Raw genomic sequence first — 71,093 nt, forward strand, 5'->3', positions numbered from 1 at the left:
TTACGTTTTTTTTTTCAATAGGGAGGACGCCCGATGGCACTACTTGTGGTCAAAGATCATATAATTCTAAAAAAAGGGCCAAAATATATTAAAAGTGGGATTTCGTGCTTTATGGACGGCCCCAAACAAAAAATGGATGCCAAATTCGTGTTCAGCGCCCCAAAATTATGTAAATACCAAGTTTTTGTCGCATTTATCGACACTTTTTTTGCTTGGCCAGCCTTTGTATGGAGTCGCCCCACTTTGCATCGCAACAAGTGACCCACAGTACAGGATCACGGAAGCTTTTACTTCATCCGTTAATGGAACGAACAGTCCGTCATGATGTCCTCTGGTGGAACGAAACTTTCAGCAACCTCCGTCGGGATGCTAGACGCTTGTTCAACGGAGCTAAAATCACGTAGAACTGGGAAGCCTCTAGAGCAGCGGTTCTCAACCTTTTTTGTCCGCGTACCCCTTGACGATGTTTTTCATATCGATTGTACCCCCTGGCTTGGAATGTTCTCGCAGAGTGAGAGAGAGTAGTGGTAGATCATGTTGTGGTAGTTTAGTTCAGGTTTAAAATTCAACTATCGTCGAATGTTTGATTGCTACAGTCAGGTTCTAAGAGTAAGATTGAACAACAAATGAAGTATCATAAAAAAATTGCTTTATCCACCATTATTGATTTTTCTTTCGCGTACCCCCTGAGGGCTTCGAGTACCCCCTGGGGTACGCGTATTCCAGGTTGAGAACCGCTGCTCTAGAGCATCCCTCACAGAGTATAACACAGCTATGCAAAGCCAAAAGGAGGTCCAGAGTTTGATTCTATAAAAACATTTAAACTTTAACTGAAGCAACGCGACTGCGAAAAGCGATGTCCAAAGATCATACGAATGGTCTTGAGCAATCGACGAAGGAAGATGGAAAGTGACTGTCACATGGTCTCCTGGATGTTCTTATTAACATTCACTTTCCTGGTTCGTTAGTGACCTCCGGGTTGAAGAGCTACAGACGTGATTCGCAGTGCTCGCTCGTCGACTTGCATCATGTCCGAACTTATCAGCCTTTTTCGAGTCAGCTTTACTCTGGGACATATCCCGGTCAGCTGGTGGAACGTTGAAGTGGTGTTTATACCAAGCCGGGCAAAAAAGACAAAATATTGCCCAAAACCTTCAGCCCTTTAAATCTGGTTTCAACTCTTCTCAAGTTGATGAAAAAAATGACGGATAACTATATCCGCAACGAGTTTCTGAAAAAGCACCCATGCATAATCACCAATATGCTTATCAAGAAGGTAAATCTACTGTAACCGCTTTGTATTGCCTATTGACGAAGATCAAGAAGTTACTGAAATATAAGGAGCAAGCGGTCTGCGCTTTTCTTGACATTGAGGAAGCTTTCGATAACAGGTCCTTGCATCTATTTACACAGCTCAACAAAAAAAGTAGTCGACAATACTATAATGAGTTGGATCCTAGTAATGCTTTCTAGCAGAAAGATCACAGCTGCGTTGGGAGATACGCCTGTCACAAGTGAGGCAGTGAAAGGGTGTCTTCAGGAAGGAGTTCTCACTCCACTGCACTGGTGGTAGACGTTCTCCTAAACAAGCTATCGCAGCTAGGCTACAAAATCATTGGTTATGCGGATGACATAGGTCTTATTGTTCGGAGAAAATGTTTTGCAACTCTATCTAGTCATATGTATGCTAACGGCTTTTAACACCGCCTCTCAGTAGTGCTTCTAAGGGCTGAACATTAACCCCGCTAAAACAGTCGGTATACCCTCTACCAACCGAAGGATGCATTCAATCACTCCTCCGCTATTGAATGGGGTAAGACTGAGCTTCAGCCACGAGACTTAATATCTTGGAATCATTCTAGATAAAAAACTGAACTGGACTGCCCAACTAGACTACGCTTTCAAAAAGGCAACTTTAGCTATCAGGCTTTCCGTACATTGTTCTGCGAGACCTGGGGACTAAAACCACAAGTAGCTCTCTGGTCTTACATCGCCATTGCTCGGCCTACGCAACCCTCGTATGGTGGCCTAAGGTAAATGAAACGACAGCCCGGGCGAAACTTACCAAAGTTCAACGGTTAACCTGCTATATGTAATTCCGATTTATACTCAGAATCACTGAACAATGATCCCAAATTAAGTCCTGAATCGGTGAAAAAAGATTCCAAATGCAAAAAATACGTAAAACAGAATCTAGAATTCAAATAAAAGCCGCCGAATAAAGAGCAAAAAAAATCCCAGCCTAATCAGAGTTGCTAAAAACGATTTTCAAGGTCAGGTAAGGAGTAAAAAAATAACGCTCAGTATAGCTGAAAATATTTCTGAATGCCAGAGAAGGGAAAAGAGCTTAGAATTGTTAAAAATAAACAATTTTGAAGACCAAAAAACAAAAAAAAAACTAACTTTATCCCCAATTTAGAATCACTGAAAAATGCTTCTGTAGATCAGATAGAACGAAAAAAAATTGGTTTCAACTAAGCCTCAGAATCGCTGCTGAAAGTGCACGTGTCAGTGTTGGCACGGTCGGCACCAGCCGAATTTGTTGACAAAAAGTTGACATAGCAACAGGTAAAAACCATGACAGCCAAGGATCATCTGCCGCGAAAAATAACTCTCCCTCTCTCTCTGCATAACTTGATTCTACCGGGCCATCGGACCCAAAGAAATCATTACGTAAGTAAGTGAAGCGAAATTTTAATGTTTACCTGTTGACAACTAATACACCTACATTTGTGTATCTAACCGTAAATTAAACACACAAGAATAGAAGAATATCCATTTCAAGATTTTTCATGTCCACTTTTAAATTGAAACAGTTTGAATCTTGGAATGATAGTCTGCTAAGAAAGTAAGTTTTAGATATACAACATTTATTTTCTTCATATAAATTACCTCATCGCAATACATCTTCTCTTAATAAATAACTAAAATGTCAACTGGTACTTTCGTATTTTTGTCAGAATATATCAGAAAACAATTTACTGATGGTTTCTGGTCTTACAGATAAATCAACAAAATAATCCTACGAATAATTATATGGTCTCTGCAAAGGTCGGATCACACATTTACAACACGACGGAAGCCGGAACGTGTCCTTATAAGGCTGCTTGGTTGTTGGATTGATGGCCAATAGCGTACGGTAAGAATAAAGTTGCTTACAATTCGTCTTGAATAGCGAAGTAAGATATTCTAGTTTACTACACGGCCGCTCCGGATGGCGACACACTTCTATGCGGACGCCTTGAGAATAGTTCGGTGTGTTGACAATCATCACCAGTTTTTCCTCCATGGTGTATCCACTTTGTGGGTGGACCAGCTTTTCCTCGCTAGTGCAAAGGAACTCATCGTCTGATGTATCGAACCGCTGGTGTAACACATCACCACTATCGATCACTACATCGTTCCCAAAAACCTCGGCAAAACGCTGCTCATAACGGGAAACTATTTCGTCCACCAGCTTCTGCGGATAGTCCGCTACATTTGTGCATATCGGAAACTCCGGTACACATTCCGTTTCGTCCAGTCTGGGCACGAGCTCATTGGGAAACACAAAATCCAACGGCTGCGTATCGCGCGATTTCACCAACGGTCGGAATTCGGGTGACGAATTTGCACAACCAGCCAATGCAAGGAACAATCCGTTCCACCAAAGTTGAATGTGAATCCATGGAATTTTCCAAATCATGTTTCGCACTTGACCACTCAAAATCACAGAACAGCAGTTATTACACGTCTTGATTTGCGGTACGAGATAAAAAGACACCTTCCTTCGTTCGCTATGTGACTTACACTACTTAGCCACACTCTACACATCGTCTATATACGAGCCACTTTTTGTTTTATGTCGCACCTGAGCACAGGTACCTATCATAGCTCTAAAGGCTACCCACGGAAACAGGTCCGAGCAAAACAATACTGCTACGCCTTTAAAGACCTTTAAGTGTTCAGAAGTTTAATACACCAATATAGCCACAGGCAGCCATATTCCGACATGATCCTGCGCAGCAGGTAGGCTTATCAAAACAAGCTTGCTGGAAGCGCTTTCAAAACAAACTAAGAATCACTGACGCACATTCTCAGTCTCAGAGATGCTATCAGCAGCGCTAGCGCACACAAAAAATAACAAGAATAGATCCACCGAGCGGTGTGGTCTGGGCATGTTTATATATATTGAATATTGGTGAAATGAGTTATTCAAGTATTAAAATATTTTTAACTCTTGTGGAAAGTAATCATCAGTTCACAGCCAAAAAACTAAACCAAATTTATCACCTTCGCAACCAAACTAAATGCCTAGAAAGCGTAAAAAAACACAATCGGCTACTAATTTGTCACACATTCGTCGAAAGTCATTGACATGCACATAATTTGTTTATACATTGTGTTAGTTGTGTATCGAAATGCTCTAACTGATGACAAATAAACTAATTTGTGTGAACCCTAAAGTATTCGAAGTAGCGAAAGTAAAGATGGTAGTAAACAAACTCCCTGACCTGCCAAAAAAAATGAGATCAGGTCGCTCCGTGCAATGATCTATTATCAATGCAGACGCTTTGGCGAGATTATAGGGATGCTGTGAGTCCAAAGCTTCTTGCAGGGCTGCCAAGTAGCCTCGTTTGTTTGCCACATTTGTTAAATCCACCTTGCTGTCGCGAATAGCCTGAATATTTTGAGTTTGGTACTTCAAATCTCATTCCGCTGTGCATCGTCGAATGATGCGGATAGAAAAGAAAGAGATCCAGCCTTTTTTCCGTTGCACGAATAGTTGTGTGTAAGTCTTCTCTGATATCTCGGATTCGGATGATCACGTTATCCGTTCGTGTATCACTTTTGCTTTTTTATTTGCTATGCTTTATTACGAAAGCAAATTAAAACAGTTGACTTTATATTTATTTTTTAAAACTAATTCGAAGTTATAACAAAACTTTTGGAAAAAAAACAGGATAATGAAATGCGAGATTGTTTATGATGGTCGAATTTCTGAGCTTTTTTTTCGAATGAAATTCAACACAGCTTGATAAGATAGGTGTACGTGTATAGACCAATTTAAACGAATCCAATAACGAATGAAAACTATTTTGGTCCTACTGAACAAAAGTCTTTTTTCTTTTTCTTTTTAATTATCGGGAATTATTCCGAATATCTCGAGTAATACAACCTGAACTAGAACCCATCAGGCGACTCCTCGAATTGCTCAGAACTTGTATTCAGGTGGCGAATCTCGATCTATCACTGGAATAAGTCGGTTGAACAGTTGAAGTACTCTATGGCATCATTCACAGTTGGAGAGGATTCCAAAAATTCCCAATTGATGTGAGAGAAGGCAACGCTTAAGGACTTGAGTCGCTCTGTCAGCTCTGCGAAAATCTAAACATGGAACGTCATCTATATTTTCGAATTGCGTGGGTGGAGTTTCAATCAAAGTTATGTCTAATGCTGGGTGTAGCGGGCGTAGCCAGAATTTTGAATAGGGAAGGGGGGGGGGGGTGAGAAGTTCTTCAAAATTTAAGAAGTAAAAACATGGTATTTTGAAAAATAGAAATCAATGCTAGTGTTTAGTGATTGTTACATCAAGGCAACAGGTGAAAAGTTGTCCTCAACATCAGAGTGAAAAATTTGATTATTCTTTGTCCAACCTCGAATATAAATAGATGTTCTTTAGTAAAAACTCTTTTCTTCATTTAAACCTTCGCAGACACAGTCAAGATTCTCAATAAAATCTTCGGGCATCAAACGTCAACGTTCCGGAAGCGGTTCATGTGTCTTTTCACGATTGATCTGCCGATGAACACTTAGCAAGCAGAAAACACTCAACCGCTGTTCAACCATTGTTGACCTCAGCCAGGTTCCTCCTTTCTCCAACTCGAACGCAGGGCCAGAACGACTCTGATAGCAGGAAACAGAATGATTACGTAATGACGATACGCATTCGCTACCCTGAGGTACATGAACCTGTAGGAACCTTCCAGCTTAACATTATAGCTGCTAGTAGCTAGCGCTTTAGACTACCCTGGCCCACAATACCCATTTTTTCCTGTATGGTCTTCCTCACTGCGACCAGAATCGTTGATCTATTGTGAGATATGCCCGTGTATCTGCGGAGAAGTGGCATGTCTATTATTGTGTGTAATGATTGTACCCTTCCATTAAAATGCTTACTTTGTTTGTTTTTAACCTAACATGCTTCCTTTTTTTCAATTATCATTACGATTGATCAACCTAGATAGAACGTCTGCGTGATCAAAGCTATCCGTAAAGATTTATCGGATTTCAAAATCCTGGAGCAGAAGAATCAGAGCCCACCGTTGAAGCTTGTTTGTAGGGTAGATGGGAATGACCTCTTTTTCTTGAACTCGTAGAAGAGGCTTGTAGTGTCGGTCTCCAAGACGAACTTTCGGCCGATCAGCATCCGGTGTAACCGAGTCACAGCGCACACCAATGCCAGGCCTTCTTTTTCCACCTGACTTCGATTGCTTTTGACTACTGTCAAGCTTTCAGGCTGTCAGGGAACCGAAGAGTAATGTGAGCGCCAACACAACGATTTCTGACGACTGGGTGAACTTTTGCGGTTCTTAGGCATCATCTCCTTCACATACCTTACTGCATCAAACTTCGAACACTTGAGCTATGATGTAACTTCTTGCACTAAAAAATCAACGAAAATTCAATTTTCTCATCGATCTTAAAGGTCAAGCATGTTGGTTATTTTATTGTTGTTGCAAATAAGTGCAATTTCTATAGATTTAGACATGTTTTGTACATGAAAACAAAAAAAACACTTCAACGTAATCGCTTAGAGATAGATAAGCAAACCGTCTGAATACTGACTGTCACTTTTTCCAACGCCTGCTGTTTACCTGGGAGTAGCCGTACTGTGAAGAGCTATACATCACAGAGTGTAGGACATTCCAAGAAACGAAATGATATATAATAATCATACCTTTTATTACACTAGCTATAATAATTCGATTTTCATTGTAAAGTGTTCTATGTTTGAGTCGAAACGGTACTTTTCATAATAATTTTTGGCTCCCAGATACGACCGCAGTGCAGGGTCGTCGTGCGGGAGTGACATGTTTTTCATGACTGACACCTTACCCGGGTCAGATCTGACCGCATCCAGTATTTGGTCATGATATTTCGTCTGGAGCATGCTGAAACAGCATTTTTCTATACGCATATCCAACCCAAAGTCTTGTAAGCGAAATAAGACTCGAAATTTCGCCGGTGTTTGGTCCGCCCACCTACCCAGATGGCGTCCAAATCATCCAAATACACTAAGGTCGCTTTTTACGCGGTTTTTTTACGCGGATTCCGGAATTTACGCGATTTTTTTACGCGGATTCCGGAATTTACGCGGTTTTTTTTTTTCACGGATTTCGGTTTCCCTCCACTCAGAATGCAAAATTGACGCTGTTTTTTTACGCGGATTTCGGAATTTACGCGGTTTTCGCAGATTCCGGAATTTACGCGTTTTTTTACGCGGCACGTATCCCCCGCGTAAAAAGCGACTTTAGTGTATTCAGTCGTACATCCCAGGCCAGCGAGTATAGCCTTTTCCTCTCTAGTGATGTGGAGGAGTTCTGACAGGAGTTATGACATTTATGTTCACGAAAACGACAGTGCATTTCAGCAAAGAATCTGGGCTGTTCACAGAAGGGACTTTCGCTACGTGGCCGATGATTGGGTTTCGAATGATTGTTGTGGGGCGGTATCCTGGTTGAGGTTTATGAGACTGTTACACTGCTCCACAACTTGCTAGAAGGTCAGGTTCTCGGTTTCATCCTATTTGTTAACTACCCGCCTCATTTGCTGGCTCCAGATTCTTCATAAGCACTCCATCACCATTACCCAGATTCGACTCCTTGGTTCCTTTCACTGCATCGTAACGGATTTTGGAATTGAATTTTTAGGTTTTGTCATTATCTCTCACTTCTGCATTCAATCCCTGCCTCGGCTGAAGTAGCTATGGGATCTAGTCGCTAAACTAAGGCTCAAACAAAATCTCGGTTAGCTCAAAATCTTTTCCTGATTACGCGTCAATGTTCACACATAGTTGTGTTTTTGCAGGTCTTTTCTCCAATTCGGCTCGTTGAGCTCTGCAATCCGCAGGACCTCGAGAGTACTTCGATTTGAGCCAGCGGCCAGTATGGCGTCGTATGACACAACTTTACTCCAAATTCTCCACAAAATTTCTCCATTTCTTTACTCAAGTAGTCTCTAGCGTTGTCTGTTATGAAGATGTTGTAGTTTACGTAATATTTCAATGACTCAATAACGGCTGTAGCGGTCGATGGACTGGCAATGATTCATCAAAAGGTAATGGTTTAAGTATATCGAGATGTAAAAGGCTTTTGAGGCAACTCCCTAATTGAGATTGGTTCTGGCGGAGCCGACTTCGTACTGCTTTTTCTACGGCTGTATCCATTAGTGACCACCAAACCTTTAATCCTAATCGTTGCTTTAACCACTCGATTCCTGAATGTCCGATTTAAGCTAAACGAAGCATTCTGAAGGTTCGAAGGCACAATCAAACACTCTCCTTGTAGTATCACACCCTAACAACAGTACAATTCATCTTTGAACGGGGGAATTTTCTAACTGCATCACTTAACGACCTGTGTTCATAGCTTCCTTTACTTCTACAAGTGTTGGGTCGTTCACTGTACACAAGGCTCCATTCCTCTAAAGTAAATCTGCAATCATTCTGTGGCCCTCTGTCAAAGCTTTCTTCTCGCTTTGCGCGTATGATTTTTCAGCATTCGAAAGTCCCTACTAATGTACCATATAACCCTTTACACACCTTTTTTCCTGCAGCTGCACAGCTCCCAAGCCTGTGGGAGTAGCGTTGTTAATCAATATTGTGTGATCATTTGGCGCATAATAGATCATTGTATACAAAGAATAACCTCACTTTTTGCCATTTCCTGCGGGTTTGTTTACAAGGTGAGAATTTTTTTTCCATAAGGCAATCTACGGATGACGTTTAACTGCTTGTATGTTTGTTTTCCTCCTGCCTCGAACTTTCATTCAAGTTGTAAGCCGGTTTTTAGTTTTATTTCATCTATTTTTCCACTAAAACAAAGTTTGTTAAAACAGGTAACACTAATGAACTAGGATTCATAAGTGAAATATTTTTCGAAATTAAATATCAGCTGATTTTTTGGTTGAAAACAAATCGATTTTATAAGGATACACGACTAAGTCTGTATTGGTGAGATCTGGAGTAGAAAGCTCTATATACTAGCACCCTCGGATTCACAAATACATTCTTGATCATTTTCAATGCTTCACTGTGTTCTGGAACTTAGAATTTTTACACAACAAATCACAAAAAGGAGTCGTGGTTGACAGGTCCGGTGTAAACCTCTCGAGATAGGTGGTAATCCCCAGGAAGTAGTTGTTAGTTCTCTGAGTCTTTTTATTGCATCCACTTTGTTCCAAACTGGCTTGATTCCACAGTCAGAAAGAATATGTCCCATAAAAACTATAGAATGAACACTGCCTCCGATTTTTGACGTAGAATTAAATATTACGGCAACATTCTGGATTCGAACTTCGAGAGCATCACGAAAAATGTCCAATTTCAAATGCCTATAATTCAGTCAGTCAGAAATTTCTTCATTCTTGCAACAATCGATTCGGAAATTGGTAACGCGTCCAGTAAAATGAGGGAAATCGTAATTTGGGGATGCTAACTATTGAACTATTGACAAATGTAGAGCCTTGTTTTGAATGCAAAATTTCAACCAATCTGGGCTGCAAACAGGGCCAAATACCAGCCAATATGGGTATATTGGAAACCAGGATGATATCCAGAGACTAGAACTCGATCCCAGACACTATTAAAACCCAAAATGATGCCCAGAAACCGCATATCAACTCAAGACGCCTTTTTGGATGGTGACTTCTGGTTTCCAGAAAACATTAAAAATGGCCGAATACCTAATATGGCTATTTTCGGAACCGAAATGATTCCCAGAGGTAGAAAACCAACTCCAAACGGCATTTTCAAATCTAAGATGGCGACTTTCAAGTTCCGGAAAAAAGTGAAAATTATCAAATAGCCCCAATATAATAACAAACAGAGGCCAAAAATAGACTTCATTACCATGTGTATATCTCATGTTGTGACTTGCGGTTTCTGGAAAACAGCGAGAGATTTATTATTGACATTTACCGCTTTCAGACCATCATTAACACTTGCGTACTTAACCCCTCCAGAGAAAAATTAAAATTCTTTCACCTGTCATTCCGCAAGATCTAAACCGAATTTGATCCAACCTTTTTCAAAAGATCAGAAATTTATCATAGTTTTAGGGACAGTAGGGGACATTTCAAAATTTCTCGTTGTTCCGGAATTATCGAGGGGAACCGTGAGGTTAGTTCCCTTCCAGAGACACAAGCTAAATTAAAGACGGTAGCGAAACCTTGCTTGCGACATATCAAAATTCAAGTTTTTACATAAGAACACTGTTGGCAATCTGGATTTGGCCACTTGGACCATTTATATTTGACATTAACTAAAAACACTGCTATTTATTACTTACAAAAATGGCTTTATCGTTATAGCATCATAAAAAGATAAGTATACAATTGAGCAAACAACTTTATAAAATGACCTCATGGTGTAGTTGCTGTTCCAACTGTCATCATCGCGAAAAAAATTCTCCTGCCGTCAGTTGCTTTACGTAGTATTAAAAGTACGCGACTAACAATTACAAATTACATAAAATTTTGTGAATAAGAACTTTAATAAAATATTTGCACATAAGATCATGATTACATGGACCGAATCCCACATTGACGTCTGTCATCCGCTGACGGTCTGTCAGCAGGTCCAGTACTGATGGTGATTCCAGTAACGTTTCCGGTTAGAAGGCTTGTCCTTCCAACAGAATGTAATATTGAATAATGTTGAAGTTTTGTAATTTTCGGCGATTCGAATGTAATTTTTTAAACCTATGTTTAAAATATTTTCAACAGGAATGTCCAATTCTGATCGATTTTGTTCCGTTTTAAAGGTAATTGTACCACTTAGCAAATGACCTTGAACAATCTATTGTTAGGTTCCTTAGAATTCACATTTTCAAAAAATATTATTCCTATTACCTTCTTTTTGCGTAACCTTTAAACCACATACTCAAATATCACCAATGATTTTCACAAGAAGAGCAAAAACAAATAAAGCGAATATGAAACACTGAGCGCGAGTAAAGGATTAAACTAATACCGAAGAGCACCTGTTGCAGAACGGCACACCGCCAGCGCTGTTAACACCTAGCACAATCGGTTTAAAATTGACACCGAATGTTTAAGCAAACAACTTGTCTTACTTACGCTGACTCAAACTACCGGCAAGAACAGGCACCAGGGAGGTAAGATCTCTTCTGAGACGTCCGGTCAAAAAGTGCATTCTACTCTCGAAACAACACAGACTAACAAGCAATAACAACAGTACGAACGCGTGCCGACCCCTCATTGTGACTGCTGCGAAGTGAGTGAGTAATAAAATGTTACCATTCAAATCACGTTTATTTTTTTACCGTTACGGTTTGCTTACTTATTAGGCTAGTCACAAGTCAATAAATTAATTAAATAAGTCAATTATTTACACGCACCACACGCATTGTTCGTTCTATCACGCTATGGGCTAATTTGCCCTCTCGGTTTGGCTCCAGGTACGCCGCAAGATTTGTTTCCCCAGTGGGCCGGAGGTAATGGGTTGCCACTCGTTCCGCTGACTTCTGTGAGCTTTTTCACCTGCCGCCGAAATTTCATTCACGGTTTCATCTTCCACCTCAACCGATGCGGACGATTCTTCTGTTACTGGTGCTTCCGTAGTCGTAGTCGTACGAGGAAACTGTCCCCTACGACGGGTGTAATGTTGTGGTTTTTTCTTCGGAACTGCACAATCGGCGTAGATTCGACCACAGTCCTTATAGTACCGGGCTCGTTCGTCACCCAGGTCTCGGTAATTATGGAAAATGTCGCGACTGGTAAGAAATTTGTCGAAATAAAATCGGGTTCGTTAGCAGCTAGCTCATTCAAGTTACTCACCCCATCGCTCTGGTAGCGAACAGCAGAATCGGATTGCCTCGCGCGTGGAAGTCAAATTCGCACACAAATCGCTTCCGGCAAACTCGCTCATTTACGCCAAGAAATCGGAATCCCATTTCCGTTAACTGGTCGGTCCAGTAAATTCTATAAAAAAATGTATTAGAAACTGTCGCATTTACATTACCGTAACATTACTCGTTATCCAGCAGCTCGTCATCCTCTCGATTGTTCAAATCACGTCTGCGCCGGGAACCGTTCTTCGTCGCTGGTGGTCCACCAGAGAAAGGCGATATGGCCGATACTATCCCGGATGAAGTAGGTGGAGATGATCCTCCCGCTGGGGAAAGGTATGAACCACTATAGCCAAACGGTTCCGGACCAGGATAGCTAGAAATTATATCCGGACCCGCCGAGTGATACCCCGTGATTCCGCCGTAATCACCCAAGTACGGTGGGGCCACATCAGAGACAGTTGAGTGCCCGCAAAAACCACCTGGAAATAGTTTGTGCCCAAAGAAGTAGAGTCCAACTAAAAAAAGACCGATCAAAATCACTTTGACCTTGATCAGCATGATCTGGGATACCGAGGAGATCATGGGAGTCACTAGAACAAAAATCAAAATATCATGTTTAATCTTGATGATTCAGCACTAACGCAGCGTTCTCTCACATGCATGCAGCAAAAACTTATAAAACTTTTTTCGGCGCGCTCGCCCCTCGTCAACATCTTTCGAGGCTTGTTCGGTTGACGATTCTTCACAAAGCACTGTGACCACACTGACACCCAGCACTAGCAACAATTTTATCCAACTTCGCATCCTTTACCGTTTGTTTCGTTCAGCACTTTCAATTTTAACGGTACTTGACACACTAAAGTGTTCGATTCGGCTGGGATATCTTTTTATACACCGTGCAGTGTTCCCCGGTATTGGCTAATCCTTTTCGAGAAGGTGTTAATTTGTTGGTGATAACAAGAAGCGTCTCGTGATGTGCCGGTATAGCACCGTGCCGCCGTTGTGGTTAGTGTGTCTGTGGATATAGAGTCATTTATATGGTTAAAAATCGCTACTATTTTCTTTTAGCTTTCTATTATTACATTAGTTTATTTTTGGTTGTTTTTTATTGTGCCGTGCGAAAAAATGGACATATAACACCGCATTTGATTTCGCAAGGTTTTCAGTTACAATTCTAACAATTGCAATTTTTCATGATTTCATGGTGCAAGAGTTGCGATATAATACGTAGAGAATTCTCAACTTTTTAGAAAAACTAACAAATAAGACCTTTTTATACTTTATCCTAAAAAAAATGTTTATAAGCTCCATATCTTTAAAAAATAATTCATCACTGAAATTTCTATAAATTGTGTTTTATACGCTCAGCTTTCCAGACAAATTATAAAACCTTGCAATCTTTTTTTTTTTTCTTTACATCATCGAAATTACATAAAAACATTTTTTTCAATATTCAATTTATTGAAAACCGGTCCAGCGGTCTATAGGTTTTTCTATGGAATTAGTGAAGAAAGAGTGTTGTCGTACATTCCGTAGTCAGCAAAACAAGTATGAAGATCACATAAAGTCAGTAACAAATCAGCTTTAAGTTAAAAAATAATAGATTGCTGTTTGTTTTCTACGAGGCCTTTCTAAGGAATTTTCTTTAAAGCCTGGTATAAAAGGAAGCGAGCAGAAATTTTAAGTTCATTTCTATTGCTAAGACAGTACCATACGAACGGTGAAGTCTGGTTGAGGCAAAAAGTGAAAGGTTCAATTCCATCCGGCTTTTGTCGGGTTCCAATTCGTGATAGACCAAAGTCATCGTCTGCATTGCGAAAAAAAGCGTACAAAATTGCTTTGATGCCTGAGTGCCCGTCTCTCGTGCTGTTTTGAAATGCTTAGTATTCTAATCTACATTCGATCAACAATGACAAGAAAATAAACTAAATTGTCGGGTGTTACTATTGCTACACACCAATGGCGCTTCTGAGCGCTCCGGAATCATTTGATTGTGAAGTAGTTAAAAATTAAATTCAACTACTCACCAAAATATTGCGAATAGTTGTAAAAGTCAATTGTATCCACAGCACTGCAAAAGAATATTATTTCTTCGCATGTATTAAAATTTTATTTGAATACTAAATAGACCCAAAAAAATTCAATGAGTCCGTTCTTCTCAAAAATCATTTTCGTGACAATGAGTTCGTTATTCGTTTCGTAAAGAAGCCGCGAACCAGTTACGAGTGCTGTATTTTTACAATATAATGGTAACAGTTCCTAGCGGGAGGGTCTGGCAGTCCGGTCTCGTCAGCACGTGTGAATTGTTTGTTTAGTAAAAATTAACATTTCAAGTGTTTTTCCATCAGTTTTTTTCTTCTGGAACTAGTGTATTTGGTGTGAGTGGTTGCTGCAGGTTAGCGCTCGAATATGCAACAATTTCAATGGATTCAGTGGGATAAGTACAAATTATTGTTTCTGATTTGTTGAGTTGATGTTCGAGCGCATGCCTAGCGAAAATATTCGACGCCCTATCTTACGCTGCATTGAAAGGGTAGAATGTCGTGGGTGTGGATTGCAATATCGGTTTTTTCTGCTGCTTTTTTTTCAATCTTCATCAAATTTTCCTCATGCGTTGGCTTATAAAGAAAAAAGACATTTCCCGTGCATACACTGGCAAACGTATAGACCATTTAACGAACTGGTATGATACACGGTATTTGCTAAAGTCGATGTTGCTTTTACGTGCGTGAGGCCCGCGGTTCCATGTTTTCTGTTAAAATTTTATTCATAAATTAGGTTTAGAAACGTCTCGTAAAATGGTGCATAATCGTGTAGGGTCGTTTCTGTTTCACTCGATCTGAGAGCTGAGAATCGTCGCATCTCGGTGCTCCGATTTTTCCACTTTTTGCCGATAACGTTCGTGGTTGTGGTAGATGCGTGAACGAGTGGATGAGCTGTTTTGACGACTTTATGCGATGAATGGTTGTGGAAAGAAGCGACACGTCTTTGCAAGGGCTGCAATGTTGTTAGAATAACTTATTTCAATTCATTTTTTCAGCCACAGAAAGGACCACAACAACAACTATTGATAAGTCATGAATTAGTCTCGTAATAGTTTATCTCTTATTTTTTGGTAACACAATATAACGGCCACTTTCCGTAAGTTTTTCGAATCTATTTTTAGTTTTTTTTTTTGCATTTTCTCATTAAAAATTTAAGAATTTCAGTTCGGCAAGGCAGTTAACTAAGATCTTCTTCACATGTCCTGAAACTTCTTATCTTATTTTATAATATATTTTTATTATTCGCACATTATATGTACACGGTCATACCTGTATTGTTACATTACTCCAATAATCATGGTCATATCACTTATCACTTATCACTAATCTCCTCTGTGGTCTTTGTAGGGGATGCAGAGGTATACTCGGTCTTCAACAAAGCAAAGACTGCATTCTAACATTCCTTCCTTATTTTAGGTTTCGTGCAGCACTGGCACAACTCCAAATTCATAGTTCCAACAGAAACGGAATAGAAAAATTAGCGTCTAAAATTACTGTTATCATATCCACGAGGAGGAACAAAAATTTGTATAGCAGAGATGCGCGATTTATAGGCCTGTTCAGAGATGCGTGGAGTTTGGTATGCCGATTCACCGAACAATAGGTTATGGGCCCAGGCTCATAGTTTTGATACTTTTTTGATGTATCAATGAGTGCAAGTCTAGATTTGTACTCGTGCCACATGAACTTGGTTTTGTTCTTGAAATGGTGTAGACCTAGAAAACAAGTCTCCACCGGAAGGCACCAGAAACCCACAGGGTTATCTGGCAATTGTTTGATCTATTTTCAGATACTGAAGGTTATGAAAATAGTCCAGTTCTCAGAAAAATAGATGGCAACTACTACGGCACAGTTAAGGACGACGGACGCATGGGGATGATACGGGGTCTGCTACACCGCCTGGAGAGGATCCCGCAAATGGGGGACTGCGGCAACATCCTTAGAGATGCTGCACCAGAAGAGGCTGCCCTCAATTCGACCAAGTATCAACGGCGGCTGAAAGAGGATGACGAGGTGGTCAACATCGTTTGGTTGACGTACTAGAATTCGTGTATGCTCATCTCGGTAAACAAGAAGTTGAATTCTCTGCTGGTCGCCATCCAGAACCTATTTTTAAATGCCGAGGAGAAGAGTGAGAAATATCACAAGTAGTCTGAAAATACGAGTCCAGTGAAGGGTATTATCCCAGCGGGATATCGACGCGAGAAGTTTACGACCGAGTATTACTTGGTCGTTGCACGCAGGCAGCTTGCGAAACCAGTGGCATCGGCCAACAAGGAGATCCCCCTGATCGTGGATTCAGGTGCAAGCGATCACATGCTTCAAAACGATGCGATACGATACGTATTGTTGTAAAACCGGAGAAAATATCCGAAAGATCTGAGGGTCATTGTTTCTGGGAAGTCGGTGGTATTTTCGTTCTCAATTTGATAGTCTATACGGACAATGATAATGTTACTTGTATTTGCATGGTCGATAGTCCGCTCCAACTTTGGCACAAGAGACTAGAACATTTGGGCGATGAGAATATGAAAAAAAGTTTCTCAGCGAATGGCACATTCAGAAAAACGATCATTTATTCAGGGGAAGCATAGTTTATACCATCATTGTGTTGTAGGCAAACACCAAGAATACCATTTAAAAGTAATTGTGTCTGATCAACCAGACCAGTGAAAATCATACATTTTGATGTATGGAGTCCAATGAGTCCCTCTTTCAACAGTGATCAGATAAACAATGAAGACAAAATTTCTACATGCTAGGCTTTCATACGTGACTACTGAGAGCTACTCTTCCGGTGGGCTTATCGAGCAAGCAAAACAACAAATCCAGTGGGCGTGGGCACAACGACTCAAGCGAGCAAAACAACATCACAAATCGTTAACAATGTCAAACCTTTTGTATGCTTCAGTGTCGGTTGTGCTGGAGAAGAAAGATGTAATTGGTTGTTCAATTTAGACTGACACTGAGAGATTTGTCTGATATTTGACCTTGTTTTCAGTTTTGACTGGTGGGAATATCCGTTGAACAAGGCTGAACATTTTCAATAGTACATTAGTTAGCGTCACACAATCACAATTTTCTGCATTTTGGTGGACGCACAGCTAATTTTTCTAGTCGATTTCAGTGAGATTGAGGAAATCCGTTAGAAAGAAACTAACTAAGTTTAAAGCATTTAGAAGTGAGCAACTTCGTGACACCCTCGAAGTTCTCAGTTTTTCAAATTTGTCAAAATCTAGATCAAGAGGTAATGACAAAAGTGGTTGAGGGCATTAGTATTACGGTGCGAGAGGTAAGTTTCAAAAGCATTTACCATAGATGCTTTCATCAATCAAGAACGAAAGTTAGAGGATCGAAGGCGATTAGATACCGCCCTAGGTCTAACCGTAAACTATGTCAATTACCAATTGGGAGGCGCTACATTATGGTGCTCTCAGTAGCTTCCAGAAGACCAAAAATAGGTTCCGGGGGAAATAGGGTTGTAAAGATGAAACTTAGAGGAATTGGCGGATGGGCACCACCGGGAGTCGGGTCTGCGGTTCGATTTGACTTAACATGGGAAAACTTACCAAGGCCCAACTGATAGAGGTAAGACAGATTGGTTGCTTTTTCTTAAAATAAAGGGTAGTTGTGCATGACCGCTTTTAGTTCGTGAAATGATTTGTTTGGTTAATTCCGATAACGAAGGTGACTCAATCAAATTGAATAGAACGCTATCAGTAGTCAGACCTTGTAAAGATTGGAATCGACAAAATGAGACACACAAAAATGATCACCAAAAATTTATTCAGATACATTTCTCATGACACTGTTCATGAGATCTTGGGCGAGGCTTTGCCCATCTTCCTAGCACAATTTCTCCCAGTTTTTCTTCAAAGATTCATCGGCTTTGAATGTTTTTCCGCTTTTCTTCAGCTTCTTATTCATTCTCGCCCAAAACTTTGTAACCGGCATTTCCCAAATAGACTCTTGTCCCATCCCAAGTTTCCTTTACGAATGAGTACGACTCGATGAGAAATGCTGTCAACATTGCGAGCGGAGAATGTTGACCACAATATTCTTCGCCTTCATTCTGGCAACCTTCTCTCAGAAGGGTGTGAACGGACTACAGAGTGTATGCGAAAAGATTGCCTAAAAGGGGGTATTAGATAGCTACGTCTCTGGAAATGCGTTGCTGAAGTGGTTGAACGGATGTGGCCGAATGTCAAGATTTGACAACTAGTGTCAGATATTGCCCCTCTCTAACAACTTTAGCCTCTAGAACTCTCGGCACCTTTCCGGATGTGTTCTTTCTGTTCCTAACCGTGAAGGCGAATCCCCACGTTTGTTAGGGTCCGTTCGGCGACACATTCCACAGTTGACCGCGAGTTAGTTCATCCCCCTTAGTCGATTGAATTAATTACCCTTCTCGACGAGAAGGCTGTACAGGGTGGCTCGCACCGGCTGACAGCATTAGTTCACCAGTAAACGACACCCCTGAGATTCAAACCCAGACTGAAGTGCAGGTAGCCTACAGTTGGGGGTTTACGAGTTACAACTTTTGATCGGACCGAAGTTCTGGTGAATTTAGCGGGTTCTCCTTCTGGACCACATTAACGCCCTTCGCTTCGTACCAATCTATTAAAGGATTGGCTCAATGACACGAAGCGAGATCCGACCAGAACAGCGTGGGACCACGATAAAAGCGGAGGAAGGGCAGTAAACACATCTGCAAGCATTCCTCTCGATAAATCTACCCGTTTATAAGGCCGGTTGTAACGAACGGCTGGCTGTACCGTCCGCACTAGCAGATCGCCTGCCACAACAGGTAACTACTTCTTCGCAAATTTGTCCGTCTTACTCTTCTGGAACTTTTCTATAACCTCCACGTACCGACAAAATACCCGAGGCCGGGGATTCGTTTGGTATCCGCCTTGATCGTCGTCCATGACGAGACAGCCTGGTTTAACCAGCCAGTCACGGTACTGCTTCCGCGCACGCCATTTGGCCACCGTGTTTTACTTGTCAGTCCGGTTTCGCGCCTTCCTACCTTAAAAACATATAGCCCAGCCTGTTTTATTGCCAGCTAGACAAACCACTTCGACGAATTGACCTTTTTGGTCAGGTCTCGGGTGGAAAGGTTTGGGTACTTCTGAAAGTACTGCCTTATCTTCCGCGCCTTCTCTAGGTATTTCTAGGTTTCTAGGTTTTCGGTTTTCGGCCGCTTCCAGCGCGCCGCTCGATGGTCACCGTCTCCCGGAACATTTTCACAATGCGGGACACGGTGGAATGGTGGTTTCTAAGCCATTTGCCGATCCTTCTGTGCGACTGACCAGAATTATCGATCACCGCGCCCAAGATTTGCTTTCGTAGCTCTTCTTGTTTCAGAGCCATCTCGGAAACTACTCGACAGATCGCGATAAAATTTTGCACACATAAACATAACACTCTAAACTAGTATTACCCAAAATCTCATTAACTTTTACCCACGCGATAAAAAGTTACACCCAAAACAAAGTGTCGCATTTTTTCCAAGTCCAATCTTCATATCATTCAGTTCGCGAGAACCGCAACCACCTTCACAAGGGAGGTTGTATCGAGGTTCTTCGATCGGACTGAAACTTTCAGGGTTTGTTTATCTATATAATAGTACAATGTTTTGCATAATATCAGATTTTTTGAAAAGAGGTGAGTGGGGTTAAAAAAGCACGTCAAAAATTAATGTCCAAAAACTGCTGAAAACGTAAAATTGTTATAACTTTGTGTAAACTCAATCGATTTTCATGAAAATTGGCCTGTTTATTCTATTCTATAATAAGAACAAAATGAGGGTTATTAAAAGTTGCTATCGAGAATACATGATGGGATATTCGCATTTTTCTAAACAATGAAGGTGATTTTCACAACAGTTTTTCTCTTGCCAACAGATCTAGGATAAAAATCCAAATAAAACGTTTTGTGGTGCAACTCAAGAGCTTTCATTTGATATATTCAAGAAATGCGCCGTTATAAAGATAGGTGAGAAAATCCAATTTTTCAATAACATGTTTTTGACCATCATTTCGAACCCATTGTACGAGAAGTGAAACTCCGTTTTGTGTCGTTGTTCTTCCATTGGGCTATAATTTTCAGGTTATGTTTGTTTCTAATGCAATAGTTTTCAGAATTTGAGGTTTTTGGAAAAGGGGTTACTGGGGTAGACAGGCTCTTCAAAATTTTGTATTTAGAAACTGCTCAAATCGTAAAATAATTACTCTCGGCTTACTTTCGAAGTTACTTTCGAGGTTATTTTTGGAGCTTACAGAAGTAGAATGAATGCCAACAAAGCCACGCGATACTATTTGTAGAGCATTTTTTTAAATATGTCCTTTGAATAATTTAATAACCAAGAGGTCGGTTGTAGTTTAATTTTGTTCATTTTGTTCCTATTATAGAGTAGATTAAACATGCCAATTTTCATGAAAATCAATTTAGTTTACACAGAGTTATAACAATTTCACGTTTTGAGCAGTTTTTGGACATCAATTTTTGACGTGCTTTTTTACCCCACTTACCTCTTTTAAAAAAATCTGATATTATGCGAAACATTGTACCATTATCTAGATAAACAAACCCTGAAAGTTTCAGTCCGATCGGAGAACCTCGAAACAAGACCTAGTTGCGGTCTTCGCGAACTGGCTCTTAAAAAAGACGCGTTCTTTGAGCAAAACGTGCTTTTTAAGAAATGTTAATCGTTGTCCTTTAGTTTTTAAATGAAGAATGATGAACTACTCAAATCCATTAAATGACAGTTCGCCCATTCAACAGATTTCGAAAATTTTTTTTATTCTTCATTAAAAAATCGAAGGACAACGATAAATATTTTTTGAAAATTACATCTTTTCAGCTGATACCATGGAATGGGGTGAAATTGATCACTTTTCACAATAATATGGAAATATTTTAAGATAGAAAAGTATTTGAGCTGGTAATCGAATTTTAAAACAAGTACTGCTCTTCAAGTTAAGCATCAGTAACGGTATCATCTTCAATAAACATCTGTATGTCAAGAATCGCTTAATTGTTTGAAATTTCTGTTTTAGGGGTGAAATTGATCGCCCAGAAATCAAGACAACATTATCGGAAAACCAACGTTTTATCCGAAGCTGTAATTTGACAGTTCTCGATTTAGGTAATTTTAATTGGTTTAAAAACTAGATGAGGAAATTTTTTTCGGTTGGAGAATTATTTAATAAATATTCACTTTCTCTAAACAAAAAGTTGAGGGCTGAATTAAAATTTGCTTTTGTACCTTATCAGACAACTCAACGTTTAATTCAATAACTAATTATAATTAAATATCAATCAGATCAAGTAACAATGGTAATACATTAACGCATAGTTCGAGTTTTCGTTTGAAAATCACAGTGGCTGGTTGGCTACTTTGACTTCCGTTTCGATTTTTTTTTCTTCGTTGCTCACAAGATTTTTCTTCGAGTCTTCTTTCTTTTCTTGTTTGATCTTGGCGGGCTTACTGCGGAACAGTTAGGATCCGTGTTTTTGTCAGCTTCTGAATACGACAAATTTTCGGGTTCTTGTTTGATTTTTATTTTTCGCTGTTGTTTTGGAAATGTAGAATGCTTTGATCAACATCTTCGTTGATATCAAAACGTTCGAGATGTTCTTCTCCAACACTCTCTCCTGGCTCGATTTTAACTATCCTTTTTCGTTTTGGAGTATGAGATTTTTCAACCTGCGAATACCGTTTAGGGGGGGTGGGGGGTGGGAAACAAATCGAACGTTGTTCTCTCAACAGCTTTTCATCACTTTATATGACAAGTGGGAGGCTACGTTATCTCGATGATCACTTTCGGCAAGTCATTGTCCACATTCATGAATTTTTCATGAATTGTTCATGAATTGTCCACTTCTATGGCAACGCCATAGAAGTAAACCAGTCCTCGAAAATAAATTTATCAAACCAGCCTGGAAATTTATAAGAAGTTAGAGATCTATGGCTTTCGGAAAATTTTATACTTTTACCGGATTTGGAACGGTTATATCTGGTATCCTTTGGCCCTCCTTCGGTCCATATGCTGTAGAGGTGAACGGAAGCATAGACAACATAAGGTGGAAGAACGAAACCGTCCGCGGCAGCAGCAAACATAACTGAAAAAGAGCTTTTCGAGTGGTCCATAATATTGTCCGCATGGTTTTCTCCTTTTCTGATGACGACCTTTTTGGATTTAGGGTCATCCACAAAATTTGTTTCATCATAACTGACTATATTTGCGGCAGGGATTTCGTCGAGCACAATAGTAAGTTTGTCGAAGTATGAATTTATCGTTTCTGGACAAACTTTAGCTCGGCTCCTTTTAATATTCTGCGATTGTCGTACTGACAAGACACCTTTGTTTCGTTTAATGTTTCCGTAACACTAATCCTTACCGGGAGAATTTGGTTTGATTTTCGCGATGTTCTGACTCTCGATGTGATAACGCACTAGCGATTGAATGTCGTTTTTGGTCAGCGGAAAGCCCCACTCTCCAGCAATTTTAATGGTCTCCGTAAGATCGTTCTCGACGCCTTCATTAAGCGTAGTCTGGCCGCCGTTTTTCGATGAGTGCAATCCATTTTTTTTTGTCAAAAATGGTTCCGTAGGGAACACCAAATTTCTTTGACGCTTGACGTATGGAAAGTTTCCCGTTATTCACTGCTTCAACAGCTTTTTCCACACTTCCCGGTGCATAATTTCGATACGTCCTTTTTCCGGGGGTTTTCTTATACTTACGCGGCATATGCGTTAAAATTAAAATACACTAAAGTCGCTTTTTACGCGGGGGATACGTGCCGCGTAAAAAGAAACCGCGTAAAAAAACGCGTAGATTCCGGAATCCGCGTAAAAAAAACCGCGTATATTCCAGAATCCGCGTAAAAAAAACCATCGTTAATTTTGCATTCCGAGTGAAGGGGAACCGAAATTCGGGCAAAAAAAAAAAATACCGCGTAAATTCCGGAATCCGCGTAAAAAAAAAACGTGTAAATTCCGGAATCCGCGTAAAAAAAACCGCGTTAATTCCGGAATCCGCGTAAAAAAAGCCGCGTAAAAAAAACCGCGTAAAAAAAACCGCGTGAGAGGCGACCTTAGTGTACAAGTTTAGAAAATTTCGCGCACCTCACAAATCGTGTTGAAATCAAAACAAAAACAAATCAATTAACCGACGCAAGGATCGGGCATGGTTGCTAGTAATAAAATCTGGCAAAATGCAAATAAAGAGCCAATAACCTGAAAGTCATTTTCTCGAAAAATATGTATTTCTACTTCAATTTCCTAAGATTTACATGAATTTTTGCAACATTCCATGCAAATTTTGACGTGATGACCTTTTTACGAGATAGTGCGACAAAAATCTGATGCGTTAGCTGAAATCTTTCAAATCAGAACTATCTGGCATCCTTAGCCGAGTCGAAAGCCATACAGTCAGATCTCTGCTAGTCCGAAAAGTACGTTTCACGACTTCACAAACAAAATGATAAATGTGAAACTTAGATTCTAGCGTCAATGTGTTCAGGTGTATTCTACGTGTGCATATATAAAGCTTGGGCTTAGTTTAAAACCTTTCAGTAAACGGTTTTTTTATGTTAAGGCGAAGGATGCTCCGTGCCTAGAAGAGACTGACTGTAGGTTACGTGGTACATAGTTGGTTGTCGACGATGTGTGTTGTCTTTGATATGAATATGAATAGAAAAGTGTATTTTTATTCAAAAAAAAAAAAAACTTTCTTTTACAGCATATTTTTTTACTCATTACTGGTCAACATATGAACAAATATATTACGAAATATAACAGTCCCATAGAATTTTCCTTCAACATTTCCATACGCGTTAACTGATAGAAGTTTCTTAAGTAAGTTGAAGACACGAACATATATATATAGATGAAAATTTGAATAAAATAGTTAAATAACTGGAATTGTCAAGCATAATGTAACTCAACTATCATCATTAAATACATTCTTATAGGTGACACAATATTATAGATTCTAAATGCCTTTAATTACGTGATAAAAAGCTTTTGTTTTTAATGGTCGCAAGTGATCAATTTCACCCCATTCCATGGTAAATAAAAATCAGAAAACCGTGTAAAATTCTTCAACCCAGATTGGGTTTTGGTAGCTCAAATTTTAGCGATTGGAATTTTATATACTCTTTTGTATTAGGCCAATAGGATTTTGGGTTTCGAGTTTTGGAATTCCATAATTCGGCAGTCGTATTTTACATTGTATTAGTTTTATATTCATGACTTTGAAGATTAGAGTTATAATTTAAAAGGGTGGATCAGAAATCGAACACTTTTGGTTCCTACATCTAGATCTTCTTTTCGATTGCGAATCTGGGGTTGACCGAAGTTTGAATGTTCCATTTCAAATCTCTGATTGTTAGATTTGGTTTTAAAAACACATTTGAAGTTCTTGAAATAATGAAAATGAATGAGAGGATAGGAGAATTTGATTGCAAAAAGATTTTCCGGACACAAACTACACGAAATTTAATTTCAAAAGTTGGCTTTTAACCCTCTGGTGCCCAAACTCGCCTAGTGATTTTACTAAAGCTCATCTGAAGGTGGGCTTGGGCACTAGAGGGTCAAGAGGTTTCAACAGTTACAAGTATTTCCTAACAACACAGCAAACCTCTAGTGACAAACAATTGCCAATCGGAAGCGTAATCCAAATGATGCAATACCATTGCATATCGTCCTCTGCTTTTCATTGATTGCATAAAGATTGACAATCAACTGCATCCGTAGCAAACTATGTGTCGCCTGGCCGCAATTAGCACTTCCCCTTTTGGTGCAAGGTGTGAAACTGTTCCGTGTGCCAACAGATCTTCCGAATCGGAAGCACATTTCGATCGGCTATTTGTCAATGGTCCACAGCACCACACGGTGACACATACTCTCACTTCCGAGCCATGTTTTTGCGAGTAACTAGACTTGGTGTGCGATTTTTCGCTTTTGTGCTGTTCTGTAGTGAATTGGTTGCCGCGCAAAGTAACCAACTGTTGCAGCTGCTAGCCGGCGTGAAATACAGTTATGGAGTTGGTGAGTACAAAATTTGAGTGCGTTTTTTAGACACTTCTCATTCATAAGATACTCATATTTAACAGTTGCTCCTGTCGGATGGACAGTCGGTGCATACATTTGGTATATTGGCGTACTAGGATTGATTCTGGGAGCGCTGCTGCTTCTGCACGTCTCCAAAAGCTGGAAGGACCAAACACTAGGTTTTGGGTTTTTCGATCGCAGTTACCAGTGAGTAGACGCGTGATTTTATCTACAAGGTTGTACAGTGTTAAAATTTTGGAAAAGTTTCCAGCGAGCTTTCGGGGATGGTGGACTTTTTGACAAACTGGATAAGACTCAAGGAAACCTTGCTGACCATCAGCTGTTCTGGACCGACCGAATACGTAAGATTGCCGAGAAGTTGACCGAGAATCGTTAACAGGCGGAAGCATAAATGGAAATAAATTGAATAATACATGACGAAACAAATATTATTGTTACGATAACGATAAAATAAAGCCTAATGTTGAAAAAATATTTTAGGATTTTTAATCATTAACACTGGTCAACAAAAACAGCAAAATAATTTGCTTCAACAGAATATACGGCCCCGTTATGCTTTCTGCGTTTGGGACTTCTATTATTGTTATTGATAATAATATAAAAAGAGTTTAAGGTTTAAGGATTAAAGGTCATAACAAAAAAACAAAAGACTAATCAGAATAAAAAAACTCACGTAAATCAGTTTTGTAGTTTATTTCCTATGCTTATTTTATCACAGTACAATAAAAAAAATTAAAGAACGAAAGGTTTCATCCCACGAATTTGGAACCAAAATCTTCAATTAGACTGTCCAAGTTAGCAGCGCTTTGTTGACTCCGGGAATTGTCCAAACTTCGGTAGTTGCTGTGAAAACATTTACTCAAAGTAAACCTATTTTGCCAATTGCTTTGTGATACTTACTAAAAGGGGCCATTGTCTGATTCCGGTTCGCGAACCCAATTTGTGTAGACGAACAGTGCGAACAGCCCAGCAAGGATATACCCGAGCTGGATAAATCCCCAGCCATACCAAATCGAACTCCACCAGACAGGAACTGAAAAAAATCACTAGTAATTCACATGTTGATACAACTTTCTATTCGGCACTCACAATATCCTTCCCCTGTTAAATAATGTACTCTAGCGAGAAGATTATGTTTTTGTGCTTCACCCTCTGTGGCAATAAAGGTGAAATATATTACTACCAGAAGGGTAACGTTTTTGAAAATAAGGTCCATCGAGATGATACCGCCTCCAGCGTCAACATCAAACTATGTTTGAACTCACCGTTTCTTGGCTCGCCATAATGACCAGTCTTTGCACCTCCTATTACGATAACGTGACAATTGAATTGATTTACGGAAGCGACGTTACATAATCGGGAACAATTAGCACCTTCCGGCGTTCGGTTGTAACACCATAAACCGTTGGTTCCGAAATCAGTTCCCATGCAACGTTGCGAGCAGTGATTACTACCAAATTCGGCAGCATGAAACTATATTTTGTTGTTCTACTTTTATGGTGCCTCGTGGAAAGCGAGTGTATCGAGCTGGCAGCATCCAATCGATCGCTAGCCGATGCCGGAAGCAGTTTCGAAGGACGCGGTGATTGGTACAACGAAGTTGGTGAGTGAATAGTTTAACTTACTGATTCAAACGCGTTCTGATTTAAATTTTACTTTCTCACAGGTTTCCCACAGCAGTTTTTCGGGAGTCGTTTGGTTATGTTCAAAATTGCGCTCTTCTATATGCTAGCATTTTTCAAAATATACCTGCTCTGGGGTATCTGGGGTATTCCACAAAAAGAAGATGAACCGGAGATATCAGGGCTATACACTGGCGGCTACGGTTATGGACACGAGTACTACGGCTATCCGCAGTGGCAATATGGATAAACTAGGAAAAAACTATTACTGATTAAATTTCTGTGATAATATAATATTATTTTATGGAGGTTGAATAAAAGATTTTGATTCGTAAAAAGTGTCCATTTATCATCTACCAGTATTTTTTTTTATTTTTGACAAAATACGTCAACCCTGTATTTCTAAATTCAACTGATATGCTGCACCACTAAGAATAATTATGAAATTTGTTTTTCTCTCATAAACTAGTAGGTTTTGAAGGTTTTAACATTTTTTTTTTGAGATCACAACCAGAGCCTGACAATGTCATTTTCAATGACAATTATAAGGTTTTAGAGACGCTTTGACCAAGCGAACCTATACATTAGAGAAATGACAAGACACTCACCGTTAAGGCAACTGTCAACATCAAAACGGATAACGGCAATGCAAATTTATACAGCTCGCCCGTTTTGATGTTGACAGTTGCCTTAACGGTGAGTGTCTTGTCATTTCTCTAATGTATAGGTTCGCTACTTTGACCCGTCGGTTTTAAGGGGGGACCCTACTCTAGAAAGTCGAAGAAATCGAAATTCAGAAATGTTGTGCCAAAAGAATTTTTTTGATATCTGATCGCGTTCAAAAGTTACAGCTAAAAGTATGGGGTCACCTAGAGAGAATTAGCGGAGACGTTTTATGTTGCTCTGTTCGAACAATGCACGTGCATTTTCTGACCAAATATATACAATAAGTAACGTTTAGTCGGACCTAAACTCACAAATATATTTACATCGACATATTGGAACTCACACATACATACATGTACACACACACGCACACACACACACACACACACACACACACACACACACAAAGTGTGATAAATCGAAGAGGATTAATCAGTAGTTTTATCGAATGGTGAAAGACAGCAACCCATTGTTCCTCCTGTGCATAGGGGGAATAGGGGCATAATGAGCACCCTAACTTGGTTGCTGATTTAAGCATGGAAAACGACAAAATTTTTAAGATGTCTACAGTGCAAAACTTGCATTAACTATCAATAACTAAATGTACACTATTCACAAATTGAAAAGTTTATCGTATAATGGTGAAAAACACAAATTAGATTCATGCATCAAAAACAAGCAATCAGTCGATGTGTGGGGCACAATGAGCACCCCACTGGGGCATAATGAGCACCCACGGGGTATAATGAGCTGAGCACTCTTGTAGAACATATCTTGAAACTGTGTAGAAGTACAACTAACGGGCCACCGTTTGTCGCGGGATGCCGTGATATTTGGCGGCTTATTTCGTGAATGTCCCGTCTCGCCTTATGGCGCCAAATACCTTTTTTAAAATTTGTTCCACCATATTGCATCCGCCATTTTTTTTGACGTAGGACTACGTCTAACCGCACTATATTGGGATACATTCTGCGAAAATCTTAAACCATGGTGTAACGTTGGAATGAAAGATTTCAAACGGGAATACTGATGTAACCACATGATGGATTACAGTAATCAATATGTCGTTGGATTGATAAAATGATGGACAATTTTGTTATTCTTCAGTTATCGTTATCATTCCATTGTTCAACAGTGAAAATTTCATAAAAGTATCAACGTCGAATTTTCACGAACAATGTACCAATCACATGCGAGCACGCCTGGCACAGACTTCATGAGTAGACACCTACTGCCTGCTGTAATATTCTGTACAGGAGTGGCAAAAAATGACAGAATCTCCCCGTCCCAATAGGTCAAGCTATTGTTTGTTTCCATGAGCCTAGACTATTTTGATGTCTTGAAAGTGAAGCTTTTTTGGAAAGCTCGAAACCACCTCCTTTAATAAACAGTTTTACGTTCAGCTGTTAGAATGTTATTAAAACTGATGTCTTGAAGGAAAACATGCTGGCACAGGCAACAGTACTGGACCGGTCAATGTATGAATAGAGCACTGGTCACTCGTCGGTATCGCGTAGGTATCGTTTTGCGATCTGGAACATAATCGAATTGCCGTTTAAATTCTCTTCTTCTTCTTGTTTCGTATAGTTACAAATATCAGTATTCAATATGATTATTCAATGGTTTGTAATGGATAACAAAATTATGTACGTGTCGGTAGAGGCAGATAGCAGGGTATTTAAATTTGGTGCATTCCACAGATAAAATGCGTTGTTTATTTTTGAACTCTACACTCTGTTTTTCTCAGATTTAGTTAAATAACTAAATATAGAGTATTTGAAAAACAATAGAAAACCAAAATACTCTGTAGAGATCTTTGAATAGGTAGTTGAAGGAGCTGTAATGATGACTATATTTTGCTAGCTAAATGAATTTAGTTCAATATGACAATCCTAGTTACATCCCGCGGGGGCAACTATCGTTATTTTTTCCACGACCTTGTACCTGCAGGAAAATTGTTTTATGTGACATCTTTGCCGCTTGGTGATCGGTGAGTTCACCATCTTTCACAAGGCAAATAAATATAGAAAGAAGTTTAATTTCTACTAAATCGTACTCAATTTTGGTCTGTATAGAAGTTTGCTTTTTCGCGTATTGAAGAAAATTGACTGTATTATAATGAAAGGTATTCATCAATGTTAAAGAGAATATTTTTTCTTCTAAAATAGAGTGCTCCAAAAAAATAACCATAATACAAACCCCGTTCAATTTTGGCAACACGCCAGACCGGTTATTCGCTTCGTCAACACAAAGAACCAAAATACCTTTTTTTGGAAGGGAACAAACAACAATATCGCACGCTTAGCCTTGGGGCTAATAGCAGTCTCGATCAACTAGATTAGTTGAGAGAATTCGTTACCGATATTGTTTTTGGCACTTTTTGCATGTGTAGGATAAGTACAACGATACACTGTGCCCCAGTGTTCCAGCTCGAAAAGAACTCGATCGGGAATCGAACCCGATATCACAACCGTGTGGGAGAGCTAGCCGACCGACATCGTTAACCACAGAGCCACGGAGACCACTTTTTTGGAGGGTATTGAGCTTAAGTTGGTTAGAAAAATAAAAAATAAAAATAAAAAAGTGTGATTAAACATAATTGCTCATTTTTGGCCCATGTGTGCCAAAATCGAACCGTGCCAAAGATAGAACGAGCTCAAATCAAACACAGCCTCGAAAAGAAAAATAAAACAATTGTAGTCCTACGTCAACTATGCGGTCGTGTTTTGGATACCACCATCCAATTTTTTTTTTTAAATATTGTACCGGATACATCTTCTGCGTCCAAGGAAATAGTAAATAACACATTTCTAAACAATTTACTTCATTGATTACAGTATCATCGTTGTTTAAAACTTTAAACGCGTTTTTCTCGAAACCATGTTTTTTCAACTGGTGGTAAATTTTTCTCAGCATCTACTGAACCGATTTTGCTGAATTTTTTTTAACATGTAAAAATAGATTATTTAACTCGTTACGTAGCCGTTTTTTGATATCTGAGTTTTTCAATGTTTTATGATTTTTTAAATAGTGATTTTTCATGAAAAAAAAAATTTTTTTACTAAAATGGCCGCCATTTTGGCAATTTTTGGAATTTTCACGTAAAAACGTATGAGATAGATAGTATGTTTTTATAATATGTTATAATATGTTTTATAATATGTTTTTATACTGAAAAAAAATTTCAGCCCGATCGGTCTACTAGAAGCTGAGAAAAACTTACCATCAGTTAGGTACTGATTTAGAGAGAGCATCCACGTTCCCAGCTGCCAACAGTGTAATACTCTTTATATTTACATTCACGACATGGAAAATACATCTTCAAATATACCTTAATCAATAGCCAAAATAGCCAAACACTTCACTTTACTCTAGATAGCAAAAAAAAATATGAAAATTCATGATTATTCGACCTTCTAGAGTAGGGTCCCCCCTTAATAGAAAAGCTTTTGTATCATTTTCAAGCCCTTCGTGAGTCACATGAAAACTACTCGGAAGCTCTTGCTTTGAGTTTGACAACTGAAAGACTACAAATTGATACAAATGCGTTTCAATTGAAAGAAAAGATTATCACCGTCACTCTCACATGACGATTCTTAATCGAAAATGACAATGAGCGCTAACGGAGACAGAGGGCTTCCATACAGTACTTCGCGCAAATATATGGACGAGGGAGAAAAGAAAACCGTGACGATATGAAACGGAGAACACCAAAACCAGTTCCACAATCCGGAGAGGTTACGCAGTGCCAGTGGGCAACAGCGAAGAAAATTCCGAAATTTTGATCGATTTTGATTTGCGTGACGTATTTATTGGACGCCATTGCCGTTCTAACTACGGCTTGTGGTATTAGAAAACTATCATCAAACGACGCGATGCGTTGCTAGTTTCAATTGAGACGCTGAATCAGTGCGTCTTGAGCTGCCCGACAGATCAGACGTATTTTCGGTTGCTTGTGGACTGGTCTTTGACTGCCTATAGCTTCAAAGTTTGTGTTTTGTCAGTGTGTCTTTTAAAGATTACCTGGAAGTTAAATTACATCAGTCTTTCTCAAGACTACCTATTTCTTTCTTTCTCAATACTTGCAATTTGATATTATTTCTTAACTTTTTTCATATCACCTGAAATGGCAGGACGAAAAAAGAAACCACGCATCGCTACGGGGAGGAAAAGGCATCTCTTTCTGAAACTAGCTTATGCAGTGAAAATTTATATGATATTCTGCCTGAGCAAGAAGCCGGCGAAATTGAAATGTTCGAAAGTAAAACTATTCAAAGTGAAATTTCTGTAAAAAAGGAGAAAGTTCCACCTATTGTGGTAACTATTGCTTCTGAATTTAATATTTTTAAAAGAGAACTTTCTACGTTTCTCTCCGACGTCAAAGTCACGTATCAAATTGGCCGAAGAGGCGAATGCCGTTTACTGGCCCAAACATTGAAAGATTGGAATCGTCTTATTCAGTATTTAACTGAAAAGCTGTATAATTTTTTTACATATGACACTAAGAGTGCCAAGCCGTTCAAGGTCGTTGATGAGATCAAAATTACTTTGACAGAATTACTTGGTATAGCCCCTACCCAAGTAATTCTGATGAAACAAAAATCACGAGGCGAAAACAGTCAGCGAACTGGAATTTCCCTTGTAAATTATTTAATTCATTTAAACCGCAGTGAGGTTGATAACTTAAAATTTTTGAAAAAGCACATGCTTTATATAACGTGCGTGTAAAATGGGAATTATATCGAAAGTTTGGCGGAGGTTAAAAGCATATCACCCAATGCCGTGTTTGCCAACGTTATGGTCATGGTTCAAAGTTTTGTAACATGGACCAAAAATGCCTCATTTGTGGAGACTCTTCTCACAAAAAGGACACATGTCCTGTGAAAGAGAGTAAAAATTTTCGCTGTGCGAATTGTAACGGCAACCATATGTCGAATTTTTATCAATGCCCAGACCGTTTAGCAATTATTAAGGCAAGGCAAGGTAAACAAAATTCAAAACAAAATTCTCCAAGCGTACCAGTGACGCATAGTTTTCCTACTCCCTTGCATACCCGTTTAACATATGCACAGGTTACAGGTAGTTCGAACATCCTACCGCCTAATGTTGGGGGTTCGAAAATGACCGCTAATATGGGTAAGCAAAACACGCTAGAAAATAATTGTACACCTATTACCCCAGCTAATATTGCTGCCGAAAATATTTTTTCCAATGTCAACTGCCTGGGGCCTATTACGGCAGGTAAACTTTCTTTTCTGCAACAAGCAATGTTCGATCTTATAAACGTTTGTTTGAAGCCATCCAAATAGGCACAAATTTTACTATTAAAATTGTTTCTAATTCAAAATTTAGCAATGATTTTAAATAAACCAATCAAAATTTTGAATTGAAATGCTCGCTCATTGAAGGCCAATGAGAATGAGCTTTTTAATTTTTTAACAGTAAATAATGTGCATATTGCAATTATTACTGAAACATTTTTGAAACCTAACATAAAATTAAAATATGATCCCAATTACGTGGTTCCTAGATATGATAGGACTCAGGGTTCCGGCGATGGAGTTGCAATTGTTATTCATCGCCGAATCAAACATCGTGCTCTTCCCCATCTTGAGACGAAAGTTATTGAAACTTTGGGAATTGAAGTTCAAACTGAACTTGGGATTTTATTTATTGCCACAGCATATTTACCATTTCAATGCACACGCGAGCTCAAAAATTATTTTAAAGGTGATTTACAAAAACTCACCAGAAATCGTTCGAAATTTTTCATAATCGGCGATTTTAACGCTAAACATCGTTCATGGAATAATTCTCAAAGTAATTCCAATGGCAAAATTTTATTCAATGATTGTTCATCAGGATACTATTCTATTTTGTCTCCGAATAGTCCTACATGCTTTTCTTCTGTAAGAAACCCTTCAACAATTGATTTGGTGCTAACAGATCAAAGTCATGTATGTAGTGATTTGATCACACATGCTGACTTTGATTCTGACCATCTTCCAATAACTTTTTCTTTAACACATGAATCAGTTTTAAACCCTATGAGCTCTGTTTTTAATTATAACAAGGCTAATTGGGAAAAATACAAAACTCATATTGAGAGAAATTTCAATAATGAGCTTGATTTGCAAAACGAAGTGAATATTGATTCCGCTTTGGAAGCATTAAGATGTGCAATTTTTGATGCCAGGAACTACTCTGTTCCAAAGACTCAAGTGAAATTTGATTCACCAATAATTGACGAAAATCTTCAACTTCTAATTCGTTTGAAAAATGTCCGCAGCCGTCAATATCAACGTTCTCGTGACCCTGTTTTTAAAACTATTTATAAAGATTTACAGAAAGAGATTAAACATAGATTTACTCTTCTGAGGAATCAAAATTTTGAAACTAAAGTTGAAAAATTGAAACCATATTCAAAACGTTTTTGGAAGCTGTCGAAGATTCTTAAGAAACCTTAAAGCCTATGCCAGTTTTAAAAGATGGTGAACGTTTTCTTGTATCCAATGAACAAAAGGCTCAAAGACTTGCTCAGCAGTTTGAGAGTGTTCATAACTCAAATTTGTATTTTGTGAGTCCAATTGAAAATGAAGTCACACGTCAATTTGATTTAATTTCTTCCCAGAATTTTTTACCTGCAGAAATAATTGGAACTAACTTGAATGAGATTAAATCAATTATTAAAAATTTCAAAAATATGAAAGCACCTGGTGATGATGGAATCTTTTATATATTAATCAAACATCTCCCTGAAAGCACAATGGAATTTTTAGTGAAAATATTTTCCCAAATTATGGGAAAATGCAAAAATTACTCCAATATTAAAACCGGATAAGAACCCAGCTGAAGTTTCAAGTTATCGACCAATCAGTTTGCTTTCTTCAATAAGTAAACTGTTTGAGAGAATTATTCTTAACAGAATGATGTCACACATCAACGAAAACTCAATTTTTGCAAATGAACCGTTTGGATTTCACCATGGGCAATCCACAACTCATCAATTGCTCAGAGTTACTAATATGATACGAGCTAACAAATCTGAAGGTTATTTCACTGGAGCTGCTCTTTTAGACATAGAAAAAGCATTCGACAGTGTTTGGCATAAAGGTTTGATTGCGAAATTGCAAACTTTTAATTTTCCAATTTTCCTAATCAAAATTTTAAAAAATTATCTTACTGATCGAACTCTGCAGGTTGTCTATCAGAATTCAAAATCTGATAGATTTCCTGTCAGAGCAGGTGTACCTCAAGGTTCAGTCTTGGGTCCAGTCCTGTACAACATATTCACTTCAGATCTTCCTGATTTGCCTCCAGGATGCACAAAATCATTGTTCTGCGATGACACAAGCATTTCCTCGGCAGAGCTGCATGCCACCACGGGTCGACGTGTGGCGATCGTCGAGGGCGCACAATACAGGTGTGACCACTGACAGTACCGAACAGTCCCGGACCAGCAGCGGGAGGTCGCCTAGGGGTGGTGAGCGTCGGACCAGGGACAGTCGACTCCTCGCAAAAGCCACAATCACCCGGAAGCATCTCTGACGGAGCGAATAGAGCCGCTCCCAACACCCAAAAGCACTTACCCGCCCATCGGGACTGATGCCAGTAAGGTCCCGATTATGGCAACTGGCAGCGTAGTGAACGGATATGAGCTGGATTTCGGAATGGTACCGCATCCACGGGCTGGCACCTGCATCGAGCTCCCTTAGTAAAGTCGTGTGACAACGGCTTGAAATGGCGAGGTGGTACCCAGTGCAGGGGTCTCCGTCCCATAAAACCTGGCAGGCCTTCCAGTACGTTCCGAGTCTATTGCCTGGTGGGAATCAGGCAGGAGTAGGATCAGATGGTTGTTCCTGACTTGCGCCGGTCGGTGGAGTCATAGTTGCCCATAAGGCGCTATGACTGCTTACCCTAGCCATGACCTCACTGCTTCGGCATAGACCACCATGGGACCACATAGGCGACTACTCCACCATGGACAAGGATAGCGGCTGGAAGGGGGACCCATTTAACATCAAGACAAACACATTCAAAACGAAAGAGACGAGTGCGGAGGGATTACAAAATCCCTTCGCAAGAGGTGGCATCCAGCGGTCTCCGTAGAAGAAGGCTGAGACGGATGCGGCGAAGTCTGGAGGTGGAAAAACGGCGAATCCGTCGGTGTCCACACCAGACATCTCGGTAGACGGTCCCTTGCTAGTCAAGGCCGTCGAAAGGTGTATGGACACGCGGCCAAGAGTGGCGGCGCTGTCTGAACAACTCGATGCCATAATCGAGTTCTTGGCGAACAGGCGAAACATCGCTGGCGACCTGGAGCAGAGCCTCCTCCTGCTTCGGAGCACCATTGATGAAGCCAGAAAGGAGCACGAAGAACTCGTAGCTCGGGTGAAGGCGGCCGAGAAAGCGGCCAGGACCGGGAGGGCGACTGCATCTAAAGAGGTGCAGACAGACGCCCCCTCGTTCGCGTCGGTCTGCTCCACGGGGCAGGTCGCTAAGCGAACGAGGCAGTCCCCGGGGGAAACACCCCCCGGGAACACCAAGAAACGATTGGTCGTGCTACTTCCACGGGAACACACGCCAACCGGTTCAAGGTCCACCGCGGAAAAGGCACAGGTGGAGGCTACGGGCAACCCTTGGACTACCGTAGAGGGTAGGAAGCGTCGGGAAGGTGCGACGCGACATGATGGCGGAGCGGCCAGAGGACCAAAAAAGGTCAAAAAGGCGCGGAGTAGGGGTGATGCCCTCATACTCAAGACGGATGGGTCGAAGTACTCAGAAGTCTTGAAGAAGATGAGGGGGGAAACCCAGCTCAAGGATCTGGGGGCGGATGTGCGGAGTATCCGCCGATCTCGCACTGGCGAAATGATACTTGAGCTTCGGAAGGACGCCAAGAACAAGGAGGCTACCTACAAAACGGTAGCTGAAAAGGTCCTAGGGAAGGAGGTGCAAGTGCGGGCACTCACCTCAGAAGTGACTCTCCAGCTTAAAAACCTGGACGAAATCACTGAGGGGTGCGACATTGCACAAGCCCTAAAAGCGAAGTGCGGGGTGGAGGTGGCTAAGGAGTCAATCCGCCTCCGCAAAGGTCCGGCGGGGACCCAGATAGCTACCTTCCGACTACCGTCGGCGGACGCTAACCTGGCCCTGAAAGAGGGCAAGTTGAAGGTCGGCTGGTCTGTATGTCCTCTGGGCATACTTCAGCAACCAGAGCAACCAGCTTCCGGTGCTTCGAGGGCGGACATAAGTCCTGGACCTGCAAGGGGCCCGATAGGAGCCAGCTGTGCAGGAATGTGGAGGTGCAGGCCATAAAGCAAAGGACTGTGGGGAGTCTCCCAAGTGCATGGTATGTTCCGGGAAACGGGACGCCAAACACTTTATGGGAGGCCCCAGGTGCCCAGCCGGTAAGCCGGCTGCGAAACCACGGGCGTAAGGGTGACGCAACTGAACCTGAACCATTGCTTCGCGGCTCAGCAGCTGCTACACCAAGCAGCCACTGAGTCGTTGTCGGACATCGCCGTCATATCGGATCCCTACCGCATCCCTCCCGGAAACGGTAACTGGGTTGCGGATAGGTCCAGTTTGGCGGCCATAGGTACGACGAGCAAGTTCCCGGTTCAGGAGGTTGTCTCAACCTCAGAAGAAGGGTGCGTAGTTGCTAAGGTGAACGGAGTGTTCTACTGCAGTTGCTATGCTCCGCCACGTTGGTCTACCGGAAGGTTCACCCAGATGGTCGACCAGTTATCCATGGAGCTAATGGGCCCAACGCCGTTGGTGGTGGCGGGCGACTTCAACGCTTGGGCTGTTGAGTGGGGAAGTCGCTCCACGAACCAGAGGGGCCAGATCCTGTTGGGGGCTTTTGCAAAGCTCAACCTTGATCTGGCCAACGTTGGGAACAAAAGTACATTTAGCAGAAATGGTGCGGAGTCGATCATCGACGTGACGTTCTCCAGCCCAGGACTGATCAAGAACTGGAGGGTAGACGATGGCTACACTAATAGCGACCACCAGGCGGTCTGTTATAGTGTAGACAACAATGAGAGGCGGCAAGCGACGGGTAGAGCCAACACTCCGACCGTTCGCGGGTGGAAGACATCGCACTTTGATGCCGAGGTATTCGAAGAGGCAATGAGAAGGGAGCGCGAGGGGGGCAGTTGGCTCCGCCCGACTGCTGACCAACTAGTTGCTATGCTATCGCGAGCGTGCGACGCCACCATGCCTAGGACTCGCCAACCTAGGAATGGAAAGCCACCGGTTTACTGGTGGACGGACGCGATAGCCGACCTTGGCAGTACGTGCCTCCGTGCAAGACGGAGGATGCAGCGTGCGCGAAACGAAGAAGAGAGGACAGAGCGCCGCGCAGCATTCAGTTCGGCAAGATCGATGCTAAAGAGTGCGATAAAGGCCAGCAAGAGGGCCTGCTTCGATAGGCTATGTGCGAGTGCCAATACAAATCCGTGGGGTGACGCCTACAGGATCGTAATGGCCAAGACTAAAGGCGCGCTGGCGCCTGCAGAGCGATCACCAGCGATGCTGGAGCGTATCATCGAGGGACTCTTTCCACGCCACGAGCCAAGTCCTTGGCCTCCGGCAGTCGAGTCTCACGTCCGACGTTCCAGTATCTCAGACATAGACCAGAGATGGTCGGCCAACCTGCCGAGCATCCAATTCGTGAGCGACGACAGCCGTGTCGAGGCAGGGGAGGAGGCAAGGGTTACGAATGAGGAACTCATCGTGATCGCCAAATCCCTAAAGGTGAGCAAGGCCCGGGACCGGATGGTATCCCTAACCTGGCGTTCAGGCTGGCGATAAAAACGGCCCCCGGGATGTTCAGGGCAGTCATGCAGAGGTGCCTGGATGACTGTCTCTTCCCTGATAGGTGGAAGCGGCAGAGACTGGTCTTATTGCCGAAGACTGGGAAACCGCCAGAGGACCCGTCGGCATATAGGCCTATCTGCCTGCTGGACACCGCGGGCAAGGTGCTTGAGAGGATCATCCTCAGCAGACTGGTGAGGTACACGGAGGGTGTACACGGTCTGGCAAGTAACCAGTTCGGCTTCCGGAAGGGCAAGTCCACGCTGGACGCAATCTCTTCCGTCATCAAGACGGCGGAGGTAGCAATTCAGCGCAAGAGAAGGGGAATACGCTACTGCGCAATCGTCACGCTCGACGTGAAGAATGCGTTCAATAGTGCCAGTTGGGACTCCATAGCGCTCGCGCTCAGGAGCATCCATGTACCGGTGTCGCTGTACAAGATTCTGGAAAATTATTTCCAGAATCGAGTACTTGTTTACGACACGGGGGAGGGTCAGAAGTGCGTCCCAATTACCGCAGAAGTTCCGCAAGGTTCTATCCTGGGCCCGGTGTTGTGGAATGTCATGTATGACGGAGTGTTGAAACTCAAGTTCCCTGTTGGGGTTGTGATCGTCGGCTTTGCAGACGACATAACGCTGGAGGTTTACGGCGAGTCTATCGAGGAGGTCGAGTTGACGGCCGCGCACTGTATACGCAAGGTCGAGGACTGGATGCGCTCCAGGAAACTGGAGCTCGCGCATCATAAGACGGAGGTCACGGTTGTGAACAACCGTAAATCGGAGCAACAGGCGGTGGTCAGAGTCGGAGACTGCACCATCACCTCGAAGCGATCCCTGAAGCTCTTGGGGGTTATGGTGGACGACAAGCTCACGTTCGGGAGTCACGTCGACTATGCCTGTAAGAGGGCCTCATCGGCTATTGCAGCACTATCTCGTATGATGTCCAATAGCTCAGCGGTTTATGGCAGCAAGCGAAGACTTCTTGCCAGCGTGGTTTCGTCCATACTTAGGTATGGTGGGCCAGTGTGGTCCAGAGCGCTAGGTACTAACAGTTACCGTGGTAAACTGGAAAGTACCTACAGGCTCATGTGCCTGAGAGTTGCGAGTGCGTATCGTACGGTGTCATACGATGCAATCTGTGTCTTGTCCGGCATGATGCCTATCAGCATCGCCATCAAGGAGGACAGCGAGTGTTTCGACCAACGTGACACAAGGGGCATACGAGGTACCAGAAGGTCATTCTCGATGCTCCGCTGGCAGCGGGAATGGTCCAACTCCACAAAGGGCAGATGGACGCACCGACTCATACCGGAGATATCCGGCTGGGTCGGGAGACGACATGGTGAAGTGAATTTCCACCTGACCCAAATCCTGTCAGGCCATGGTTGTTTCAGGCAATATCTGCACAGGTTCGGACACGCGGTGTCCCCCATGTGTCCCGAGTGCGTGGAGGAGGAGGAGACTGCTGAGCATGTCTTCTTCGTATGCCCCCGTTTCGTAAGAGCGAGGAGCAACATGATGGCTGTGAGCGGGCCTGGCACTACTCCGGACAATCTAGTCCGGAGGATGTGCGACGACCCGGACATCTGGAACGCGGTCTGTGCGGCCGCCTCTCAGATTGTTCTGGAGCTGCAACGTGTGTGGCGGGTCAACCACCAACACGCCAGTGGTAGCTAATTACCAGTCTCCAGGTAGTTAGCTAGGAGGTTATAAGAGTAAAGAGGGTGCATCACGCACAAAAGCCACTCCCCGACGTAATACTTAACCGTCGTTCCGGGAAGACCAGGGCTGGAGACTGGAGGCGTTTTAGTGGGTCGGGACAGGGATCAGTAGGTGCCTGGGCGAGTGTAACTACCCCAGCATCTCTCCACCAGTCTCATCCCCACACCCTGAGTTCTCTTCTCAGGTGTCTGTTTGCAGATTTCCCCGCCACCTTTAAAAAAAAAAAAAAAAAAAAAACACACAAGCATTTCCGTAAAAGGAAAAAGTCTTCGTGTCATATGCAGTCGATTGCAGAAAAGTTTAGATATTTTTTCTTTCTACTTGCAAAAGTGGAAAATCTCTCCCAATGCTTCTAAAACTCAAATGATAATTTTTCCGCATAAGCCTAGGGCTTCTTTCCTCAAGCCAAACAACAATCACGTTGTCAAGATGAATGGGGTTATTTTAAGTTGGTCTGACAAGGTTAAGTACTTGGGACTAATTTACGAAAAAAAACTTATTTTCAAAGAGCACATTGAGAGTATACAAGCCAAGTGCATCAAATATACGAGATGTTTATATCCTCTCATTAACAGGAATTCTAAACATTGTTTAAAGAACAAACTTTTGATTTACAAACAAATTTTTAGACCAGCAATACTTTATGCTGTACCGATCTGGTCAAGTTGCTGTTCAACAAAGAAGAAAACGCTCCAAAGGATTCAGAATAAAATTCTGAAAATGATTTTGAAGCGTCCTCCTTGGTTTGGTACACTCGAATTACATAGACTTACTGGTGTTGAACTATAGACGCTATGTCAAATAAAATTATTAACAATTTTCGACAAAAATCGTTGCAATCCTCAATTGCTACGATAAGCTCTCTTTATAGCCAATAAGTTAGCAATTAAGTTAGTTGTAAGTTTACTTTCCCTTTTCTGACAAGTAGGTTTAAATCCCTACTCCTAATTGCGAAAGCAAACAAATCCTAACAATTAAAATTACAAATTTCTAACAGTGTTGAGAAGTCACCATTTGTGATTGGACACACATACTCATTATTTACTAATATTTATCATAAATACTTAAGCTACTAACAAATCCCCCCTTTAAAAAAAAAATTGAGACGCTGAAGGAAAGGAAAGAGTCTCTCTCTCCGTCACTCTCACCGTCACTCTCTCCGTCAATTGAAATAGTCATCAGTTGCATTTGAAACGATCCGATGAACAACAGACGGGGAAGAGAGAAAAAAGTGATTTGTTGACAGCCAGGGGAGTATAAACGTCAAAATTTTGTCTACCGATCATGAATTCATCATGGTGTCGAAATTTCATTTAAAATGCTTACATAAAATATCTTATTCATTGAAAGTACACATTGTATTAGAAACAAACGTTGAGTATTGATTTTTCACATCTCTAAACGTATTTTTTCGAGAATAAGTTAATGAACAATCATGGGACGTTGACTCTATTTCAACTGTTTTAGGGCAAACCAACCAAAAAGTGGGTACCAGAATCGCTGGAACCAGAATCAATGAGTGGTAGATGAAAAATGTATGGAGTTGGACAGCCCCAAGAACCCCCTGTTGACAGCAGCCGGAAGGATTCAAGTGAAAATGAAACTGTTCGAATCGAAGTGACAGCGCGGAATAATCAGTTTCATTGTTTTGTTTCGAAAATGTTGAGCCCTGATCACAACTATTTAATGTTTATTATTGTGTCTTCAGTGAATGTCGAACTACGAACAAATCGAAGCTTGTTTAACTCTAGAAACTAGAAACCCTAGTTGTTTCTCTTTTATAGATTGCTCTTCTTTTTTAGATCGTCATTTTAGAAACGTTGAATCCAATAAATATTTGAAGTTAACATTAATTTATCCAGGAATAATAAATTGCGCTGTGAAATCCCCCATGACTTTGAGGAATAAAACATAGAGTCTCGGATATACGAAATTGCAATAGATCATATTTTAAAAATTCTGAGATTTATTTGTTTCTTTGGCTAAAACATTTTCATTTACAGTTAAATTAACAGTGGTATGTTGTTATTTACTTTCAATCACCAAACCAACCTATTTTCTTCAGAAATAAATCACCAAGCGTCTCCGTGCATCGCTGCTGAGGGGCGATCTCTGCGCAGTCCTCGCTTCGCCTGAGCTTAGCGCTAACACTGTAGGTAACAAATCGCAATAACGTACTAGCTCCAGCCAGCGCTTCCGCTTCACAAACCAATCGCTGCCGACAGTCTGCACGTGGTTCCACACTCAAATAGTCCAAAATCACATGCGTCCATCGGTCTAGTTTTTGGTGATTTCCAGCATCTCTAGCAACTACGTTCCGTGGCAGTTGATTCTCAAAAAAAGCCCACAGCACTAGCAATCCATACCACCAAGCTGCTTTGAGTGCAAACGCAACGATCCCTGCAATCGCCCAGCCCCAAGCATGAGGATACACAACTGTGACGGAAAATAAACCATATTAGTATCAGCAGCGGGAAATAATAGCTTGCGTCTTACCTTACCCGCATCAAAGTACGGTGAGTAGGGAGATTGACGACCGGTTTCCAGTAACATCTGAGCACTGAGTGATGTGATGTTAAGCATCGTAAGAGATTAGACGGAAGAAAGTTGAACAAATGATTATCTTCCAATATTTATACCAGCGCGATCAACTCGAACGAGATTAACGTTGCTACGCTAATTGACGAAATAATTGATTGTAACATGATCGGATTGCGGATGGAAGTGATCATTTGTTTAGTGAGTTGCTAAGTTCGGATGCTATCAAAAGTTTCACGAAAGGTTATAAACTATGCGTAGCCTCATGATTAAAGGTCGCTTTGGTAAGCAGGTGGTCGTAGTTAATGCAGTGTTCCTTAATCATAGCCCAACATACAATTCTTTACTGTAACAGTAATCCTTTACAATGCAAAAACAGGAAACGTGGCGTCGGCTTCGAGCTGTTAGGGAACTTTATTTAAGTGCCACTAAGTGGATGTTCATTGAATGAAACAACACTTCGAAGTAAGTCGTCGAGGGGAACTATAAAGGCATTAAGGAGGATGAACAAGCTGTGGATCCGCAAACCTTGGACGAAGTGAAAAAAGCTTGTAGGGAATTGAAGAACCACCCCGGCCTATGTGTTTAAAGTTCATAGTGTCTTTATAGTACAATTTGGCAGATTATCCTAGTTTGAGGAGAAACTGCAGGGTGCGACAGGAAAAAATGCAAAAATTGATGGTACTTTTTCAAGTTCAATTTTCAACTGGACGGGTTGGAAGGACTCATATACCCAATCTATGAAAACAGACTTCGACTCCACTATAGCATTCTCTCTCCCGCATTCTATTCCATAGACTGACAGGTCCGTTGCAGGAAGCCTTTGTTGATGAATACCAGTAAGGTTTTCGAGCGGGACGATCTACAACGGACCAGATAATCACCTTGAAACAGATCCTCGACAAGTTTCGAGACCGAAACTTGCAAACACATCACTGTTAAAGACTTCAAAGCGACGTACGATTTTGTACGTACGTACGAAACACAGTGAGTTGTGGCAGCTTATTCCATCAAAACTGCTAAGCTGATATGTGCGATTCTTGATGGTTTTACATTATGCTCCAGAACAACGGGCAAAACTTCGGACGCGTTTGAGCAGAATCATTTCAAATCGCCTGGAAATACGCGAAAATTTAATCGACCATTTTTGATTTGAATGAAACTTTGCACACGTATTTGGCTTAGCAAACTGAGCATTTTTCACAGGTGCAGAGATTTTTTACACCCATGAGTTACATTCTAAAAGGGCGTATGCCTTTTGGCATAGGTTTTATTCGAAGCATTGTAGCCCAGAAACCGTTGGTTGTATAGAAAAACTGTCTGAGAATGAGTTGTAGGGAATTAAAAATGCACCATAGAAAAATATAGACTGTACAAAAAAAATTTTTTTTGACCAAAAGAAATTAAAAATAAACATTAAATTTCAATTTAAAAATAAAAAGAGTTGAATTTTTTTTATTATTTTTTTTAAGGAAACTTGACGTTAATACGCAACTTTAAAAAAAAAGTCCAAGATGGAGAAATGGAAAATATTTTTTTTATGGTAGATTAATTTTTTTATGAAAATTCTAATTTAAACATTTTTCAAAATATTTGTATTCTGATGATTTTAAAAGATGCAGAGAGTAATGACTCTCTAAATCAAAAAGCTCTTGGTAGTAAACATTCTAAAGGCATTGGTTTTCGATTTATTTCTAATTTAAGCTCGAAAGACTATAATTATTTGGGAAAATACACGTTTTTCTTAATTTGTCCATGGTTCTCCAGCAAAAACCATACGTTCATTGGAATGCTTGATCAAAAATATACAATTCATTCTTTGACAACAAAACGATTGGGCGAACGGTTCTCAAGAAAAGAGTTAAATGTTTTAAGTGATATAAATATATATATATATATATATATAAGAATCAAATATTTATTTTCGAGTTTTGTTATCTTAGGAACATGTTTTTTCATGACATAGATTTTTTTTTGTTAGGGAATTAGGATTACGTTGTCCATTGATGTGAACTTTTGTAATATATCCCAGTCAATTGCTATACGTGTCCCTTTGCAAAATACAATGACCACTATTGTTGTGAGTGATCAGGTACCTGCACCGACACGCTCCCAGTCAGGTGAAATATGGTTTATGAAGCCAATCACCTTTCCAGGATTCAAAAACCAGATCTCTTTGGGCTGTAAACAGCCTTTGCCAAGAAGCCTTGATCTGCCTTTAAAAAATGCACCACAACTGCAAAGCAGATGTTCCGATGACTCGCGTTCCGTATTACAAAAGCGACAGATATCATCCTGAACCCGGCCAATGTTCTTTAAATGATATCTACTCGGACAGTGCCCCGTTACTAGGCCGACATATGTACAAAGAGCTCTTTTGTTGAACTCTAGGAGCTTTTTTGAATGGTTTTCGTTTGGTGTTATAAATCTTTTAGATTGGGAACACTTTTTGACATCCAACCAATTGGTTGTCACTATTTGTTCCTCCCAGCGTTTAAGCTCCATTTTCACTGCACAGTTTGATATACCACAGAAAGGTTCTGGGCCGATTAACTGTGAGTTAGATCCTAGTCTTGCAAGTTCGTCTGCCCTTTTATTCCCACCAATGCCACAATGTCCTGGAACCCAATACAAATTTACTGAGTTTGTTTGTCACAGCTGTCGCAATGTGAGAATACATTCCCAGACAATCTTCGATGTGCATTTATAAGCATCAAGTGCTTTCAGCGCTGCTTGACTGTCAGAAAAAAATACAAATATTTGCATGTTTGTATTTTCTAGTCAGACAAACATACGCACATTCAAGGATTGCAAAAATCTCTGCTTGAAACACTGTTGGCCAGTGTCCCATTGCCACTGAAATATTAATTCCAGGGCCGAAGATTCCTGCACCAGTTTTGGTACCTATTTTTGAGCCATCTGAGAAAAATATCGTTGACCCGGGACGGACATCAGGAACTCCGACTTCCCAGTCTGTACGCGACGTTTCGCATACCTTGTAGGGAATATCATGGTTATCCTGAGGTGCCATCCAGTCTCCATTCATACTCATCACTGGCCCTCTTTTGAAAAAGTCCAGTATAGTCAGGTGCCCCACAAGATCACCTGACAAGATAGTTTTTGTTCGTTTGAGCCTCAATGCACTCTTTTCCGCTTCAAGTTGCACGTATTCGAACTTTATCTAGCTTTGTTCTGGCGGTGGATTCTTTGGTTTTCGGCCACCATACTAACGAAGCGTAGGTCAGTTTTGGACGTATAATCGATGTGAATATCCACATCACCATTTTTGGTCTCAAGCCCCACTTTCTTCCAACGGTTTTGGAGCACAACCATAATGCACTGACCGCCTTGTTGATTGCATAGTCAAGATGTGCATTCCAGTTTAGCTTGGCATCAAGGATAACTCCTAAGTATTTAACCTGTTCACTGAATGGAATTTCTACTCCTCCAAGCTTGAGAGTTTTTAGATTGAATTTCCTCTTTCTAGTGAAAGGTACGATTACAGCTTTTGACGGATTAATGCTGAGACCCTCCTTTATACACCAAGACTGGGTATACTCCAGAGCCTCCTGCATTCTTTCCGAAACTATGTTGTCGAACTTTCCTCTTACCAAGATGACTATGTCATCTGCAAAGCCCACAACTTCGAAACCTTTTGCTTCTAAGCTTTTGAGAAGATCGTCAACCACTAAAGACCACATAAGTGGCGAAAGAACTCCTCTTTGCGGACATCCTTTCGTTGCCCTTATCGTGATAGACGAGCCTCCAAACTCAGAAGTGATTTCTCTTTTTGCAAGCATGGTATGAATCCAGTCAACAATACTCGTGTGAAATCCTTTTTTCCTCATTGCACTAGACATTGAAGAATAGGACGCGTTATCAAAAGCACCTTCAATGTCCAAGAAAGAGCACAGAGCAATTTCTTTAGCTGAAAGTAACTTTTCAATTTTCATAACCAGCGTATGAAGCGCTGTGATAGTGGATTTTCCAGTTTGATAGGCAAACTGGAACTTTGAAAGCGGTTCTGTTTGCATGTAGGATGTATGAATGAAATCATTCAGCACTTTTTCCATTGTCTTCAACAAAACCGAAGAAAGACTAATGGGTCTGAATGATTTAGGATGCGTCCTATAACGCTTCCCAGTTTTAGGTATGAAGATTACTCTTACTACCCTCCATTTTGATGAAATATGATTCAACCTTAAACTGGCCTTGAAAATCTCAATGAAAGAAGGAATCAGTATTGCTTCACCTTTTTGAAGCAACGCTGGAAATATTCCATCTACACTTGCAGACTTGAAAGGCTCAAAGGATCTCATAGCACTTTCCACCCTGGTTCTCGTAAAAATTTCATCCGCCGCATCTAATACAGTACTTTCAGTTCCAGTAGACCCAGAGCTAGTCTGCGTGGGACAAATTTCAACTAAATCAGAGATGGCTGAATCCGTCTTTTCAATAGAACCGGGAAAATGCGTTTCCATCATTAGATTTAAGGTATCACGAGGACCACTAGTATAGATTCCGTCATGACGCTTTAGATTGCCAAGCTCAACGGTATGATCTTTGGCAAGAGTCTTTTGTAATCTGGAAACAACTGGAGTTCTTTCTATAGATTCACACATTTGAACCCAAGACCTCCTTTTAGATTTCCTGATTTCATTGCTATATTCAGTTAAGGCTCTTCTATATTGAGCCCAGTCTGAAGTACGTTTTGCTTTATTAAAAAGTTTCCGACTATTTTTTCGAAGACTTTCAAGCTTCTTGTTCCACCATGGCACGTCCCTACTTGATGGCGATTGTTTGGCGGAACAACTATTATTGTATGCATTTATCACCATTTCATTTAGCTGAATTGTCATAGATTCCAATTCTGAAACTGTTTCAATTCTGCTACAATTTAAAGGTGAATCTTTTCGCAAATATTGTGCATATTGATCCCAGTCTGTTTTTTTAGGATCTCTGTAAGTAACAGATGATGGTTTCCCACCAATCCATTCAAACAAAATGTGCTTGTGATCAGATAGTGAGGTTTCATCCGATACATGCCAGTTAGCAATTTTCTCAGAAATTGCTGGACTGCATAGCGTCAGATCCAAAACTTCACCTTTGATAGCGTTTGTAAATGTTGGTTTGTTACCTTTATTGCAAATATCTATATTATTCGACGAGAGAAACTCCAATAGGCACTCACCACGACCATTAACGCCCTTGCTCCCCCAAACTGTATGGTGAGCGTTGGCATCACAGCCTATGATGAATGCCCTATTATTGTCTCTGCAAAATTTGACAAACGAAGCAATCTCAGGAGGAGGCGCCTCATTTATTTCACCTGGAAAATAAGCCGAAGCAACAATTACCTCAGTATTCCCCCTGGTGGTTGGCACCTGAACCATGACCGCTACAATATCTCGTTTTACAAATTCTGTCACAGGATAGCATTTCACTGCTTTGTTCACTAGAACTGCAGCTCTTGGCGAACTCTGTGAATCGTCGTAATACAGTTTGCCAGAATTCATTTGAATCCCTAATGTATTACCTTTATTGCACCATGGTTTTTGAATGAGAACCATGTCTAGCTCCTCCTTATTGAATCTCCTACTAAGGACTGCCGATGCGCCTTTAGCGTGGTGGAGATTCACTTGTAGGAACTTAGCAGATTGCATTTTTGGAAAATATATCCCGTTCGGTTTGACTACCGAGAGATTTTTCCAGCGACATTTTATCAACCTTATTTAAGATTGATTTAAATAACTCCCGTTTTATTGTGAGACCAATTTATTTATTAAATTCAATTTCAAATGTAAATTATGTTTTAATTAATTTATTATTATATATTAAAAAATATTTTTTTTTTCATCGGATTTTGTAAATTGGCCCACTGTGTGTTAGTGCGCATGACATAGATACTTTACAGAACTAGTTTCACCTTATATTTCATATACATCTTAAGTAAATGATTCGTCATCTTTTGAAAACAGCTTCGTTTGTATCTTATTTTCTGAAATCGGAACAAAAGAGTAATACTTTTGTGTGGCAGCTATTATTATAGATTTTTTGAAAATATTGCTCCATTCTGTTACTCCTTGTTCATATTCTTCATATTATACCCAACTGAATGACATTTTTGATGAATTTTTATTACTTTTCTGATTAGACCAATCATACAATTCTTTTGCGCTTGTAATGGGATGTTCATGTTCTTTAGCTAAACTTGCATTTCCTGCCATTCGTTTTAATATGCCACCAATTGCATCGCATGGGCTTTCAATATGAGAAGTCGCAAAAAAATGCCACTCTGCATCGACGTTATATTTTGTTTTGAACTTGCAAAGACTTGCAAAGTTTTTTCTATTTTTATATTGTGAGGCAGCTCCATCAGACAATAATATCGCTTTTTTCAACTCTATTGTTGTTTTCAAAAAACTCATTAATTTGGCAATGAGCACCTGAACCGCAACAGTATCATGATGGAGTACTTCCGATATTATGATGAAGCTGGTATTCTTAAGTGTTCCAGATTCTGAATAGTAAACAACGAAGGGATGAATGGTGGCTTGACTATCATTCCAATAACTACACGAATCACAAATTGATAAAGACGTATTAAAATGAGCTTGACTGTTCAATGTTTTAAATTTTGCAATAACGTTTTCGTTTAATTTGCGTAAGCTTGATGAGCACCGATGACCAGAAAAGGGTTTACAGCATTTGGGCTTGGTGTATTCCATTTTCACTTTATTCATCTTCACAAAATGCAAACTGTTACTAACACATCTGGAGTAGTGCAATCGTATTTATATACGAAAATAGATATTATAAGTAACCCATTAGTTATTGGTTGCGTACTTTAAAAACAGTTAGTATTAGTAAACAAGTAGGTAGTGTTGCAAGACAAACATATTTTTTTATAAAACATTCGGCAAGGGGGGACGTGTAGGTAGGCTAAGTTTTAGCGCTTGAGTTATTAATCCAATCGTTTTGTTGTCAAAGAATGAATTGTATATTTTTGGTCAAGCATTCCAATGAACGTAAGGTTTTTGCTCGAGAACCATGGATAAATTAAGAAAAACGTGTATTTTCCGAAATATAATTAATTTATCGAGCTTAAATTTAAAATAACTCGAAAACCAATGCGTTTAGAATGTTTACTACCAAAAGCTTTTTGATTCAAAATGACTCTCTGCATCTTTTAAAATCATCAGAATACAAATATTTTGAAAAATGTTTGAATTAGAATTTTTATAAAAAAATTAATCTACCATAAAAAAATTATTTTTCATTTCTCCATCCTGAACATTTTTTTAAAAGTTGCGTATTAATGTCAAGTTTCTTTAAAAAAAAATAATGAAAAAATTTAACTCTTTTTTTTTTAAATTGAAATTTAATGTTTATTTTTAATTTTTTTGGTCAAAAAAAAATTTTTTTGTACAGTGTATATTTTTTTTATGGTGCATTTTTAATTCCCTACAACTCATTCTCAGACAGTTTTTCTATACAACCAACGGTTTCTGGGCTACAATGCTTCGAATAAAACCTATGCCAAAAGGCATACGCCCTTTTAGAATGTAACTCATGGGTGTAAAAAATCGCTCCATCTGTGGAAAATGCTCAGTTTGCTGAGCCAAATACGTGTGCAAAGTTTCATTCAAATCAAAATGGTCGATATTCGACCATCGGTGATTTGGCGCGATCTTGCTCGTTTGTGACGTTGATGATCTGAAGCAAGCGGACGGGTTCTCGAACTTGCTGTTCAACATAGCCTATACTATACGAAGAGCAGGTGTACAGAGGTGCGTCACCGTCATCAGAAAGTCTGCAATGCTTTTAGGTTTTGCGAACGACATCGATATCATTGGTGTTAATCGTGGAGCTGTGCAATAGGCCCTATTGGCTCTCAGAAAGGACGCTGCGAGAATTGGACTCACCATAAGCACTGTCAAAACGGAAAACATAATGGCTGCGGTGGTGATGGATGGGGTGGGGATACTTTCGAAGTGGTGGATGAATTTGTTTATCTTGGTACACTCGTAACGGATGAGAACGAGGTGAGCCACGAGATGAAGAAACGGATAGCGAACAGAGCCTTTAACGGTTTACATAACCAACTTAGGTCCCGCAATCTACAGATCCGCTAAAATTTGCACTTTACACGCACGCTGATTCTCCCGATGCACTGTGGTTCAGAAATGAAAAAAAGATGGTCAAAAGTCATTTTCTCGTAAACGTTACATTTTAGAGCAATACTGTCTTCGGGAAAATTTTAGAGTAAAACATGATCCTTCTTTGGACATCAACAAATCCGTGATTACGCCCTCTACAAGTGAGATAAGAAGAATATTTTCTTTGGCAAAGTTTTCCAAAATAACATAACAAAAAACTTTACTGAAGACACTAGGTAGCTATTTCTCAATCTTACTGAGCTATCTGATTATGTTCAATAATGTTTAAAAAAAAAGTTTTTGCCGTTAAAATTCATATTTTTAACTACTATACCTCTGATATTCTCACTGAACTTTTAAAACAACATCAGATCTTTGTTTTTTATATATTACAGCAGACTTTATTTCATGATAAATAGGTTTCTAACAATTTTTCCTGCCAAAAAATTTACTGTTGACAAGTAATTTTCGATTTTCTGCCGTTTCCCAACACATCCCACGGCAAGATTACCACCAAATGAATTGTCCATGTGTTCTGCACTCACGGCAGTTAAAATTTCTTGCAGAAATTTGCAGAAACTCATAAAATCGTGGAACAAAACAACTTTAACGTAAGTTCATTTATGTTATGTTGATCTTTGTTGGGAAAAACATAGCAGGCTTTGCATTTTTACGTTTTGATGCATCTTTTGAAGTATTGTCAATGCATATAAACAATAACTAATTATTATTGTTGCCTACTAAAGATAAATTATATGAGCGGTGCACCTATTCGGGAATATTTGAGCTGAAATTTGAATTTTCAAAAACCACGTGTTTACATGCATCGATTATACTTCAAAAGATGCATCAAAAAGTAAAAATGCAAAGCTTGCTATGTTTTTCGCAACAAAGATCCGCTATTGATCAACATGACATAAACCGCACGAAGCATGAATGACGGATGAGCGACCGCAAAGATATTCAGCAGTGACTCGGGTGGTGGCCGACGCACAGTGGGGCCGTTTTGTAAAAAGACGGTCAAAAGTCTTTTCTCACTTTTCCTTACATTTTAGGGGTTTGGTGTCTTCGGAAGAATTGTTCAGAATACTAATTATAGTTAGCTGACATTTTCATATAATTGCTTATTAAGCTAGTATTGCACTTGGAAAAATTAACTTTTTCATTTTGCGAGATACTCAGCTTTGATCTTCGGCAAAGTTGTAGAGCTATCGATTTCATGAAACTTTGCCGAAAACAAAAAATTCCTATGTCTTATTTCTGAAAAAATATAACCGTTTTCTTTTAAAGACTAGCTTAAAACTAGTTTTTTCACTTAAATTATATCTTAACTACTTTTGATCGACTTGAGATGTTCTAGAAAGTTTTAAAGTCTAGAAAAATACAAATTTGTCTAAAAAAGAAGTTGATCTGTTAAACCAACTCCGAGATAAATCGATTTTAAGGTAAAATTATGTTAATTTTCAAAATCAAATTATTTAAAATTGAGAATGTTTGTGAAGTATTACTCAACGTCATTTGTTTTGGCATGTTTCGAGGTACAAGTACACATATTTTTTAGAATCGGGACTCTTCGGGAACTTCGTATTTTCATAGTTTTAAAATATCGCTTTTTAACTACCTTGTTCTCTTAAATACTGCCCAAAACTAGTTTTTTCACCTAAATGCTATCTTAACCACTTTTGATCAACTTTAGGAGAAAAAAGTAGTCAAAAAGTGATACTATAAAACTATGAAAATATAAAGTTCCCGAAGATTTTGTATTTTGTTATTATCTAAAACTTTCTAGAACATCTCAAGTCGATCAGAAGTAGTTAAGATATAATTTAAGTGAAAAAACTAGTTTTAAGGTAGTCTTTTAAAGAAAACGGTTATATTTTTTCAGACATAGGAAATTTATTATTAAGACATAGGAATTTTGTGTCTTCGGCAAAGTTTCATGAAATCGATAGCTCTACAACTTTGCCGAAGATCAAAGTTGAATATCTCGCAAAACGAAAAAGTTGATTTTTCCAAGTGCGCGTTAATAAGCAATTATATGAAAATGTCAGCTAACTCGAATTAGTATTCTGAACAATTCTTCCGAAGACACCAAACCCCTAAAATGTAAGAAAAAGTGAGAAAAGTCTTTTGACCGTCTTTTTTCAAAACGGCCCCACTGGACGACTTTAAGGCAAACCCCACACACGTTGGATGTATGCTGTCGACAAGGAAGCCCGAATAGCGGGTGTAGTGTAAAGCCTGTATTAGACTAACCGTTGTAGCGGTCAACCGCTACCGTTCCGTTCTTTTTCGACCAATCAGAACACAGCGGTCGACCGTCGCTTGTTGTTGTTGCAAAAAATAGAATTATTTCTATTTTTGCCGCCAACCGTTCCCAACGGTTGGCGACTGCTGTCATTGCCATGGCGAAGGCAAACGCATCTCATCACACCTACACAAGATCACTTATAGAGACTTGACAAATGAAAATGTGTGCTTCTCTTTTTGGCACACACGACAACCAGTCAAAACATTGATAGCACCGGCAACGCTGGTTGGCGATGTCAATTTTCGACAAACGCACACTGGCAAAAATGAATCCAAATTCCTATTAATTTAAAAGCCGCTGGGCTGGATACCTTAAATATAGCATTTCTCATGTAAAATTGGCCAATAAATCGATAGGTGAAATTTTCATTCTGTGCAGGGCACGGAAAAGGGTCTATACTTCCAAAAAAACGCAAAAATAGGGTAAAAAGAGGCGAAAAACACCATCTCCCGTGCCCTGTCCAAAATGAAACCATCGCCAATCAATTTGTTGCCCAATTTTACATAAGAAATGCTATATTTAAGGTATCCAGCCCAGCGGCCTTTAATTAGTGGGAATTTGGATTCATTTTTGCCAGTGTGCGTTTGTCGAAAATTGACATCGCCAACCAGCGTTGCCGGTGCTATCAATGTTTTGACTGGCTGTCGTGTGTGCCAAAAAGAGAAGCACACATTTTCATTTGTCAAGTCTCTATATGTAATCTTGTGTAGGTGTGAAGAGATTCATTTGCCTTCGCCATGTCAAGGACAGCAGCCGGCAACCGTTGGGAACGGTCGGCGGCAAAAATAGAAAAGATTCTATTTTTTGCAACAACAACAAGCGACGATCGACCGCTGTGTTCTGATTGGTCGAAAAAGAACGGAACGGTAGCGGTTGACCGCTGCAACGGTTAGTCTGATACAGGCTTAACGGTTAGTCTGATACAGGCTTAAGGGGCGACTGGAGAGAAGCCGTTCAAGATTGAGTTTTATGGAGGCGTATTCTAGATTCGGCATAGGATCTTGTGCCTTTGAAAATTCAAAGTGGTGGCTCGTTGACGACTATTTGTGGCTTCAACACCGTTTCATCTATTTAGAGTACCAAGTGAATGTTCATTTTTTCACGCGCATGTTTCCGAAATGTCACTTCGCTCAGTACTTAAGGGGTTATATACCTTTTTGGTCGAGAAAAAAGAGGGAAGTTTGAATTTATTTTTAAGTGCATAGCACCATTTTTATTGCATCAAAGTGGTTTTTTTCTGAAAGTACAGTTTATCAATAACAAATAAATACGTTTGATTTTGAGATATACCAATTATTACTGGAGTAATGGCCGTTTCCCCGAAACGCTATTTTTCGCAGAGGCTTGCGGTGATCCTGATGGAGACTCAGCGGGTCAACTGAATTCAAAGAACTTATATTATTTCATCAGTTTAGAACTGTGCCGTGTCCTTGAACGATCGCTTTTATGATTATTTTGGTTTCGGTGCAGACGGGAACGTTTTTCCCAAAAAATGCACGTTTTGAGCGCTGAAAATTGCATTAAATTTTTTTTTTTGCGGCAAAATGTAACTGTATGTTTTAAAAAGCGATCGTTCAAGGACCGACGAATTTAATAACGAAAATTTAAAAAAAAGATGAAGGAAATCGGTTCTGTAGTTTTCCCGCAATCAGGATCAGGAGATAATCGCGTGTAAAATTTCAAGTTTAGCTTATGCGGCCGTGGCGAGGCGCGCTGCAAATCGCTCTAACTTTCTTCCTATTGCTCAGATCTTTATGAAAATTTGTGAAAATGTTCTCAATATGTTGTGGTTCAACATAATGAAATAAACAAATTTTCGATTTTTTGAAAACTAATAAGGTATAAGGTATAACTCCTGAAACAAATTCGAACCAGCGAAATGGAAGGTTGTGAATCGCATTTTTTTCACTTGAGCTTACTTTTTTGACGCATGCAAACACTCGTGAATGAAGAAGCAGTTAGCGAAAACTTGATTTCAGTGCGTTTTTATTCTGTCATCTCCGGCCAATTTGCTCCTTGCTCGAAGTATAAACTCGTGAATTTCGCTTCGCATGAACTGTAAACTGCAGACTAATGAAATATCTGTGTGTACAACAACTGGATTTTCAAGACAGATTTCCTATTTTGAGCAGCCTAAGTTGTGTTGAGATGTAATATTCGAAATCGGTAAGGTGAAATTCAAACATAAGTACATCAACTTGTTTGCTATCTTTTTCTCTGTCAGCACTCATTTTCAGATTATGAAACTAATTAGCAAACTTCAACAATTGGGCTATCAATGTGATTGTTTCCTTGTTGTGAAACAATAAAAAAAGCAAAGCCTTGGTGCTACATTCCGATTCGGAACTTGACTTTCTGTTTACTATACACAGACTTCGCAGCCAACCGTTAAGTGTACAGGACAATTGCGGGGCTAGCGCTACGATCCTACTGACACTAACAGTCTCTCCCGAGACAAGACTCGAACCTACGACGACTGGCTTGTTAGGCCAGCATCGAACCTCGCGACCAGCTGGGGAGGCTGAAACAATAGCTAACGCAATACTTCAATATGCACTGAAGTTACTCAGAAACAAGCATTTCTCTGGTGTTAGATTTTACCGGTGGTGAAGTACTATCTCGTTTATTAAGTTGACAAGATGCAAATAAAACCATTTGGCGTTTTCCTACTGATACTTACTGTTTTACACGATATTTTTAGAAAATTTCACATGCCATCCTGCGTATTGAGAGGGGAATTTTCGATTACTCAATGACGCGAAAGCTGTGTTACTCAACTGTGTTTTATTATTTTTATTAATTTGTATGTACAATTCTTGTTAAATAAATTATCATTTATCCTAAGCTAGGAAATAATTTACAATTATTTCTTCCACAACTTAAAGTATCGTTTCCTTTTAAAAGCATATCGCTTCTGTGCAACATCGTCACCAATCGTCGTTGTCACAGTCGCTTGGGTGGTTTCCTCTTCTGCCCCAACCTCCTCAGTGCTAGCTTTTTCATCACTACTTTCTACACTACTGGATGCCACCCCGAGTTGCTCCTGCACTGACTCGTCATAATCCTGCATTGGGTCCGTATTCCCCGTTACGACATTGAACGTAATAGAAGGACCACTAAATTTACACCTATTGTATATTTTCGAACACTCCTCGAAACTGTTAGCGATTTTATCTCCTATCGATCGATATCGCCGGAAGATATCCCTACCGAACATGTTCATCGCGAAACTCAGCATCGGATCGTTTCTGGCGCGAACATCCACCTCACAGACAAATCGCTTCCGGCACTCCCTCGAGTGAACGCCAAGAAAACTAAAGCTCAAGTCGGTTACCATATCGGTCCAGTACAGTGCGGAATCCGTGTAATCCGCGGATCGTTTCACCCGCGGATACTCGTTTATGCTCTCCGTCCGATCCCAGGGATGATGCTCGTGATGGAAGTACGGCGGTGGAGATTCCCGAATAATTATCGGAGCGCATCCATGTTTGGCTTTTCCGAAACTTTTGAAGAACGCCCAAATTACGAATATTCCCAGCAGGATTGAGCCTTTCACGATTGCCAGAACGAAGATGGCCACTGCCCAGCCCCAACCCCATCCCCATCCCCATGGCCAAACTAGTAAATGAAAAACAAAACATTAAAAATATAGTCTTTAGTGAAGACAAAAAATTTCTCACATCTGTTCGGTCCTATGAAATTTTGCCGAGCTTCCTTTTGATCGGCGGCTTTACTCGAAACAGGCTGCAAAGAAGTTTCCGCTATCACTATGTTTACTAGTAACAGTAAAACACCTAATCGTTGAATTGGTGCCATCGCGAAGCACTCACTCTAGCGGAAATCAATTGACTAAATCGGAAGGAAGTCAACAACAATGGTATTTATAAGCAACATCGGTGAGTTGACTATTTCGTCTCGCTAATTGAAGCTAATCGATTGGCTCATTTCATACGATTGAAGCTATATAATTCACAAGCCAGCTGTGGTACGCTTTTAGTCTGTCTGTGCGTGGTGATGTACCTCGAAATGAACGGAACCTTTGAAGTGAAAGTCGTGAGCACGTGGATGCTTCTGATTCTTTGTCATCTGGCGTACGTTTATTGTGCGAAGCACGAGGCCGGTTCTAGAGCGCTGACGCAGAATGAGAAGGAAAGTGCCCGCCTGAATCCGGTTTATTATGCCCAAATGTGTCGGTATTCGTTGTGGTTGAGTTGATGTGATATTTTCTCTATCTGTTGGGTGTGGTTTTTTCAGGGTACCGAACCTGGACATTTCCGGCGACACTCGCGCTCGCTTGGATACCCATCGTAGTGGTGGTGGTGTACTGTTATTTAGAACCCGCTCTTATTGGCGCCCAAGCTATCAAAAGCCAAGAATCGGAGTCCGGTTATCATGGGCCGATCATAATCGATGGGCACGTTGAAAGTTACGGGTAATGGGAAAGAAGGACACAATTGTATTCAAAGATACTAAATGAACATATTTTTTGTTTCTACAGGTCTCCTCCGCTTCACAAGTGGTTCCACAAATGGGGATAAATGACTGTGAGCTTTAATGAATAATAACTGAAGACTGAATTGTTAATATAATATTGATGTAAAAACTCTATTTTAATGTGCCTTTTGAGAAGTAGAAATAGTATCACAAGAATTAACACCCTGCAGAGGCACCTGAACTCTATCAAAATAAAATTTATCAACGAATAATTTGATCTAATACCGTTTAGTAAACGTTTATTTTCTTTACTAAAATCAATTAATATACCATCTCAATCGATTTATTCAAGAACATACTACGATACTGAAAGACTAAAAATGTATAAATTAGGAAAAATCTATTGTCCTGAGGATGAATATTTTGGCTCTTCCTTCAATCTCCCTTACGGTGGATTTTTTTTTGCAAATTACTATGTTTTGAAAAAAAATGAAAAAAATGATGTGAGAAAAAATTTTGGGTTTGAAAACCCGAAACCCGACTATATCAAATAAGCATAATTATAAGATAATGATGTCTAATATCGTGCTTCTGTAAAAATCACTATCATTTTAATACCATTCGAAGTTTAAAGCTTGAAGGCAGTCTCAAATTGGTATAAAAAATCAACCCAAAAGAGTCTCGGGTTCGGGTCGGGTTCAGGTTGGATCGAAAAAAAAAGTTTAGGGTTTGCGTTTCAACCGAAAAAAAAATCGGGTTCAGGGTACTGGTTTAAAAACATCAAACCAGACCATCTCTAATATCAATTTCACATGGTTGAGGGGTAATATCCACCAAATTCTTTTTTCTTGTCATTTCTTCTAACTACAAAATCTACATCGCCCAAGTACTGATCTAAACTCAAAATTCGTTTACATCAATTTTTACCGAACAACTTTTATGCTCCAAAATAACATTTTTCGTTTTTGTTCCGTAAACTAGCAGAAGTTACCTATGATCGTTATCGTTTTTCAAATTTGAAGTATAGAGGCCGCTGCATCAAGTTTCGACCGTTACAGCGTCTCTACAGCACGTGTTTGCCAACAATTTCCCTTTGTTTAGTCGATGAGCTGTTCTCGTTGTGTACGTTCTATGTTTGAGTTTTTCTATACTTTTTACCTGTGAGTTATATTCAAAAGTACTTTAATATGAGTGACAAGTTTGAGGTTTGCGTGGGGTCGGACTCCGACCGCGTCAAAGTTGCTGAACATCGCATGTCTGATTTCGCGAAAGAGGGTAGGCGCAATCTTACATCAGATAAAAAAAGAAGAGGAGAAAATAAGGAAGGACCACTTTACGGCGCAGGGATAGCTGACTGAAGGTAAAGAAAATATTACTTACCTTACCAATCAGACGAGAGCCGTGGTGGCTCGTACTGTATCAAGAATTTGTCGCCATGTGTTTTGCCAGTTCTCCAGGCGTCTCATTACTCGAAAGTCTCCTTCGATCTGATCGGGCCATCGTGCACGCTGCGCCCCTCTTTTTCTGATGCCGGTAGAGTTGCTGAAGAGAAGTGATTTCACAGGGTACTGATCCGGCATCCTTATCACGTGACCAGGTGTGCAATGGGATTCTCTCCAAGCAGCGCGTGCAGTTCATGGTTCACGCGCCGTCGCCATTCTCCGTCGTCCGTCTGTACTCCACCGTAGATAGTTCGCAGCATCTTCCGTTCGAAAACTCCAAGAGCGTTAAGTTCCTCCGCGAGAAGCGTTGTTGTTCCGATCCCGTAGAGAACTACCGGTCTTATCAAGGTTTTGTACAGCGTCAACTTCGTGTGTCGTCGCACTCGATTCGATCGAAGTGTCTTCCGAAGTGAAAAGTAGGCACGGTTTCCTGCCTGGATGCGTCTCTGGATCTCTTTGCTGCTGTTATTGTCGGCGTTCACCAGTGACCCCAAATACACGAACCCGTCGAGCACCTCAAGCTCCGTCTACAGAGACTTGAGTTGGGAGGCTGATGTTGTTCTCCTTGGAGCCTCTCGCTCGCATGTATTTTGTTTTCGACGCATTTATCAGCAGTCCGATCCGTCCAGCTTCAGCTTTCAGTCGGGCGTAAGTTTCCTTCGCCGTCGCAAAGTTTATTTATTTATTTATTTATTTATTTATTTATTTAGGGTAACTGACGGCTTCGTCAGGTGATATGCATTGTGGGCAGGATTCAGTTTGCCAAGCTCTACTGCTTTTATTCAACTCAGAAACTCAATGTATGTTAACTTACCTTGAACGTTGAAGTTTTTCTGTTCGCATGAATGAATCACTCCATTAAAAACTCAAACATATTTATTGTTTTCTGACAAAAATTAAACTGCCACTTTCACACATCTAGATATTTCACCCGGCCGAAGAAAACTTTCACGAAACACATCTTCGCCGCTAGCGATATTGGGTTACGATTTTCTCGAGAAATCTCGGCATGTTGCTGGTGTTTTTGTTACCAGAACAAAAGGGAAATGTTTTTGTTGCAAAACGTGCCGTATCCTTTTTTGAATAGAGTTAATGACATGTGAAACCATGTTTTGATGTTTATTGAATTGCAAAAACTCTTATTTCCATTTGCATATTCCTACACAAAGAAATTACTTTATAAATCAAATAGACATAGTAATCAGATTTAGAGTACAAACATATTTTGCGGTAAATTTGGAGCCACTGCACACGCTGCGCACGGCGCTAGTATCTCGATCCCTTTTGTTCTCAAACAGTAAACGACAACATGTATCAATTCCTCGACAACCGTGTGTACAGAAGCGTAGCAAATACATATACAAAAACACAAATATGACATCACTAGTATTAATTTGGGCTGGGCATGTTGTAAGGACGTCAGACGACAGCCCGGTAAAGATGGTTCTTGAAACCAATCCGTCAGGGACGAGACGGAGAGGTGCACAGCGGGCAAGGTGGATCGATCAGGTGGAAGACGACCTGCGAACCCTACGCAGACTGCAGAGCTGGCGAACTGCAGCCATGGACCGAGTGGAATGGAGACGACCCTTACGTACAGCAAAGGCCACACCACGGCTTGGGACTGTTTTGTAAGGTAAGTAAGTATTAATTTGCACATACATACAACTTATGGCGTCTCATAGTCTTTTCGGCAGCCGAGCAGGAAAGTCGTTTTTCTTGAGTGCTCTGTGGATTACCGAAATTAATATCTCGCTTCTTCTAGCGTTGGTGTTGTGTGGCGTGCAAATACGCGTCGTTATTGGTGGGGGAGCCCCGACTGCCGAACAGCGCCAGTGGTAGTGGTGCTAATCGGCGCGATTGCGCTGCGTTCGCGTGTGAAGGTGGTGAGTCGTGCTTGTTTTGGCGCGAGTGCTGAAAGGCGTGCTGATCCAGCATCAGCGAAGGTCGATTCCCGCAGTAGAGAAGTACGGAGCTGTGGTAGTGGTTAGTTGGCGCGTGTGCTGTGGAACCCGGACGGGGGGAAAGCGGACGGCATCGCCGCTCTGCAGTTGAGGAGACAGCGCAGGCAGTGCTGCTGATTCTCATACATTTAAAGATAAGTGACAAAACCTTTACTTTTTTGCCTTCTTTATTCTCGTATATACATATTTATAATTTAAATATTTTGATTCCGCATTTCCTCTCTTTTATTATATATAGCCATTCTTTTTAGTTTTGAATATATAAATATTTTCATATATTTCATAAATTAGTTATTAGCGGCATATAGTTCACAACCGCTATGGCGGTTGGTGGATTGCCTCTTCCACCGGACCTCTCATCTTGTTCAGAAGGTGACGAGTCCGCAATGGATTTTTCTGACATTCCGAATAATGGAAACAACGCTTTTTTTGACGTCGTTAAAAAGCGTAAAAGACCTCGTAAAACTGCCCCAATTGCCCCATCCACTAATGACGGGGCAACTCGGGTTAAAATGTACCAGGTGAACCAACCTGGTCTTCGTTGGATCGTGTATTTTCGACCCAAAAACAAGCCTCTTAGAGTTGTACAGATGTGCAAATCTCTGAAGGAAAAATACTCGAGCTTGACCGAAGTTTACAAGGTCAAAGCTGATAGACTGAAGGCAACATTTTCGGATCCCCGACAAGCGAACGATGTCGTCCTGGACCCGAATTTCAACATCGAATACCGTGTTTATATACCGGCACGCGTAGTTGAAATTGAGGGTGTTATCACCGAACCGGATCTTACCGAGAAGGACGTGATGGAAGGTGGGGGATGCTTTAAAAATCCCTCCCTCCCAAAAATAAAAATTCTGGAATGCAGGAAAATGTATTCCAAGGATAATACGGGAAAATACTCCCCGAATGACTCGTTTCGAGTCACTTTCGAGGGAAAAGTGCTTCCGGATTATGTCGAACTTCACAAGCTTCGACTCCCAGTAAGACTTTTCATACCGAAAGTTATGACATGCACGAATTGTTTGCAGTTAGGGCACACAAAAACCTACTGCAACAATAAATCGAAATGCTCCAAGTGTGGTGAAATCTCTAAGATTAACCATACTTGCGGCGATCAACAGGCAAGATGCTGTCTCTGTGGTGGTGACCCACATGAAGTTGAAGCGTGCCCAAAATACAAATTACGTTCAGACGCGTTGAAGAAATCTACGAAACAACGCTGTAAGCAGTCATTTGCACAAATGTTGAAGACTGCCTTACAGCAACAGGAAAATCCGTATTCCAGCTTGGAAAGGGATGATTCCAATGATGACGAAGAGGTATATCAACCTCTTCCGTCAAGTGGGGCCGTGCGGAAACGACCAAGCGTATCTTCCCCCAAACTTCCCAGAAAGGAGCAGAAGAAAACGCATACAGACACCCCAAGAGGTCAACCTTCTAAGCAAAATATTGCTAAGACGTCACCTCCAGGATTCAAACTTAATCCTGAGGGCAACACTTTTGATAAAGAGTTCCCTAAACTACCGGGAAAGAAATCTGCTCCCGCCAATAAACTGTCTCCGGAATCTGAAATACCGTCTACTGATGGACGTATTTCATTTAAAATGATAGTTGAATGGATATTTACCACTTTTGGTTTATCCGATACTCTTAAAAGTATGATTTCAGCTTGGCTTCCAACAATTTGCATGTTGGGTAAGCAACTAAGCACCAAATGGCCCCTCCTCTCGTTCGTATCCTTCGATGTCTAAATCAGACAACAGAAGTGACGAATCGACAACAAGGATCATACAATGGAACTGTAGAAGCTTGATTCCCAAACTAGATAAATTTAAACTCCTGCTTCACGATAGCAAATGCGATATTTTCGCGCTATCTGAAACATGGTTATCAACGGATACGACAGTAGCCGTTCATGATTTCAATATAATTCGTTTAGACCGAGGAAACTCTTATGGCGGAGTGCTTCTTGGTATCAAAAAATGCTATCCATTCTTCCGAATTCCTCTCCCAGCAATTGATGGCATAGAAATTGTTGCTTGCCATATAACAATAGCTGGTGAGAGCCTCACGGTCGCATCAGTCTACATTCCACCTAGAGCTATTATTAACCGGTTGCAGCTGACACAAATAACGGAACTGCTGCCGACTCCACGCCTTATCCTGGGAGATTTCAATTCTCACGGTATGGCGTGGGGAGCACCTGGAGATGATAACCGGGCTATTCTTATTGAAAGCTTACTAGACGAGTTCGATATGACCCTATTGAACATACCTGGGTTAGCTACAAGAATAGCAAGGCCTCCAGTACGTGAGAGCACTTTAGATTTATCTATGTGTTCCTCCTCAATAGCTTTGGATTGTAAATGGGAGATTATTCAAGATCCCCATGGTAGTGATCATTTGCCAATAAGTATTTCGATTATGAGCAGGCTCCAGTCTGTTACCACAGTCGAAGTAGAGTATGATCTCACCCGGAATATTGATTGGGAAAAATTCTCGAACATGATATCTCAGGAGCTCGAAACAACCGACGAGCTTTCTCCATCAGACGAATACAACTTTCTTGCAACATTAGTTTTAGATAGCGCGTTGCAATCTCAGACGAGGCCCGCCCCTGAGAACAAGTTGAAAATTCGTCCTAACAAACAATGGTGGGACAAAGAATGCACCGAGATGAAAAAAACTCTGAAAAGAGCATACCTAGCATTCAGGAAAGATCATTCCATTCAACTTTTTGATCAGTTTAGAGAGCTGGAACTGAAACAGGCTAAACTGCACAAACTGAAAAAAAGATCGTACTGGCAAAATTTCATAAGCACGTTACCCAGAGAGGCTTCTATGAGCTATCTCTGGAATACGGCTCGAAAAATGCGCAATAGGTCCGACAACAATGAGGCTAATGAATATTCTGAACGTTGGATCTATGATTTCGCGAAAAAGGTATGTCCAGATGCTGTCCCACCACAGCAGAAATTCAGCGACACAACGGCGATCGAAGAACCAGAATTTTCAATGCTGGAATTTTCAATTGCCCTCGCGTCTTGTAAGAACAAGGCTCCAGGACCGGACAGGATCAAATTTAATTTGATGAAAAACCTGCCGGATTCGGCCAAGATACGATTTCTTAAACTGTTTAATAAGCTTATCAGGAACAATGTGATCCCAAAAGCTTGGAGACAGGTTAAGATTATCGCAATCAAAAAGCCAGATAAACCTGCCGCAGATCACCGCTCGTATAGGCCGATTGCGATGCTCTCATGCATACGCAAATTGCTTGAAAAAATGATCCTGCGCAGACTTGACAACTGGGCAGAAACAACTAACCAACTGTCAGAGACCCAGTTCGGCTTTCGTAGGGGCAAGGGCCCTAACGATTGCCTGGCATTGCTAGCCACAGAAGCAGAAATGGCTCTTGGCAGCAAACAACAAATGACCTCGGTTTTCCTGGATATCACAGGCGCATTTGACTCAGTTTCAATCGAAATTCTTTCCGAGAAACTGCATCAGAGAGGATTCTCCCCTATATTAACAAACTTTTTGATCAACCTGCTGTCTGAAAAGCATTTACTTTTCAACCACGGTTCTTCAACAATAACACGAACAAGCTACATGGGTCTCCCCCAAGGCTCTTGTCTGAGTCCGCTGTTGTACAACTTCTACATCAGTGACATCGACACATGCTTGACGGACGGCTGCACAATGCGTCAGTTAGCTGACGATTGCGTAGTATCAGTCACGGCGTCTCTGGCTGTAGATATGAAAAACAGCCTGCAAAATACGCTAGATAATCTGACCAGTTGGGCCAGCTGTCTTGGAATTGAGTTCTCGCTCGAAAAAACGGAGATGGTTGTCTTCTCAAAAAAGCGACCACCACCCCGTTTGGAGCTAGTTCTGTCCGGAAGACCCATCACCCAGTCACCTAGCTTTAAATATCTCGGAGTATGGTATGACTCTAAGTGCACATGGGAAAAACATATAAATTACCTGAAGCAAAGATGCCAACCAAGGATCAATTTTCTTCGGATGGTAACAGGAACATCATGGGGAGCCCATCCAGAGGATTTGATACGACTCTATCAAACCACGATTCTGCCCGTAATAGAATACGGCAGCATATGCTTCAGAGGTGCGAGCTTCACACATGCTGAAGCTCGAGAGGATACAATACCGTTGTTTGCGTATCGCTCTAGGCTGCATGCAGTCGACACATACCATGTCCCTAGAGGTCATAGCTGGAATACTACCACTCAAAGAGAGGCTGTTTGAGTTGGCTTTTCGTTTCCTCATTAGATCGGAAATAGCAAATCCAATGCTTATTGCGAACTATGAGAAATGTTTGGAAGTTGTTCAGAAACCCTGTATGTCAGTATACCAGCGGTTCATGTCCATGGAGATAAACCCTTCGGTTGTTGCTCCATCCCGTGAGATTTTAACATCGCTCAACAATTCTTCTGTTGTATTTGATTTGACGATGAAACATGAAATCCATGGAATTCCCGATCACCTCAAACCAACAGTTGTGCCATCAATATTTTCGGCAAAATTTGGCCACCTCCCAAAACAGAATTCCTTTTTCACGGACGGATCTGTGATGGATGGACATTCCGGATATGGCGTTTTCAACACAGATCATCGCATATCTCGCAAACTGGCACAGCCCTGCTCCATATACGTAGCTGAATTAGCTGCCATACACAATTCGCTGCGAATTATCGAGCTCAAGACACCAGACAATTACTTCATCTTCTCGGACAGCCTCAGTTCTATCGAAGCTCTCCGATCGATTAAACCGGTCAAGCACCCGTCCTATTTCCTTCCGGAAATTAGACGGATATTAGAAGTGCTGGTTGATCGGTCTTTCATTATCTGCTTTGTGTGGGTCCCCTCTCATTGCTCAATCCCAGGCAATGAAGAAGCTGATTTATTAGCAAAAAGGGGTGCCATAGAAGGAGATATATTTGATAGACCGATCACCTATACCGAGTATTTTCATCTGCCCCGACAACTGGCTCTGGAAAACTGGCAGGAAAAGTGGAATAAAGACGACCTTGGGCGATGGATGCACTCGATCTCGCCCAAAGTGTCTACAAAAGCTTGGTTCAAAGGGTTAGATTTAACTCGTGATTTCATTCGAGTTATTTCGCGCCTAATGTCCAATCACTATGTTGCAAACGCACACCTCTATCGAATAAACTTAGTCGATAGTAATCTGTGCGAATGTGGAGGGTACGAAGATATTGACCACATAGTCTTCGTATGCCCTAAGTACCACAGAGCAAGGGCCAAGCTTATAGATTCTCTCCGGAAACAGGAAGTGACGTTTACAATGCAAGTACGGGATGTGCTTGCTAGCCGCAACCCCGCGCTTGTAATACCCATTTACGACTTTTTAAGAGATATCAAGTATCGAATTTGATTATCTCTATGCTTTCTCTCCTAATTTCTCCCAACACAACAATCTTAAAAAGTTTCACGCTAATTCCGTTTTTTTTTTTTCTTCTTTCTTTCGTTCATCTTTTTTATAGAAACATGAATCATCGCTTCTTTTTGAGAGACATGATCCACCGAACTTAGATTTTGATTTTAAAGAGATAAGAAACCATCACCCTCAACGAATAGTAGTAAGGATTAGTATTTAGTTATAAAGAGAAAAACTTTGATGTTAATGTTAGTCGTAAGCTTAAATGACATGTATTTTTAAATTGTATTTTTAAAAGAGAAAAGATGAGAGGGTTTTTATGCCTGTTTGAGGAGGAGCAGTCGGGATACAGGCTCTACTCAAGCTGGCTTTTCCCTACTCCAAAAGATACTCGGCCCCGTTATGCTTCGCGGTTGGGCCTAAATAAATATTAGAGTTAAAAAAAAAAACTTATGGCGTCAGAATTCTACTTATACTTTGAATGGCGAAATAACGAAGAACGTTTATTTGCAGTTCATAGCAATGAAACTAGATTAAACGAGTATAGTTTTACAAGCTTTCTTTCTCTCTCTGCTACTGACGAACTAAACCAAATTCTGACTACAATGAAAAGGGCTTAACAAAAAAGAAACTGTAATAGTATTTTTTTTACAATTAAATTTAGAAGCTCCGTTGAACTTTTTGTGTCTTTTCTTAGCTTTTCCAATAAAATAAAAAGTAGGAAGTATGCTAGAAAAATGATAGATGAAATTAAACAGCTTACTAAAGAAGGATGACGGTTTAAAACATAACAAACGACATAGACTGACGAGAATTGGTAATTTACCCTATTTATTTATTTTATCCAACACTATGGTTTACATGAAATGTGAGTGATGGACAGAAGCCAACAATTAGGCATAAAAACCCCATATCTTTTAACATAAATATATAAACCTAGATCTAACACAGAACAAATATAAATAACAATGAAAAGTGACATACCCGTAGTTCTTAGCGGAAAGTCATGTAACATAGTCAAGATTGTAAAATAAAAAAGCTAATATTGAGATTACAGGGAACGGTACTTTCGATGAACATCCATTTTCAAATCGTCTCTTGAAGCAGCTTCCGCCGGAACAATTTAGCTCTCTCTCCAAATTCGAATAGATGAAAATACTCATTAAAAATTGCACTCATCGTGTAGCGGTGAGTTTAGGAGATAATCCGTTCTGACTAAAGGGCGACGGAGGAAGCCGGCTTTGGATCTCAGACACCTGGATTGCGGACTGGCGTTAAGCTGTTCCAACAGTGAGTTGCAGTCAGTCTCAGTCGAGACTGGCAGTTTGGCAGCAAAAACAGCTTTAGAGACTTTTCGTCTTTTCTCCAACGTGGTAATGCCCAGCAATTTGCAACAAGCTGCATATGGAGGCAGGTCGAACGGATTGAGCCACCTTAGATTTCTGAGGGCGTACCAGACGAACTTCCGTTGAATGCTTTCAATTTTTCGTATCCAAAGAAAGACTCCAAGCGAGACCGTAAAACGCAAAATAGAGTGATCGAAGGCATAGCGGGTCATCGAACTCCTGGGCGATTTTAAATAAAAAGCCGAGCTGAGCCTGTCGAAAGGATAGATCTGAATATACACACCAACATCTTTTACTACATGCTCCAACGAGTGTCCAGCGGTCGTGTAGTTAGAATAGTAGGCTTCGCGGCTAACTTTGTGGTGAAATGAGATGGTCACACACTTTTCGACGCTAAGGGTCATTCGATTTACACTATACCACGTAGCAAATTGCTCCAGACGAGACTGTGGAGTGTCGCAATCAGCCAAACTTATTACTTTGGCATACATTTTAAAGTCATCAGCATACCCAAGCTTGTAACTTCCTGTGAATAGGTTCGTGGCATCGTTGAAGAACAAAATAAACATAATTGGCCCAAGATTGCTGCCTTGAGGCACGCCGGAGTAGTTAGTGAATTCCTGGGAGATAGTTGCGCCAATTTTGACCTGTAATTTCCTCTGTTTCAGGTAAGATTCCAGCCAGCTGCAAAGGCGAGTGGAAAACCCAAGTTGTTCAAACTTTTTTAGAGCTATGTCATGGTCGATACGATCAAAGGCGGCCTTCAAACCGGTATAAAGAGAGTAAACTCAATGAGATTCGTGTCAACTGATGTACCAGCCATGAATCCATGTTGCTGTGTAGAAATGTAACTGCGACAGTTGAATATTATATAGTCGCTAACGACTAGCTCGAGAACTTTAGAACCAGCACAAAAGGACGTTATGCCTCGATAATTTTCAACTAACTGTTTTTAACCTTTCTTGAATACCGGAAACATAATCAATTTTTTTCATTCTGAAGGAAACCGAACTTGCTGCATCGAAAGGTTTAGAATTTTCATGAGAGGGGCTTCAATATCCTGCAAGCACTTCTTCATGAAAACATTTGGAACATCGTCCGGCCCAGGCGTGAATGAAGATTTCAGTTTTCGTAAGGCTTTTAACAAAATGTCTTCGGAAATATGGAAAGTGTCCAAATCGACTACATCTAAAGGCACGTTTTCGAGGCATTTAGGATCAATCTCTGGATGGTTACGAGGACTGAATACGGTAGCAAAATGCTCGGCGAAAAGTTCACATTTTTCCCTTATTTATTGTCGCAGGCAACCCATTCTCTTTGTGCTTTGATCGCACAAACGCCCAGAATTTGGCTGCATACTGACGTAGCCGCTCTTGAAGCCCTCGCACATATTCAGCATATCGTTGACGATTATATCGTCTGTAGTTGTCACTAGCTCTGTTGAACATAGCTTTCGTAGTAGGATTTCGATTTCGCGTAAACTTTCGAAGAGCTGCAGCACGAATTCTTTTCAAGAAACGAAGTTGAGCATTAGACCAAATAGGTTTTCGTAGAGGCTTGAAAAGTGGAGTGAACCTCAATAAAGCGACTTGAACAATTAAGTTGAATTGGAGTTAAGCTTCATCTACATCGTTACAACTAGTGACTGGCTCCCAGTCGACAGTTTGGAAGTATTCACTAAGTGCTGAGTAATCAGTTTTCTTAAGTGATATGATGTCGAAGTCATCCGCGAAGCCCAGAAGCTGAACAGACCTTGTGAAAATCGTGCCCCTCGTGTCGATGCCTGCCCTCCGGATCACACCCTCAAGGGCGATGTTAAACAGCAAACAGGAAAGTCCATCACCTTGTCTCAACTCTCTGCGCGATTCAAAGGGACTCGAGAGTATCCCCGAAACACGCACGTAGCACATCACTTGCGCCATGGTGGCTCTGATCAATCGAGTCAGTTTATCCGGAAATCCGTTGTCGTGTATGATCTTCCATAGCTGGTCTCGATCGACTGTATCATAGGCCGCCGTGAAGTCAATGAAGATGTGATTTGTGGGCACGTTGTACTCTCGACATTTCTGTAAGATTTGTCGGAATGAGAAGATCTGGTCCGTGGTGGCACGGGCTCCCATGAAACCCGCTTGGTACTGACCCACGAATCTCCTGGTTAAAGGTGATAGACGACGGAACAGGATCTGTGAGAGTATTTTGTAGGCAGCATTGATAAGCGAGATACCGCGGTGGTTGCGGCACTCCAGCTTGTCACCCTTTTTGTAGATAGGACAGACGACTCCCTTCATCCACTCGTCTGGCAGTTTTTCCTCCTCCCAAATCCTGGAAATGACCCAGTGTAGCGCTCTAGCCAGCGCCGCTCTTCCATGTTTCAAGAGCTCGCTCGGCAGTCCGTCTTTGCCTGCGGTTTTATTGTTTTTCAGCTTCCCGATCTCACAAAGAACTTCATGAGTATCGGGGGCTGGTACTCGGTCACCTGCTGCTGGTGCTCCTAAGTCAGTTCCTGCTCCGCTTCTGTTTACTCCTTCCATCTGTCGACCACCTCGCTGGCATCCGTGAGAAGGTTCCCATCCGTGTCGTTGCACATGTCGATTTGCGGCACATAGCCTCTGCGGGACTGGTTTACCTTCTCATGGAACTTTCGCGTTTCACTGGCACGATACAGCTGTTCCAGCTCCTCATGTTCACGATCCTCTTGCTGGCGCTTCTCTCGTCTGAGAATCGTGGTCATGTCGTTCCGTGCCCGTTTGTAATAAGCCTTGTTCTTTCTCGTTGACCTGCCCAGGTATATCGCCCAGGTCCGGTTCTTCCATTCACCGCTGCCTCGCACTCTCCGTCATACCAGTCGGTGCTTCCACTCCCCGATAGCTGTGCGAATGCTGCACCAGCCGTCTACGAGAGACAATGCGCCCAGCCCCTCCGCCGTGGGAATCACCGCTTCAAGCTGTTGCGCGTATTCCTCCGCAGCCTGGAAGTTCCGGAGCTGCTTAATGTTGAGCCGCGGGGTTCGGCGGTTTCGCGCGTGGTATACGGTCGACAGTTTTGAGCGCAATAATACCGCAACTAGGTAGTGGTCCGAGGCAATATACGTACCGCGATAGGTACGTACGTTTGTAATGTCTGCGAAGAACCGGCCGTCGATGAGAACATGGTCAATTTGATTTGCTGTACGTTGGTCAGGTGATCTCCAGGTGGTTTTGTGGATGTCTTCATGGGGAAAGAAGGTACTTCGGACTGCCAGTCCTCGGGAAGCTGCGAAGTTGATGCATTTCTGGCCGTTGTCGTTCGTCACGGTGAGCAGGCTATGCGGGCCGATCACCGGCTTGTACATTTCTTCCCTACCGATCTGCGCGATCATGTCCCCGATGACGATCTTGAAGTCTCTACGCGAGCAGCTATCGTAGAGTTTCTCTAGCTGTGCGTAGAACTCTTCTTTCTCTACATTGGG

At 40.9% G+C, this 71,093-nt stretch overlaps 6 protein-coding genes and 1 long non-coding RNA gene across 7 annotated transcripts; 3 read left to right on the top strand and 4 right to left on the bottom strand.

Annotated features, from left to right (window-relative positions):
- Nucleotides 1-2,849: 2,849 nt before the first annotated feature.
- Nucleotides 2,850-4,063, bottom strand: LOC129722398 (protein spaetzle-like). Its single transcript, XM_055675804.1, has one exon. The coding sequence runs from the start codon at nt 3,683-3,685 to the stop codon at nt 3,023-3,025; it is 663 nt and encodes a 220-aa protein (XP_055531779.1). The 5' UTR covers nt 3,686-4,063; the 3' UTR covers nt 2,850-3,022.
- Nucleotides 4,064-11,526: 7,463 nt separating this feature from the next.
- LOC129722400 (uncharacterized) lies at nt 11,527-12,917 on the bottom strand. The gene is made up of 4 exons (XM_055675806.1): nt 12,731-12,917; nt 12,256-12,664; nt 12,061-12,204; nt 11,527-11,996 (listed from the first exon to the last, which is right to left on the bottom strand). Exons 1-4 carry the CDS (start codon nt 12,876-12,878, stop codon nt 11,654-11,656), a joined length of 1,044 nt encoding a protein of 347 aa, XP_055531781.1. The 5' UTR covers nt 12,879-12,917; the 3' UTR covers nt 11,527-11,653.
- A 12,098-nt stretch (nt 12,918-25,015) lies between these two features.
- Nucleotides 25,016-25,609, top strand: LOC129722401 (uncharacterized). Its single transcript, XM_055675807.1, has 3 exons — nt 25,016-25,178; nt 25,244-25,388; nt 25,446-25,609. Exons 1-3 carry the CDS (start codon nt 25,049-25,051, stop codon nt 25,576-25,578), a joined length of 408 nt encoding a protein of 135 aa, XP_055531782.1. The 5' UTR covers nt 25,016-25,048; the 3' UTR covers nt 25,579-25,609.
- A 345-nt stretch (nt 25,610-25,954) lies between these two features.
- Nucleotides 25,955-26,425, bottom strand: LOC129722402 (uncharacterized). The gene is made up of 3 exons (XR_008727596.1): nt 26,292-26,425; nt 26,103-26,235; nt 25,955-26,045 (listed from the first exon to the last, which is right to left on the bottom strand). It is a non-coding gene; the product is annotated as an uncharacterized LOC129722402 (long non-coding RNA).
- Nucleotides 26,426-26,669: 244 nt separating this feature from the next.
- On the top strand, nt 26,670-27,074 carry LOC129725777 (uncharacterized). Its single transcript, XM_055681970.1, has 2 exons — nt 26,670-26,805; nt 26,869-27,074. The coding sequence occupies exons 1-2, from the start codon at nt 26,670-26,672 to the stop codon at nt 27,072-27,074; spliced, it is 342 nt and encodes a 113-aa protein (XP_055537945.1).
- Nucleotides 27,075-55,846: 28,772 nt separating this feature from the next.
- LOC129722406 (uncharacterized) lies at nt 55,847-56,856 on the bottom strand. The gene is made up of 2 exons (XM_055675811.1): nt 56,718-56,856; nt 55,847-56,655 (listed from the first exon to the last, which is right to left on the bottom strand). The coding sequence occupies exons 1-2, from the start codon at nt 56,851-56,853 to the stop codon at nt 55,901-55,903; spliced, it is 891 nt and encodes a 296-aa protein (XP_055531786.1). The 5' UTR covers nt 56,854-56,856; the 3' UTR covers nt 55,847-55,900.
- A 197-nt stretch (nt 56,857-57,053) lies between these two features.
- On the top strand, nt 57,054-57,613 carry LOC129722407 (uncharacterized). Its single transcript, XM_055675812.1, has 3 exons — nt 57,054-57,226; nt 57,292-57,469; nt 57,536-57,613. Exons 1-3 carry the CDS (start codon nt 57,064-57,066, stop codon nt 57,573-57,575), a joined length of 381 nt encoding a protein of 126 aa, XP_055531787.1. The 5' UTR covers nt 57,054-57,063; the 3' UTR covers nt 57,576-57,613.
- The last annotated feature ends 13,480 nt before the right edge of the window (nt 57,614-71,093 follow it).

The sequence above is a fragment of the Wyeomyia smithii genome, chromosome 2 (assembly GCF_029784165.1).
Source record: "Wyeomyia smithii strain HCP4-BCI-WySm-NY-G18 chromosome 2, ASM2978416v1, whole genome shotgun sequence".
NCBI lineage: Eukaryota > Metazoa > Arthropoda > Insecta > Diptera > Culicidae > Wyeomyia > Wyeomyia smithii.

Bases quoted from the DNA above. Each gene is read 5' to 3' on its own strand.
- LOC129722398 (XM_055675804.1), bottom strand. From the start codon at position 3,685: ATGATTTGGAAAATTCCATGGATTCACATTCAACTTTGGTGGAACGGA.
- LOC129722400 (XM_055675806.1), bottom strand. From the start codon at position 12,878: ATGCGAAGTTGGATAAAATTGTTGCTAGTGCTGGGTGTCAGTGTGGTC. The intron at 12,205-12,255 runs GTAATGTTACGG...ATTTTTTTATAG, and splicing joins GACGAGCTGCTGGATAACGA to AATTTACTGGACCGACCAGT. The intron at 11,997-12,060 runs GTGAGTAACTTG...ATTTCTTACCAG, and splicing joins TTCGCTACCAGAGCGATGGG to TCGCGACATTTTCCATAATT.
- LOC129722401 (XM_055675807.1), top strand. From the start codon at position 25,049: ATGTTTTTGCGAGTAACTAGACTTGGTGTGCGATTTTTCGCTTTTGTG. The intron at 25,179-25,243 runs GTGAGTACAAAA...CATATTTAACAG, and splicing joins GAAATACAGTTATGGAGTTG to TTGCTCCTGTCGGATGGACA. The intron at 25,389-25,445 runs GTGAGTAGACGC...ATTTTGGAAAAG, and splicing joins TTTTTCGATCGCAGTTACCA to TTTCCAGCGAGCTTTCGGGG.
- LOC129725777 (XM_055681970.1), top strand. From the start codon at position 26,670: ATGAAACTATATTTTGTTGTTCTACTTTTATGGTGCCTCGTGGAAAGC. The intron at 26,806-26,868 runs GTGAGTGAATAG...ACTTTCTCACAG, and splicing joins TGATTGGTACAACGAAGTTG to GTTTCCCACAGCAGTTTTTC.
- LOC129722406 (XM_055675811.1), bottom strand. From the start codon at position 56,853: ATGGCACCAATTCAACGATTAGGTGTTTTACTGTTACTAGTAAACATA. The intron at 56,656-56,717 runs GTGAGAAATTTT...TTCATTTACTAG, and splicing joins TTTCATAGGACCGAACAGAT to TTTGGCCATGGGGATGGGGA.
- LOC129722407 (XM_055675812.1), top strand. From the start codon at position 57,064: ATGAACGGAACCTTTGAAGTGAAAGTCGTGAGCACGTGGATGCTTCTG. The intron at 57,227-57,291 runs GTCGGTATTCGT...TGGTTTTTTCAG, and splicing joins GGTTTATTATGCCCAAATGT to GGTACCGAACCTGGACATTT. The intron at 57,470-57,535 runs GTAATGGGAAAG...TTGTTTCTACAG, and splicing joins GGGCACGTTGAAAGTTACGG to GTCTCCTCCGCTTCACAAGT.